This window comes from Rattus norvegicus, chromosome X, assembly GCF_036323735.1.
Source record: "Rattus norvegicus strain BN/NHsdMcwi chromosome X, GRCr8, whole genome shotgun sequence".
NCBI lineage: Eukaryota > Metazoa > Chordata > Mammalia > Rodentia > Muridae > Rattus > Rattus norvegicus.
Genome location: NC_086039.1, coordinates 103991426 through 104062105, shown reverse-complemented (window position 1 = coordinate 104062105; position 70680 = coordinate 103991426). Strand labels below are relative to the sequence as shown.

At 41.3% G+C, this 70680-nt stretch overlaps 4 protein-coding genes, 1 long non-coding RNA gene and 2 pseudogenes across 16 annotated transcripts; 4 read left to right on the top strand and 3 right to left on the bottom strand.

The window, feature by feature from the left end:
- Nucleotides 1–22760: 22760 nt before the first annotated feature.
- Tceal9 (transcription elongation factor A like 9) lies at nucleotides 22761–24832 on the bottom strand. Of its 3 annotated transcripts, none has more exons than NM_001127502.2 (3): nucleotides 24649–24832; nucleotides 24109–24174; nucleotides 22761–23570 (listed from the first exon to the last, which is right to left on the bottom strand). In NM_001127502.2, exon 3 carries the CDS (start codon nucleotides 23534–23536, stop codon nucleotides 23222–23224), a length of 315 nt encoding a protein of 104 aa, NP_001120974.1. In that variant the 5' UTR covers nucleotides 23537–23570; nucleotides 24109–24174; nucleotides 24649–24832; the 3' UTR covers nucleotides 22761–23221. The 3 variants fall into 3 exon arrangements, with proteins under 3 accessions (NP_001120974.1, XP_006257343.1, XP_008771660.1); XM_006257281.4 differs by having other exon boundaries at nucleotides 22769–23616; nucleotides 24649–24804; XM_008773438.3 differs by having other exon boundaries at nucleotides 22769–23597; nucleotides 24649–24804.
- A 317-nt stretch (nucleotides 24833–25149) lies between these two features.
- Nucleotides 25150–50873, bottom strand: LOC134484140 (uncharacterized). Its single transcript, XR_010061545.1, has 3 exons — nucleotides 50451–50873; nucleotides 31985–32112; nucleotides 25150–29789 (listed from the first exon to the last, which is right to left on the bottom strand). It is a non-coding gene; the product is annotated as an uncharacterized LOC134484140 (long non-coding RNA).
- Snrpc-ps9 (small nuclear ribonucleoprotein polypeptide C, pseudogene 9) lies at nucleotides 31220–31695 on the top strand (annotated as a pseudogene).
- Pdcd6-ps1 (programmed cell death 6, pseudogene 1) lies at nucleotides 34621–35195 on the top strand (annotated as a pseudogene).
- On the bottom strand, nucleotides 39930–42090 carry Tceal7 (transcription elongation factor A like 7). 4 transcript variants are annotated; one of them, NM_001109401.1, is made up of 3 exons: nucleotides 41973–42022; nucleotides 41080–41148; nucleotides 39930–40789 (listed from the first exon to the last, which is right to left on the bottom strand). In NM_001109401.1, exon 3 carries the CDS (start codon nucleotides 40773–40775, stop codon nucleotides 40479–40481), a length of 297 nt encoding a protein of 98 aa, NP_001102871.1. In that variant the 5' UTR covers nucleotides 40776–40789; nucleotides 41080–41148; nucleotides 41973–42022; the 3' UTR covers nucleotides 39930–40478. The 4 variants fall into 4 exon arrangements, with proteins under 4 accessions (NP_001102871.1, XP_006257341.1, XP_006257342.1 ...); XM_006257279.5 differs by having other exon boundaries at nucleotides 39932–40797; nucleotides 41080–41153; nucleotides 41973–42090; XM_006257280.5 differs by having other exon boundaries at nucleotides 39932–40797; nucleotides 41080–41132; nucleotides 41973–42072.
- Bex1 (brain expressed X-linked 1) lies at nucleotides 49963–51467 on the top strand. Its single transcript, NM_001037365.2, has 3 exons — nucleotides 49963–50104; nucleotides 50474–50550; nucleotides 50870–51467. The coding sequence occupies exon 3, from the start codon at nucleotides 50875–50877 to the stop codon at nucleotides 51259–51261; it is 387 nt and encodes a 128-aa protein (NP_001032442.1). The 5' UTR covers nucleotides 49963–50104; nucleotides 50474–50550; nucleotides 50870–50874; the 3' UTR covers nucleotides 51262–51467.
- Nucleotides 51468–63168: 11701 nt separating this feature from the next.
- Nucleotides 63169–66059, top strand: Tceal5 (transcription elongation factor A like 5). 7 transcript variants are annotated; one of them, NM_001329156.1, is made up of 4 exons: nucleotides 63169–63275; nucleotides 64530–64597; nucleotides 64978–65065; nucleotides 65186–66059. In NM_001329156.1, the coding sequence occupies exon 4, from the start codon at nucleotides 65212–65214 to the stop codon at nucleotides 65812–65814; it is 603 nt and encodes a 200-aa protein (NP_001316085.1). In that variant the 5' UTR covers nucleotides 63169–63275; nucleotides 64530–64597; nucleotides 64978–65065; nucleotides 65186–65211; the 3' UTR covers nucleotides 65815–66059. The 7 variants fall into 7 exon arrangements, with proteins under 7 accessions (NP_001316085.1, XP_038955982.1, XP_038955979.1 ...); XM_039100054.2 differs by lacking the exon at nucleotides 63169–63275 and adding an exon at nucleotides 63383–63402 and having other exon boundaries at nucleotides 65186–66052; XM_039100053.2 differs by lacking the exon at nucleotides 63169–63275 and adding an exon at nucleotides 63464–63516 and having other exon boundaries at nucleotides 65186–66052.
- The last annotated feature ends 4621 nt before the right edge of the window (nucleotides 66060–70680 follow it).

Sequence of the window (70680 nt, the reverse complement as noted above, 5' to 3'; positions counted from 1 at the left end):
TATAGTGAACCAGGGACATTTTAAAAGAATATGGTTACACATGATAAGAATTCACCACAGAGCCTAGCAAATTGCCAATGAAAATTGACTCATTTTTACTACCATTAACTTGTTTCTAAGACTATTTTGAAGAGTATCAGTGTCTGATGATTTCCTTTGCTATATTATACTCTGAAACCCACATGTCTACTTTGTATACTTAGTGGTTTACAGTATTTTTTGCACAAAGTAAGGTGATTATTCATTGAGTGAATGCGTCTGTACTTAAGATAATTGTTTATCGTGAATGGTGTTGTTCTGGAAGCTATAGTGCAAAGTAGAAAATATTTAATGGAGTACATTAAAAGAATCTTTTGAAAGTAGAGAAATCACTGTGGTCTAGCTATTGAATATAAAGTTTATCGAGTGGAATTTTATTTCTTTCAGTGGGTGCATGCTTGAATGTGACCCTTTTGACCCATGTTGGATAAATCTTTTGTTTGCACCCACCAAATTTTCTTGAACAAAAATATAGATATGTATATCCTTTCAACTCAAATTTTATATAGGAGATTGGTTATAATAAAGTTATGTTTTAAAGTCAGGTGAAACCATTATGAAATTGCTATTCGATTTCTTTCTTTTTTTTTTTTTTTTTTTGGAAATAATGGATATGAAAACGTATAGAAAGGGGAATTGTTTTTGGCCAAAGTTGCCAATTCTGAAGAGATAAGAAAAACAAATCCCTCCATGGCAGGGTCCAAAGTTGAAGTTGAGGAGACAAAAGTTTGAGATTCAGACTTACAAAATAGGACAAAAGGTCCTATACATTATAGTAATGTCAGTATAAAAGTTACATGCAAGATGCTGCCCAGTCTTCAGAGATGACCAGCAAAACCTAAGAAAGCTACTCAGGTTGGAGCCCTTGTCATTGGAATCTGTAACAATCAAGCTTCAGTGGTGATTAATTGCATGGGAGTAGCAATTACATGGGAGATTAATTACATGGTAGTAACCCTAGATATTTGGGTGAAGAAGTACACTTTTGTTTTGTTTTCCTGAGTGGTGAAGGTTGAACTTCGTACCTTAAACAAGCTTGGTAAGCACTCTGTCACGGAACTACATCTCCAGAACTAAGACTTGTCTTTTTATCTCTCTTCTGCAAGTGTTTACACCACTAAACAAACACACAAACACAGGCAAGGGAGGACAGTTAGGCAATAGAACACCTCTGTCCCACACATCTCATACCCAGGAGCCTCTGTTCTAACTGTCCTAAAGGGACAAGAAGGACTCCAAATCTAATATGTGATTGGTTCCTCAAGACAAAAAGAGCTAAATATTTAACTGACTGAACCTATTTTAAAAACTATAGTCAGCTGAAAGTGGAAGAGTAGTATTAATATATAGTTAAAACCGTATTCACTGGGAAAGCCATGGCAAATGCATATTATTGACTAACCGTCTTTTGTTTGTTTCATGATTTCATCTGCACTTGTTAAGATCCTTTAATCAAATTTCGGATCTATCAGTATAATGACCAACAAGAGGAATTGCTGAAAATCCAGTGTTTCGTTTTGTTTTGCTTTTTTCACAAGTGGAGATTGAATCCAGGCTATCCATCTAGAGCTCTTCTTACCTTTGAGATACATCCCCAGACCTTCTTTGTCTGCTTGTTATGTTCTCCTGGTTGAATGTTATGCTCTAAATACTGGCTGGCTCTGTAAGCATAGGTATCCCTGTTCTTGTTTAGATGTGTCTCCTGATGCTTCATTGCTACACTCTTCTTGTGAAGAAGAATTGCTACACTCATTCTTTCCATCATCATTGAAGCACCTATTACACACAAACTAGGTGTCAAGAATATAGGAAAGCCTGCTTCCCTCAGCTCTCCCATAACTATTGACCATTATAACGTTGATGGCAAGATTTGTAAAATAAATAATAGACATTATGAAAGTATAAAAGTATCCCTGTAAGTGTTTGGATCATTTTAAAGATGCTTAATTAATGAATGAGGTCTGAAATGATGGGAGAAAGAGCTATAGAGCTAGGCTATCTGGAGGTAAAAACAAGTATCCAAATTTTCATCATCTGTTAGAGAGCAGTAGGATATCAGATTATTTCCATCAGTACTAACGGTACATACATTGTGATAAGGAAGTCTTATAGCCACTCATTACAGTAGTTTAAGGCTTTCCCAAAAGAGATCATACCCATGCAATGTCTTAAACTGGTGACTTGCATTAACCTATGTACAAGCTAAGAGAATTCCTTTGACCTTTCAAGCCTTTAATAGTAATATTCCTCTTTCCCCTTGGACTTTGGGATGAATTCATTGGAGTAACAGCGAACTAATGCACAGATGGGGGAAATCACTCAGTGGCAGAGCACTTGTCAACATTCATGATATACTAGGCTTGCTTCAAAAGAGAAAATTTGGGCTGGAGAGATGGCTCAGAGGTTAAGAGCACTACATGCTCTTCCAGGGGTCCTGAGTTCAATTCCCAGCAACCACATGGTGGCTCACAACCATCCGTATTGAGATCCAATGCCCTCTTCTGACCTGCAGGCCAGAAAGCTGTATGATGTATACATAATAAATAAATATTCAAAAAGGAGAAAATTTTAAAAGAGAAAATTCATACATTAATATTTATAAAGTCACTGTCTCTTGACTATTCAGGTCTAGCTATTCCCATGTAAGTTCTTTTGCTACTATCTAAGGTACTAAACAATACCAGTTCTATCTTAAACGCTATGAAAATGTTTGAGAGAAACATTTGAGCCACATGCACTATGATTTGAGTTACATGCCCTCCACTGGTATGTAAAATTTCTCATCCCTGTTACCTGTAAATGTGGCTGTATCTAGAAATGGAGTCTTTTTTAGGTGCAATCAAATTGAGATGGTGTCATCTACAAAGACTTAAGCTGGTGTAACTGATGTCTTATTACACAGATGAAAACTCAATAGTAAAGACAGAGGTAAAGATTGGAATAAAGCAACTTCAAGTCAAAGGAGGCCAAGGATCAGCAACCATGACGGGAAATTAGAAAAAGGCAAAGAAAGATACTACCTGGATCCTCTGACAAACTACAGCTCTCCTGGCTCTTTGATTTGGGGCTTCAACTATTCAGAACACTGAGAGCAAAAACATCTCTACTGTTTCTACAGAGCTACTCTATAGAAGCTCTGCGAAACTAATAATATATAAATGCAAAAAAATACCATCAATTATGGGTAAGGAAAGATGTGCATACCAATTGAAAAGTAAGTGTGTGTGTGTGTGTGTGTGTGTGTGTGTGTGTGTGTGTGTGTGTCCTTCACAGCATTTGAATAAAATCTCTAATTATAGTATTTTCCCCCTTTGGACCGTGACAACCTTTTGTACTAGAGTACAATAAGTATAGTCCCAGGTACCACAAGTCATGAAGTCTCTTAACAATTTCTTATCTGTTAAGACAATTCAATTCTGTTGAATCTGTTAACCACATCCTTGTTGAGTGAACCTTCTATTCTGTTTCTGTCCAAAATTGGCTTTGTACTGGCTGGTTTTGTGTGTCAACTTGATCAACAAGCTAGAGTTATCACAGAGAGGAGCCTCCTTTGAGGAGACGCCTCCACGAGACCCAGCTGTAAGGCATTTTCTCAATTAGTGATCAAGATGGAAGGGCCCATTGTGGGCGGGGCCAGCTCTGGGCTGGTGGTCCTGGGTTCTGTAAGAAAGCAGGCAGAGCAAGCAAGCCATGAGGATCAAGCCAATAAGCAGCACCCCTGCATGAGCTCCTGCCTCCAGGTTCCTGCCCTGTTGGAGAGTTCCCATCCTGACTTCCTGTGGTGATGAAGAGCAATGTGGAAGTGTAAGCTGAATAAACCCTCTCCTCCCCAACCTGCTTCTTGGTCATGATGTTTGTGCAGGAATAGACACCCTAACTAAGACAGGTTCGCACTTAATTTCTGGAAAGAGGTTTTTAAAGTGTCGATAGCCTCAAAATATAATTGTAACCTGTTTCAGCTTGTAAGCATCATGGCCATCTTAGCTACAAGATGTAGGGATGTGTGCTGGAGGCTTTCCACTGAGATCTCTGGTCCGGCTAGGTGCACTGGTTCAGGTGAACGGGAGGGAAAACGGGCAGGGATGGGGGATTGCTTGCTGCCTCCACTGCTGGTGCTGATCCCCCAACGTTTCTGCTGAGGTCACTTTGGTTGGGGTTGGGCTGAGCCAGCGGGAGACTGGCAAGCAGGTGAGGCAAGGGGTGAAGGGGAGCTTCTGGCAGATCCCTTCTCCAAGTGGAGGTGTTACAGCTCTTATGACAGAAGCTCTCAGACAATGGAGTAATTCCTGCACACCTATAATCCTTCTGAATAGGATACTTATATACAGTTTTGGGATGGGTCTGGGTCGGACAGCAGTTACTTCTTATTGGTTTGGCCTGAGAGCTGGAGAATACCTCATTTACATATTGGAGGGCGTGGTCCTGCTTCTACTTGACTGATCTGTCTTGAGCCTACATGACCTGTGGTCACGTCCTCACCTTTGGAGGAGGGGCTTGAGGATGACTGATCTAACTCAAACCTCTCTACAGAGGGTTGTGGGGGGAATGCTGTAGCTACTTGAGAGGGGCCTGATCTCCTGGGAGAGTGGGAATGCTCCTGCTGTCCCTTAGGGTTCCCTTGGCCCAGAAGATTGGACCTATCTCAACCAGGAGTTAGGGTACCTTTCACAGCCCACTGCCCCACAACAATCTTCTCTCTTCTTTTTAATCAAGAGTTTACATATGGCAGACAAAAGAAACTTCTGTCTATTTTAGGGCATTCTGAAAATATTGGTTACTGCACAAACATTTTTACAAATGAATCCTGAAATACTGACTAACCTAGAGAACAAAGCCACCAAATGTTAGCATTTTTGCCTGCCAGAGTCCAAAATTATGCCAGGTATATAATAGAGATCTAAAGTCATAACAGTGGGGTCCTTGCCTTGGGCAGCATCCTTAAGGATGGCCATAATTGGAGTTGAAGGCCCATTCTCCAGACACAGCATAGGACATGTCTCTTACAGTGATTTCCTCTTTGTAGAGGAGTGGAGCCCTGCTATTTTAGAACTCCAAGGGCAGTTCTTTCCCAGTGCCCTGGTTTCCTGTGGTATGCAAGAAACCTGTCCCCTTTAAGCTTTCAGTCAAGGCTTTCTCTGAGGCAATCAGTTAGAATCTGCTTGAGGAAATATATAATTCCTCAGGACCAAAGCTATTATATTAACTGGGTTGCTTCCTGTATCTTTTCCCTTGGGCCTTTTGGTTGTTTCCATTTTACCTGTGTTGCTAAGAAGAGCAAAAGTCAAATGTAAAAGGTAAACAGGAGCATTTGCCTGCTCCTGTAGTTTCCTCCTAGTGTCTGGAACAGATGGACTGATGAAATAAACATCTGGCAATATCTGACCTTGGGATTTTGTCATTATACTAAACTTGACCATATGCATACCATCTTCCAGTTTTTAAAGTTTCCCATATCATATACTTCTTAGAATTTAATCAGAGCACCTACAACATGTTTAAGTCTTTTAGTTTAAACTTTAAAAGAATGTAGAGGTCAAAGGACAACATGCGCACGTCAGTGCTCTTCCTCCAAAGTGTAGGTCCAGAGATTCAACTCAGTTCTTCCAGCTTGGCCATGAGCAAATTTGTCAGATGAGCCATCTTCCCAATCTTGATTCTCAATTTTTAAAAACAATATTTTATTTTATGGCAAAACTATCTAAAACCTAGTCTTGCCAGAAAGCATTTGCTCTTTTTTTTCTCTTTAATCTCCTTTTGCCCAAAATACCTTACACCTAAAAGTTTCTATATCTCTTTTTTATATGATGATTCTTTTCATTTTCATTTTCTTTACAAAGCTTAGAAAATATTTTTCTTGATAAAACAAATTTATACTTTAGTGAATCGTAGGAAGCTACATATGAACTGCAGCAAAAGCATATTAACAGTTCTGGAAACATTTTGAACAACAAATTTAAATTAACTGAAATATTTAAGCTCTATTCTAATAGGCACCTAGAAAGTGATCCTTTAAAAATATTTTATTTTTATTACTTTTATGAATATAGGCCTTTGCCTCCTGCGTGTATGACTATTTACCACATCTTTGTCTGGTTACAGAGAAGGCAAGAGGACATTGGATTCCCTAGAATTGGAATTACAGATGGTTGTGAGCCACTATGTAGGTGTTGCGAATCAAACCTCGGCCTCTGGAAGATCACCAATTTTAAATGATGAGCTATCGCTCCAGCCCCTGGATTTTTTTTTAAAGCATTCTTGTCTAATTTGGGCTTACAAGGCAACCAAAAAAACAAAGCTGGATAAAGTTCTGGCATTTCTGGTTTGATTTTGTATCTATTTTTCTTTGAGTTGCTTCCTTATATTTGGATGTAAGTATATTAATTACAGAAGAAGAGCTGAAAGCACCAAGAAAAGTTGTATCTCTAGTCCTTGGAACAACACCTTGGAAGAGGACAGAGTTGCACTGAAAAGAAGGAGTATTCATCTCTTGAAAATCAATCCACCCACCTAAGCAACAGGGACTGCTTGAAACATCTCATAGAACCAGAATTAGGACAGTTATCATCCAGATAACATCTGAAGCAGAACTGTCTAATTATGTACACCACTTCCCTTTGTTTTAAAATTTTAATTGAAGGTTCATGCTAATACCCCCAACAATGGACCTGGCAGTTACTAATCTGTTTAACTGGTGTATTAGGACAGGTGGTCAAGTGTACCTAGTGAAGACTTCTTTTAACCTTTATAGTCTTGTCATTCAGATTCAAAGCAATATTTTTTCTATTTTAAGAACCAAATAGCAGAAGGGAAGCAACTTTACAAACAAAAATGTCTTTCTTGGGCTGGAGAGATGGCTCAGTGGTTAAGAGCACTGACTGCTCTTCTAGAAGTTGTGGGTTTAATTCCCAGCAAACACATGGTGCCTCACAACCATCTATAATGGGATCCGATGCCACCTTCTGGTGTGTCTGAAGACAGCGACGGTGTACTCATATAAATAAAATAAATAAGTCTTTATAGAAACTGCCTTTTCCTCTTGATGCTTTCTTGCTGTCTTGCTTTCTTGCTCTTTCCCTCTTTCCCTCCACCCCTCTTCCCCTCCTCCCCTCTTCCTCCTTTGTCCCTTCTCTCCCCATTCCCTTCCCCACTTCTCTCCATGTGCTCATGGACCGCCTTTATGTCTCTACTCTTCTTTCCCCCTCTCCTCTGGCCCTACCACCCTATTTACTCCCCTCCCCATGCCATGAATAAACTCTAGTCTATACTAAAGGAAAAAAATGCCTTTTTGGTATCATTTGAGGTCAAAGCTTTTTTATTTTCTAATTTATGGGAAAGACAAACAATATTTTTTGATGCTTGATTGTGTATATGGAAGAAAGAGGTAAAAGATATATAGACTTCTGGATGAGGAATAATCCACCCATCCAGTGAAAATCTGGAATATATCCCTGCCTGGATCAGACAATGCCAACTCATCCAATGGCAGCCATTGTCTCAAATTTTGGTTCTTGTACTTTAGTGTCTACTTTCCCCTCTGGTTCTCCTTACAGAGATTTCTTTCTTGTCTTGAAAAGCCCTGTCCCATCCAGGGCAAAGTTTAAAGAAACAGACAAGCACAGCTGCTGGGATTTCAACCTCTCATAAAATGAAAATACATGGAGCCTGAATTCGCCTTCTTTGGCCTTTTTGCCTTTTGGATAGCACTGAGGGAAACATTGTTAGACTCCATTCTGACTGAAGTTGAGGACTGGTAAAATTCATTCAGGGGGTAGAGTTCCCTTTGCCTAAGGCATCCTGCTTCACAGAGAGCACCTAATATGGAAAAAACAGCAAACACCTTTAAGAGATAGCTGAAGAGAAGAAAAACAGCAAATGCCTTTAGAATTTAGAGGTCAGCAGAGTGTAGAAGCGGCCCTGTCTAGTGGGTTCTGCATCTGTCATATGGAACTTTGAGAAGTAGCTTTTTCACATGTTTTGTTCAGGCTTGTCTTGAGTATTTATGGGAGTTTGAGGGGACTCAAGCCTCTGGGTGATCTACTCTCATGACTGCCTTCTGGACTAAACCAATTAAGTTCCTTTTAACCTAGGAATGGTTATGGATATGTCTAAGGGATTTCTAAATTTGGAGCCAGTAGCACTTTTCAAATACTTTGGAATTTCTGGCCAGAAAATCAAAAGCAAAGTGGGCAGATCATCCAAGTGACAGTCAGGGACATTCATGAATAATGACTCAGATGGATCATGGATTCAGACCTCAAGATATCAGCAGTGAAAGGAAAGTGGCACAATTCCACAGTGCTGCTGCCCTTATAAGTCTAAGAAGATGTTTTAATCTTTTAGGGACCTCAGCTCAAGCTAAGCCAAGAATCAAGCCTGCAATGCAGAAAAGTGTGTGTGTGTGTGTATCCCACAGGATATCAGAGTAAAGTGAGAGGTACACACGAGTACTTATTGGCTCCTCAAGGAGAATCATAATTGTCTTAGTAGAGTCAAATATATCATTTTGGTGGCTCAGGAGTTATATTTCAAAAGGTTAGTAAAAAATGTTGTCCCCCTTTCTCTATTTTTGATCAGTAAGATTACAACGTCATCCAGGAGGTACCTTTGATGGAATTATACTTGATAAAATAAAACCAGGGGTGGGCCAAAGAGATGGATAAAGGTAACTTGTTTACAGGCCTGATCACCTGAGTTGGATCTCTGGAGCCTACATGGTAGTCAGGGAAAACAAACTCTTCTGCATTGTCCTCTGACCTCTGCATGTGCTCTATGGCATGTGCATACACATGCACACAAAAATAATTAATATTAATTAATTAATTAAAGTGCAAACAGGCTAGAGAGATGTCTCAGGTATCAAGGGCTTGTACACTCTTGCAGAGGACAGAAGTTAGGTTGTGAACACCCATGTCTGGCCTGCTCCTGGGGAATCTGGCACCCTCTAAGGGCACTGACTAATGTGCACACCACCCCTATATACGTAATTTAAAATATAATCTTAAAAATTGTGAACACAAACAAATCAGGACCAACTAAGGTTTCACATGCAATTTCTGGTGAGAATCCTAAAAACTTACAGCTTGGAGAGCTGGGAACAGAGGAAGGCCTTAAATACTTGCTAATTGTGCTAGAATTCTTGCTTATCTGCTAGCAAAAGGCTTCAACTGGATAATGGGCTTTTCTTTCTTTCCCTGAGGAAATTCAGGTCCATAATTACCAAACATCCATCTGGAGATATCAGAAATATAAAAAATGTATATGAAATTCATTCTTTAAAAATAAGTGGCTGCTGGGAGCCATTGGTGAATGCTTTTAATTTCAGCATTTGGGAGACAGAAGCAGGTGGATCTCTGTGGGTTCAAGGCTCACCTACTCTTCAGAATGACTTCTAAGACAGACAAGGCTACACAGAGAAACATAGTTTTGAAACCAAAAACTGAACAAATACCTGATTTATAGCTATGCAATGCTTTTCTTAACTTTTTTTTATACTTCTCCTAGTCTTTTTTTTTTGAGACAGTCTTGCTCTATAGGGCAGGCTGGCCCCCTACTCATGATCCTCCTGTCTCCCTCTGCCATGTGCTAAAAATTAGGATGTGCACTACCATGTCTGGCTGCCCAAAATTCTCTGATTGATTTGATTATTAATTGATTATAAATAGGCTTCACCACTGTGGGGTGTGTGTGTGTGTGTGTGTGTGTGTGTGTGTGTGTGTGTGTGTGTGTGTGGTGGTTTGAATAAGATATCCCCCCATAAAGTCTTACTCATTGGAATACTTGATTCCTAGTTGGTGCCTATTAGAGGAAGGATTAGAAGTTGTGGCCTTGCTGGTGAAAGTATGTTACTGGGCATGAGATTTGAGGTTTCAAAAGACTTGGACCATTTCAGGTTAGCTCTCTCTGCTTCCTGTTTGTGGGTTGAGATGTGAGCTTTCAGCCACTGCACTAGTCCAGTGCCTGACTGCCTGACTGCTGCCTTGCCATGCTCTCAGCCATGATGGCCATGCGTTCTTATCTCTCTTATAAATCCCCAATAAACCTTTCCTTCTATAAGTTGCTTTGGTCATATGTTTGATTGCAGCAATAAAAAATATAACGAATGCAGTGCTATTGCTTAAAGAATGACAGGTGACTGTGACAGTGACCCACTCATGGTAATAAACCACCCCAGAATTCACTGATGTGAACTATACAGTATGCACAGAGAGTCTGTGGTCAAGTATTCAGAAATAATACAGTAAGGCCTATTCTCTTCTGCAGCGTCTGTGAGCATAGAGTTCAGTTTAGAGTAACTTGAAAACCCATAGATGACACAAAGAGCCTGATGCTGGAGCTAAGGTGGCTGGGAAACAGAGAATCCACATGGAGCGTATCAATGTAATTATCTCAGGGCTTCAGTAGCAACAGTTTCCTGGGTGTAAACTGAAAGCTGTATGGCCTTTTAAGATCTGGCCTTGGAAGTCCCACTGTGCTCAGTCAATACAAGCAGTCAAAAGACCTAAGATTCAAGTAGATAGAATGTAAATGTCACCTCATTCAGAAGTGCTCAATAATTCTAGCCATGTTTAAAAGCCACCATACCACTTACTGTTATAAAAATTTCCTACCATCCATTTCCTGGTCGCCTGCTAGGCAACAGTCAATATGTTAGTAACACCTGCTTGGGTCGAATGCTTAGGTGCAAATAACTTTGTCTATGACCTAGAATAAAATCACCACAGCCTTGTTTGATTCATGATATTGCTACCTGAAGGATTTCTAATGCATTTTTTTAAAAAAATAATTAGGAGAGTCACAAATACTCACTTGTGTATGGATTGGGAACTAATATGTCAATACAGTGAGCTGAAAAAAAGGTAAAATAAACCACGAATAAAATAAAAATCAATTAGTGGATTTGTGATTTTTTTTAAATGAGCACTGGGTTTTACAACTCTGCTTCCCAGGCTTTCACCTAGTTTTAGATTTGTCAAGGAGGAAGTTATGGTGTAGAGTCTCATGCGTTCACAGATAATGTATTGTGAAAACCAGGACAACCTTAGAAATAATGGAATCCAGGAACTTCATTTTACCAACTGAGAAATAGAAACCCAGACAAATTCGAATGTTTTCTCCTGTTGTCAAAAAACAGTAATGACAGGGCCAGGGAGATGGATTGGCAGGTAAAAGTGCTTGTTGCGCAAGCTTGACCATCTGAATTTGATCCCTGAAACCAGCAGAAGTCACATAAAGAGCATATGTAATCCTAGCACCCCTGTGCAAAATAGGGGGCAGACACAAGAACACAACAAAGCAGCAGAAACAAAGGAGACCCTGCCTCTGGGGTCAATCTCTAGAATCCCAAAAATTAACTCTATTTAAATGGTCTTATAAGCTTGCGTAGACAACCTAACCTATTTTTCTTACACATAAACAGTAACGAAAAGTAAAACAGCTAAGAAAATGTTGCTGTACGTGAAGCATTATTGTCTGCATATTGATCATTACGTTTTATCCTTACAATCCTAGCAAGTGGGTACTAATGGTACCCTCCATTTTACAAACAAGAGAATTACAGGACAGCAAAGCTAAGGAAGAGATAATAAGTAGCAAAATAGGAATTCAAATCCCTGCAGTCTAGTTTCTAATCTATAGTCTTAAACCACCAATCAGTTTTCAGTGTGAGTTCCACGCTCCAAGTTTTATTCATTCCTTTATTACTAAGCATCTATCGTTTGACAATATTTGAGCCCTTTTTGTGCCACTGCTGCATGTCCACATTTACCACTCATTTTCAATACCTTAATTGTATGTGTGTATGTGTGTGTGTGCGCGCACATAATGCACACGAGATCACAAGTATCCACAGGGTCAGAAAAGGGCTTTGGATCCCCTAAAGCTGGCCTTTACAGCATTTTTGAGCTGCAGGATGCAGGTGTTAGGAAGTTGACTGGTTCTCCAGAAGAACACTGCACAGTCTTTTTTTAAAAAATTGTATTTACTTTGCATCCCAGCACTCTTAACTGCTGAGCCATCTCTCCAGCTCCCATTTTAGAATTTTGATAGCCTGTATACAGATCTTTTCTATAATTATACATTCAGTTCAATTTCTCTGTATCTTTTTACACTATGTTTCTGGGAAGACAGTGGAAATTTGAAGAGGATGCACCAAATATGACATTCATATGTTCATGGAGATCACTAATTGATGCAAGACAGTAAATACTGCTTATGGTAGGTACATCCTGGACCACAGAACAAGGGCTCCTACCCTAGATGCTAATGAAGTCTTGTAGGAATATGTAATAGGTATGAGATTGGATTTTAGCATATGAGCTTTGTAGTCTTGTTCTCTAGTATATCTAGTAAAGACTCTGAAACTAGGGCTGGAGAGATGGCTCAGAGGTTAAGAGCACTGACTGCTCTTCCAAAGGTCCTGAGTTCAATTCTCAGAAACCACATGATGGCTCACCGCCATCTGTAATGGGATCTGATGCCCTCTTCTGGTGTGTCTGAAGACAGTGACAGTGTACTCATATAAATACAATAAGTAAGTAATTTTTTTAAAAAAACTCTAAAACCAAAATGGAAAAAAAAACACATAACCACTTCAAACCTATTTAAATAATATTAAAGATGTATACCAATAAATAATTGCCCAGCATGGTGGTGAATGTCTTTATTCCCAGCACCAGAGAGGCAGAAGCAAGGGGATCTCTGTGTCTTTAAGGCTAGCACCCTGGTCTATAGAGCAAGTTTCAGGACAGCAGAGAAACTCTGTCTCGAAACAAAAAACAACAACGAAAATATATTCGGCAAAAATCGTAGAAAATGGGAGAAAGCTGTGGCATTTGATCTAGACCTCCTAGCTGAGTTTGGAGCCATAAATTGCACTGTGGCAAGCAATTGAAAGCAAACACAGTGCAACCCTAAGTCTGGAACTTTCTTCTTGGGAAGGGGAGGATATCAGCATTGCTCAGCCTGGCTCCTCTGACCCTTGACTAAAGTTGAATGCTGAGTGAGTGCAGGCAAAAGGGAGGGACTCCTTTGTATATCCCACCTCCAATCCAGTCAGAGATGGACATGGAACCACAGAGAATGCTGGGGTCTCGCTTATTCTTTTTTTTTCCTTGAAGATGTGGATCCCCAGAATCAGCAATGTAGAGCAAAGCTCCCCAACAGTGTTGCATCTAGAACAATCCCACTGAGTGATTTTTGTCTAAGTACAGAAATGCAGGAATGGCTTCATTGTGAAGAGATGGAATGCTGTGGGTCAAAGGGACGATGTTATCTGGGTTATCTTTGTCCCTTAAATGGTCACATATTTTCAGCTTGTGTGTCTGTCTTAACATCCTCCTGGCCATTAAGTAAAACTCCTGGAATGTTATCAGTAAGCTGAGTAGACATTTAGTCTCCACTAAGCCTCAAAGGTGAGACACTTGGGAATGCTGGTACATAACATCTAAAGTCAGTATGCTTGTTGCGTGGATTCATTTCCAACTTTTTACTTGCTTTTTAGCTATGAAAGTAATGCAGCCTCTTTCACTTTGGAACATGTCATTTAAATTAGTCTGAATCCATGTTTCTTGGTCACTGGCACTCACATTTGGCTAAGAATAAATCGTTTTCTTACATCCTTTGCAGAAAGTTACTATTTTACTTTGACAGAGGTAAGGTGAGGGGACTTTACACAGCTATGTGTCTTACCATGAAGAGGACAAACAGAGTAGAAAGGTCACTTAGAGACAAGGCTGTCATGCTTCCTGTCTCCAGATCCACAGCCCTTGATCAGATAGTTCACCCTTGGAAATATGGAAACCATAAAGAATAGATCTCTGTAGTGAGTCTAGTTCATTTTCAACTGGAGAAATCAGGCCAAGATTGCTCCCAAGCTGTGAAAGGAGCAAATGGGAAATAATTAAATGGATTTGGTAAAGGTAGTTTATTGCTGTCTGGCTAGACTTTTGAGGAAAACTAAAGAAGAAGAGGCTTCCTATGCTCAAAATAAATATCAATACTGACCTTGACACAAATATGGTGTGGCACAAGCTTGTACTCTCAGTACTCAGAATGCTGAAACAAAAATTAATTTTATTTTTTTATTTTCTCAAAAGTCTGGGTTACAAATGAAGTCTCTGACTGAAAAAACAAAAACAAAAACAAAAACCTCCAACCTTGAGAACTAGTCTTTTATGAAAGGCCACACTTTACTACTTTTCAGAGCAATTGGTAACCAAGGAAATTACTGGGAATGAAAGAAGAGGTTATTAGTGGATTCTAAGGTGAACACGCTTAGTGAGAAAGCCTTATTAAAAGCATGAGGTGGCCCAGTTTGTAAAGTGCCTTCCCCTTAAACAGAAAACCTGAACTGAATCCCCAGAGCCCCAGAGCCCCCAGAGTGGTCTGTCACTTCAGTGCCGTGAGACTTGCAACCTATTCCAGCTTTCCCATAGGTTTTAGGGATCAAACAGCTGAAAATGTCTTCCAAAGTAGCTGTACCCTGCTGCATTCCTGCTAGCATTGAAAGAGAGGCCCTGTTGCTGAAAATCGTTGTTGGTCTGTGTATCCTAAATGTGAACAAAGCATAAAACAGAATAATAGTCTTTGACAACAAAGAGAAATGAGGTACTGGCAAAGGCTGGACTATAGATATGGATAGATATGAACAAATCTTTAGAGCATTATGATAAATAAGCTGCAGGAGACTGTTTTGCACATTTGAAAAATTGAACAGATAGAAAGACAGTAGGCTGAGTTTTGCTTTGGACTAGGAGGAAGGGCTTTGGCATACCATCCTGCTTCTTTTTACTTGATACTAATGTACCCAAATCAATTATTGTGGTGGCAGCACAGTACTGTGAATATACTAAAAATTGTTGTACTGTGCTCTTTAAGCGAACTGATGGATATGCAAATTATATGCCATTACATTCTATCTTAGTCACAGTTTCTATGGCTGTGATAAAACACTGTGACCTAAAGAGACTTGGGAGAAAGGTTTACTTCAGCTTGTACTTGTACAATACAGTCTATCTCTAAGGGTAATCAAGGCAGGTACTCAAACAGGATGCAGACACTGATGCAGACACCATCTGCTGCACTGATGAGACAGCCACCTGCTAACGTGCTCCTCCTCAGCCTGCTTTCTCCGAGTATCCAAGACCACCTGCCTAGGGGGAGTCCCACCCCCAGTGATCTGGATTCTCCCACATCAATCATCCAGCAAGAAAACACACTACAGGCTTACCCACAGGCTATTCTGGATGAGGGTGTATTCTCTCAATTAAGGTTAGCTCTCCCCAAGTGCCCTTAGCTTGTGTCAAGTTGACATAAACTATCCAGCACATTTTCCAACGGTATTATATAGAAAGATGTTATGTAAAAAGAAGGAAGCTATATTCTGAGATAGATAGGAGTGATCCAGGCTAAGTATATAAGGGGTTCATTGGGAGTTTTTGCTTAGGGAACCTCATCTAATTTATCTGCACAGTAACTGAAACTGAATTTTTTCAAATGAGAATGATTTTTTCACACAGCAGTTAAGTGTCAGGGTGTGACAGCTGTGTCTTGAATTCACTTTCTTGATAGGGTTTAGGGATATTTATCAGGCAGATGAAAGGCTTGAAGGAATGGCATTGGAATGACAGTAATCAGTAGTCTGGGCAGTCAGTCAGTCTTCATGGCTAGTCAAGAGATACCTGGTCACAAAATGATGGTATAAGTGTGACATGATAGTGGACCTTTTAACTTCCTGGCAGCCAAATGTATCCAGTGGACATAGCCATAGGCCCAAGTGAGGAGTTGGTGACCAAAAGTGAGCATCACTCCGTGAAAAGTAACCTAGGCAACCGCTACCATTGTAACCCACACCCCACAGATGTAGTGAACAGTAAAGCTAGAATGAGATTCATATATAACTCAGCCGTTTGGCCTCCAGAATTTTGTGATTTCTAAAAGCAGGCAACTGGCAGGGGAAAAAAGGAAACCAGTAGTCATAGAAGTAAAACATAAAACAAAAAAATGTCATTTAATGTAAGGATATAAGGTCAGGTTTGTTTTCTTGTTCGTTTGTTTTGTTTTATTTTGTTTTGGGTTGGGGAGGTACTGGTAATTATCGAAGTTAAGTTGTGTGTTTGCTTTCATGGTGTAAAACCTTGCAGAAGAGAGATAAAGCTACAAGTCTTAATTCTGGAGATACAGGGGCAATAGAATTTGCTACTAGTACATTAAAATGTTTATTGTTGTTGTTGTTGTTGTTGTTGTTGTTGTTGTTGTTTCCTAAACCACCACAGGGCAAGTAAAACACCACACTGCCACTTGAAAAGAATTGATGCTTCCTTTAGCAACCTGAGGGACATCATCCTGGTGTTGGCGGGCGTGTACATCTACTACTCTCTACCTTCTGTTCTGTTCCCTTCTTCCAGTTAGTGCAAAGGTTTATTTAGCAAAGTGGCAGGAACAAAGCTCAACAAAGCAAATACTCCTCAAAGAGATTAGAGTGGACTGCCCCAAGGCAGGAGCAGCCTAGTGGGTTCTCCCTAGTGATTTTAAAGAAGTTTTATAAATATTTATGAAGTGTATATTAGAGCATCCAGGCCTTTTAGACCCTAAGCGAAGATTACTCTAGGGAAGCCCTGTCCCCATAGCTACAGCCAGCAGCAGTAGCAAGCCCAGCCCCCTACTGTGGGCTAGGTGTCCAAGGCAACTTGAATTATAGTCACACATTAATCAGCCCTGTTCCTCCTCTTGGTCAGCTCCGCAATCTCATTCCCAGCCCCAAGTCCTTTTATTTCTCATCCTTAACGATCCTGCCCTCACCCTTTTAATCATAGCATTCATTTCAACTCCCACATTTCTTTTTACACAGTAAACTTAAAACATTCACTAGCCTGGATATTCTTTTTTAATATAGAAAATTAGGCACACTGCCCGTAGAAAGTCTTCTTGTAAATTGTATCGTTGCCTGGCATGGGGTGGTCTCTTTGTCCTTAGGAAGTAAACATGAGCTGGATTTTAATGCTTCTTTTATTTTAAGCTGGAATGGCACATTGCCATCTTTTGTGTGCTCAAAGATTCTAGCAGGGGCGGGGGGCACATTATTAGAGCTAAAATTGAATGGACGTCAATAGAAAGTGCTTACACTGGGCTGGAGAGATGGCTTAGCAATTAAGAGCACACGTGGCTCTTTTACAGAAGGTTTGGTTCTCAGTACCCACATAGTAGCTCACAATGGTTTGTAACTCTCAGTACCCCTCTTTTGACCTCTCCAGCCACCAAGCACAACAGGGTGCATATATATACATGTAGGAAAAAAAACCACTCAAACACATAAAATAAGTAAGTCGTTTCTTTTTTTTTAATTTTTTTAATCTTTATTAACTTGAGTATTTCTTATTTACATTTCGGGTGTTATTCCCTTTCCCGGTTTACGGGCCAACATCCCCCTAACCCCTCCCCCTTCCCTTCTTTATGGGTGTTCCCCTCCCCATCCTCCCCCCATTGCCGCCCTCCCCCCAACAATCACATTCACTGGGGGTCCAGCCTTGTCAGGACCAAGGGCTTCCCCTTCCACTGGTGCTCTTACTAGGCTATTCATTGCTACCTATGAGGTCAGAGTCCAGGGTCGGTCCATGTATAGTCTTTAGGTAGTGGCTTAGTCCCTGGAAGCTCTGGTTACTTGGAAGTAAGTCGTTTCTGAATTAAAAAAATAAAGTACTTACAGTAAGATTTTGTGGTTTGGTGACATCCCTAGGAAAAGTAGCACATCTCAGTAGTAAGGAAAGTGCTTCATAGCTCTTATCCCTCAGAGTGGAAAGGAGGCCACTATGAGACTGAAGGTCAAAGTGAAAGGAAGTAGCATCAGATCCTACCTCAGCCAGTGTGAATGAGAGCTCTCAGAAGGACTACACCTACTCCTTACACTAAACCTTCTGCAAAGCTGGTACTGATTAGAAGAAACTCCACCATTTCAGGGAGGTTAGGGTGTTGCAGGTCTAGAGCCTAATTACAATCTATCTTCAGCTTACTGTTAGCCCACTTAATTCCTGCTATACCTCGGTGTCTGTTCTGATATGCTTGCCACTATCCAGTGAAGCTTTTAGAGGAAGACCACTGTCTTCAATTAACCAAAAGGCTAAGACTAATGTGAGATGCCATCTGAAACCCTTGGCAGAGATTTTCCTACTGATGTCACGGAAGTCTGGGTCCCATTTGGGGGTTCTTGGTCTCATTAATAAAACAGTTTAAGAATGGACTTTCCCCCTTGGGGGAATTAGAGAAAGGATTGAAAGAGCTGAAGGGGCTTGCAACCCCATATGAACAACAATGCCAACCAACCAGAGCTTCCAGGGACTAAACCACTACCCAAAGTCTATACACAGACTGACCCAAGGCTCCAAATGCATATGTAGCAGAGAATAGCCTTGTTGGGTCACCAGTGGAAGGGGAAGCCCTTGGTCCTGCCAAGGTTGGACTCCCAGTGCAGGGGAATATGGAGGGCGGGGGCAGTAAGGCGGATGTATGGGGGGAATACTTGTATGGGGTAGGGGTAGGGGAGGGATGGGGGCTTATGGACAGGAAACCTGGAAGGGGAATAACATTTGAAGTGTAAGTAAATAAATATATCTAATAAAAATTTTTTAAAAATTTCTTAAAAAAAAAGAAAAGAAGGGACTCAATGGAAACTTCAAGGACAATTTGATTAGAGTTTAAAAAGAAAAATCCCAGCTGTAAATCTCAGTAGCTGCCTGGAGGAAGAAGATTAGAGACAGGGGGATGGGAAGGGATGAGGAAGCCATGCTATTTGGATTAAGCTGGTGTGGAGGTCAGACACATGGCAGGAGTCAGACACATGATAGAGATGGGAGCTTTAGAGAAAGAGTGGACCTCAGAGTGTAGGGAAAAGGAGGTTTAGAAAAGAGATAGAAGAAAAAGAAAAGCTAAACTTTGTGAGCAATTCAGAAAAGTGGACAGACTTAGGAGATTGCATGGCTGCCACCCTATAAGCCACTATGATAGGGGACTGGCCTACATTTTGACAATGTGTGGCAGATTGGTACTGTTGGTATTGTCTAAGCTCCACCCCCACAGCTACCTGGGAACAGCCAAGTAAGCTCTGCCCCCAGTTGCCTAGCAACAGCCAGCTGTGCCTGACTATATAAGTGGTGGCTTGGTGTTTTCTGTCTGGGCATGGGCCGAGATTTAAAACCTAACAGGATAGAACCAGGAACCCTAACAAGTACTACATACAAGTCTACCTCACTCGTTTAAATAGCTACTTTACCACACTATACTACCAACAGTAAAGATGTGAACAAAAGGTTTCATGAACACTTTTCCAATTAAATGTAGACAAATGGCAGGGTATGGTGGCATATGTCTTTAATCCCAGCACTCTGGAGGCAGAGGTAGACAGATCTCTCTGTGAGTTTGAGGTCAGCCTGATCTACATCTTAGCGTTCCAGGCCAGTCAGGGATGTGTAGTGAGACCCCATATAAAAAAATTTTGTTTACACGTTCATGTACCCACCCCCACCATACATCTCACACACACACACACACACACACGCACACGCACACACGCACACGCACACGCGCGCACACACACACACACACACACACATATGCACACACACACGACGTGGTTGGTGGAGTTATAAATACTCCAGTTACAGAAGAGTGCTTCTGGCCTCGTGGGCAATGCATGCATGTGGGCACATACACAGGCAAAACACCCATACTCTTACAGTATGTGATATGAAGCTGTTTTTAGTCACATTCTTCTGTTGTTTTCCCACTGCAATATTTACACAAGTTTAGTCCTGTCTTTACTATGCTGGTGAATCCCGTGGCCTTAACACTTCTACTTCTGTCATTTTAAATCGACATGTTAATGTACTGGCTGTGTAACGTATAACATATTGATAAATTGCTATGTGCTTTTGAGATCATGGAGATATTTGGCTCTGAAAGTGGTTTGGCTTTCATTTCAGTCTCAAGCATATTTGTCTCCAAGTGCTCTCCAAAGCCTCTTGTCTGGGGTTGGGCTGACCTCTCTGAGTCTGTAACAGGAAGGAGAGTAGAGCAAAACAGCTCCAAGTAAAAACACAGTGTCCTTGAGAACAGCTAGAAGGTAAACAGTTTCCAACAGATCTTTCTATTGCTTAACCCAAGATACAAAAAGTGCCTGCAATAGGAAAAAAAGAATTCAGAAGTTCAGCCGTGGGAGCTCAGCCATGGAGAGAAAGCTCATTCAAAACCTTCAGCCGACCACCTCATCCTTTTTCAGTTGTTTTTTTGTGGGTGTAAGCTCCTGATTTGATGACGTCACTGCTACCTGTTCTTATTTGTTCCTAAAAGCATCACGTAAAAGGGGGTGGGACATACTGCTCTGCCAGGGACTCTTGATATGGTGCTGTCCGTATTGAGAACGCCAGTTAATTGCCTCAAAACAGCTCCTCAATCAGTTTCTGTCAGATATTTTGAGTGTCAGATTTGATAATTTTCTATTTATCATCTGTATGTCTGATATTACTATTTATTTTTTACTTCTGCTTGCTCTATAATTAAAAAGTTCAAAACCAAAATATATCTGTTGTAGGTCATTCTCCAGACCACATAGCAAACTATGTCTTACAGTAATTTCTTTTGAGGTGGAGTCTTGGGTCGTTCAGTCTGACGTTAAAATTATAATATTGCCCAGATTGATCTAGACCTCATGATCTTCCTGTCTTTGCCTCCTGGGTGCTGGGATTACAGGCACCAAACACTACTTTTAGTATAATTTTAAAGTTCCTCAAAGACTTTCTCGTAAGGCGTGACATCACCATGATCTATTGTACAGAGCAAAATGTTATTAGGAGAGGCAATCTGCCAAAAGCCCTGAGTGTCCTTGTATGTTCTTACTGCATATGCCAAGAAGCTGAGCCCAGAGCACTCTTTACCCAGATAATTTTTCAGCTGTGCTTACAGTAAGCAACCTTGAAGTATGAGGTAACATCTTTCCTAAGAAACGGAACAGGGTTGTGATTTCTTTGAAAATAGTAAAGAACTTAAGCATCTTTCACAGGCCCTTTGTCAGCGCAGGGGTTTGGGAATCAGAGACAGTAGAAATCAACATGGAATTCTAGTTAAGGTGTGTCTATAATAAGGTCCTTAGTTTCTGACCCAGTGCTTTTAGTGTCTTCTGCCTGCATTCACTGACAAATAGCAGTTTAACTTGTTAACTATTAACTAGGATAAAAGCCTTAGATTGTGTACAGTTCCTAACAGATGCTCGAAGATAATATTCCTCATGTAATTATGCTATGAAATTGTTTTTTCCTACCAGGGTAATTTTTGGCATGTATCATCAAGGCCACTAACATTGTATTCTACTGATTGTTTTCCTTCAAACGGACTCACTTTTATCATTTGAATAGTTTGTCTCAAAAGGAAAGTTTATAACATGACCCTTAACTTAAATTATCTTCTTGCTTTAACCTAAAAGGATTTAATGCATGTTAGAATAAAGGCATGGGCATTACAATTTAAATTGTGTACATACTATCTATAATCACCCTCCATTTCCATCAAATCCTTCTCCCTTAACACAAGCTGACTACATCTAAAACTGTCATGTCTAGGGACCTAGATTCGTGCAACTCATGTTTCTGTTTAGTGACTATTCTGAACTAGTGCTTTGTTTCTTTGGAAAAATGCCCTTCAACCTTCCCTAATAAAAGAAGTCTAGTGTTTTAATATGCAGTGATGGAAATTCACCCTCTTTCAGATAAGTTTGCCCATAGCTGCCCAGCCATCAGCCTTGTAAGTTTCCTCCTGCAGTTTGGAGCAGAAAAATCAAAGGAATATCCACCCTGACGAAGAGTGTATTAGGGGTGAGACATTCAACATCCTGCTCCTGTGATCACTTTGCAGGCTTCAGAGAACTGAATTTACCTCTTTCTGTAAAATTGACATCACATACCCATAGATCTTACCTTACTCCAAACAAAATTCCAGCCTCGTCATCATCTGCCCAGTTGTCATAACCTCGGACAAAGGAAGACCTCCCAAAAAGAGCATCGCAGAGGAAAAAAATCTATACATGTGGCACATTTCCATAGGATGTTGCTTCCAGGCAGGGCTGAGAACAGTCTCAAATCTGACTTCAGCATCCCTATAAAATGTATACAACTATTGGGGTACCTGTTGAACCTTAGGGGAGAACCTGTCATCAGCCTGCAGGGGAGAAATTATTCACTGTGTGGAAGCCGGAGTCAGTAATACCAACACGCATTTGCACACCCAGAAAAGAAATTCTGTGAAAACCTAAGTTGTTATTCAGACTCGTGTTCTTACACAAGCCCATTCTTATTAGAACCTAATAAGAAGAAATAAGTTAAGATTCCAGGGAACTGTGATTTGCAGAAGTGTGGGGAAAGACCTGGAACACCATGCCACTTTCAAAAGCAGCTAGAGGGGAGTCTAGACAGGCATAAAGAACGCTACAGCCTCACCTAACAGTTACTTGAGCTTGTTGTCAAGCCCAGTATTACTTTTTCTATGCTTCTGAATAGCAGAAGCAAATCTCTTGCATTTGGCTCCTCCTGCATGAACAAGTGGGGGTAAAACCAGCTCTGTGCCTTAGTTTATTATTGCACATAAGAATAGATGTAAATTCTAACCTTTTAACTCAGTGGTTCTAACACTGTCAATGAATAACAAGTGCCTCGGTAGTTTTAAAGAAAAATTGATAAGTGCTGTTGGATGCTTCTTTTTAGTTATAAAACCTTTATTATTTTTAGCAAGAATAATGCGTGTTCATTTTAGGAATATGGCAAATACAAATAAGCAGAAGAAAAATCATTCATCTTTCACAAGTTTATATGTGCATATATGTAACATACAAAGGGACTCCTGTCTCTCAAAATATGATATTCCCATATTATTTTGTAATCTTTTCTCATTTTGTTTCCCATCAGAAGCTCATGTTTGTATTTTTTTTTTTACAAATCAGTAAAGCTCTTCGGTTAAAAGCCAGAGACTTATAGATTGGTTCAAATACAATCAACAGTAAGATACAGACAACAAGAGAGATCGCTAAAGCCACTAACAGCAACAGATTCAACGCAGGAAGATGGGCAAAGGTCTTAGCAGGAAAATGCTAATCAAAAGAAAGCTAGATTGCAATGGTAACAGCAGATAAAAAGGAAACCAAGCCAAGCTACATTAAATAGGGGTAAGGATGGCTTCGATTGGCCTTCCAACGCATCACTATTAGTTTGTTTCTCACTCTCCTGATCTCATCTAGCTCATCCACGTCTCTAAACATATCTTCACTGCTCAGATGCCTGTTGTGTATATCCTCCTTAAAATCCTGAAGAGACTGAATCAGCCTCTCCCGAAAAGTTTCTTCTGATTTTTCCTCCTCGTCTGGTTCCTCCCCCTCCTCTGGCTTCTCCTCAGGCTTTGGCTCTTCCTCAGGCTTTGGCTCATTCTCCTTTTCTAGGTTTCCTTCCATTTTTTGGCAGGGTTTCATCTTGTGTATGCTTCTCTTCCTTCTTTGCGGCTCCCTGCCGAATATGGGAATGCAATTATTTCTAGGAAGCAAGGAGGACACTGTAGATGGGAGACTTGGTGAATATGCAGGTGCTCTGCACAAAGGTCTCCTCACCGTTTGCTCACGCCCTCCCCACCCCCACCCCCACCCCCGCCCCACTCTCTCCCCCTCCCTCTCTCTCTCTCCCCTTCCCTCTTTCCCCCTCATCTCCTTCCCCACCCTCATTTGGTCTAACTGCCCTCACCAGATACCTTCCACCTGAGAAACCCCGTCCGCAATCAAGGTTTCCCTGTCCCCGCCCCTCTTACCTCCATTTTCCACCCCCTCCCCTCTCTAGTCCCTCCCTCAAGCATTTTCCAAGGCCTCCCTTCCCGCCTCCCGCCCCAGCCCTCCACAAATCTTTCTCCCTCACAGGCCTAACACGAAAGGCCCTCCGAAAAGGGGGGGTAGGTTTCTGAAGGGGGAGGGGGAGGGGACTGGGGCCTTCAGCCTCTGCAGGCCTTCACCAAGCCATATCCTAGGGAGTCTTTTATAAAGTTCCCTTCACTTACCAGGTACGGATCTGGTCGATCTCTTTTTCCTACTTATTTTAGGCTGGAGCGGTACAAAAAACAAACCTGCAGGCAAACGGAGAAGGGAGGAGATGTTGGGGGTGGGGCAAGCAAGCTCTCGGTGCTCAGCATAGCAGCACCACAGAACCACCTCACCGAGCTTCCCTTATTTAAGGTCTTGCATATGGAAGTTTCCCACCCTTTGTTTCCCATAGGACTCCTTTTTCCCACCCCACAAGTTAGCTTGTCTTTCTCACCAGACAGAGGGTAAGAAAGGGATATTATTTCTCAACTATCTGTAGATCCGAGACGACGTTTGGAAAGCAAAGGGGGTGTCCAAAATCTCAGAGTCTGATTATTTTTGAGTCATCACAGGCCCCCTTGTTTTCTCTTGGGACCCCCCTAGTCCTTTCACAAGTGTCCTTCCCTGAAGAATTGAAGGTAAGGGGTGGAGGGACAGACTTAACTAGGACTCAAGTCACTACTCTTAGACCACCCTACACTACAAAAATCCGAAGCAGTACCGCTTAAAACACTAACCTGCTGAATTCAAGCAAGCTGTCTCCTCTTGCCGCTGGCCTCTCACACCACCGCCTGCAAGGCTGAAGGGAGCTGGTACCCAGATGGAAACAAGGACCAGACTAGCAGGATTTCTGCACACGTCGACTCCTGGTCACATGAGATCTACGTCACCAGTGAGCTCCGGTCCCCAATCTCCACTCCCACAAAAAGCGCGGCAGATGTGGCCCCGCCCTTCACTCCCTCATCTCCCACCCCCTTCCCAAACACACATTTGGCCTTGTCAGTCTTTACTGGAGGAAAAAAAACCATGAATGTGCGGGGTGATTTTTTTTGTTGTTCTTTTTGCGACTCTCTGATTAATCAAGAGGAGCTTCTTATTTTCTGGAGCTACGGAATTTTTGTGCTTCTTTTAATAATAGGCCCTTCCTGTCTCCCCCTCCCAATTGCCAGTATCACTAATCCCCAACCTAGCTTTCCTTAGCCCCTCCTCCTTCATCTCCTTTGTTGTTGTGAAGCCAGGTAGCTAGGTCAGAAATCAGGGAGAAAGGGCGAATCTCGAAATAGAAGTAAGATTTTTTTTTAAGGCAACTGAAACTTTATTCTTAATTCTTCTGTAGTCTTTTCCAAAGTACTGTTTTACAGTCAGAAGTGACAGCCAAATTACTTTGGTTACATTCGTGAATTCATACATGTACATTCCTTAGACTGGTGCCTGCTATATAGCAAATGCTTTCAAAGTGTATGCCTTTAAATTTTTTTATTTTATCATGACGTTACTTGGGGGAATTATTTAAAATGAAGGACAATCATGCTTAACTCTAGAGCCCTGATACTGTCAAGAAGTTGTGTTGCTTGATCACTTACTTGCCAGTACATACTGTTAGTAACAGTCTCCTCATCTTAAAGAAGGTAATACTTTATACACGTCATGGCTCGTTGGAACATCTTAACACGGTGTGTCTGCTGTAAATCACTTAGCTCATAGAAAACTTTCAACATTTTATTTCATATATATATATATATATTCTGAGAAGCAAGTGCACTTGAGACATAGATAACTCAATATTCAATAGCTTGAGTCTTCTTGAAAGACTAGAGTGAGATTGGCTATGGCTTAATTGTGTTCCTCTTTAACAGGGGGACTCTAGCTAGCTTCTTTATCTTTTAATTGACTTTAAAAGTCAAGTTACTAGTTTTACGATGATAACAGTTGCTTGGATTAGGGACTAAAGGTGAGAGTATTGGCATTTTACTTGGTCACACACACCCAGAATGTCTAAAAGTGTATTTTAAAACTTGGCATTGCTGCCTTCACGCTGTATCTTCTGTTTGATTACCTTAACCTTTAGCCAGATTTCTGCTCCATTTGACATGTAGACATAGCAGTAATTTAAGACATGGTTTGTTCAGAACAAGAATACAAGGTTGATTTGGCCTAAATTTGCACAATATGTTCCCTCTTCAAAGCTACAGACACCAAGATAAGGGTAACTAAGACAATAGTTCATTCTTGGCCACTAGAAACTAGAAGTCTTCAGTAAACAGTACTCTGATGTCCATTATCTCCCTTCCTTTTCTTCTCTAAAATGCTGCTTTGCATTCCTGAACTCAGTAAAATCATCTTTTGTTGGCGCTAGCCTCTGATTTTCTTTGCTTTGTTAGCATTCCAAGTGCAATCTTTTCCTTGCTTCAAAAACCTGTGCTTGAACCATTTTCAAGCCACAAGCAATGCTCTTGCATTTAGTATCACCCTGGCATTTGTATGTTGAAAACTTGGTCCCCGGTGATGGAACCTTCAAGAGGTATCATCCAGGATGAGGCCATTAGACCTCTGAAGGGCATTCATTGCCTTTGACAGGAACTGACGCAATTCTAAAGGAACTCCAGCTATTTCTCACAAAAGGACTCTTATGAAAGGGCAAGGATGAGTCACCCAAACAAAACACACAACTTTGATTGCTCTCCAGCTCCCTCTCATCTTTGTCACAGACATACCTGCCATCTTGTCATCCATCAGGCTCGGATATAGTCAGCAAGCTTTCACCATAGAAGTCAAAGCCCCTGAGTCTTAGAAACTAAATGCTAAATAAACTACTTTCTGTTTCTTCTCCCTCCAAGTCTGGCTAAACAGAGAGAGCAACGTCAATATCACAGTGTGAATGTTATGCTGCCTTGAAATTTCCTCCACCAAACAAATCATCCTCACTTAGATGCTCAGGAAATTGGCAGGGTGTAGTCCAATTCTTTGCCAAAAGAAACCATAAATAACCTCCAGTCTAGTTTCCAATAGCGTGCTTATTCTGGGGAAGCTTGTGAGTGCTGGCCTTCCTATTGACCTTCCTATTGGCATTCCAAGCTTCTTACCATACAGAAGAGCTATTGCCCATGAAGTTCTTCTTGTGTCATGCTCATGCTTCTCTAGCTCATGGCTCCAAACTTTTACACACTCTTTCCAAAAACCTACAAAATATGGTAGCCATAGCCACAACCCTACTTCTCAGAATCACTTTTCATGGGGCTGGGACCAACTATTTTTACAATAACCAACTTAAGGGAGGAAGGGTTTGGGGACCACTCCATTATGGCAGGGTAGTACTAATGCTTTGTCTCTAGCATCCAACAAGAAGCACAGAAAAGGTAATGCCAGCAGTCAAGTTACCTTCTCCTTTGTCTCTTTATTTTGTCTGAGATTCCTACCTATGCAAGAGTGCCGCCTACATTCAGGGCAGGTAATCCTCTCTGGAAACACTTTCATAGACACATCCAAAGGTGAGGATCACTCAGGACCCCAGTGTCTATTAATCCAATCAAGAGTCACACAGGAAATAGGTACTTGGAACAGAAAAAAAAAGCAAATTTCCTGATATTGACAACTGAAGAGGTTATCCAAGTAAGTCCAAGTTATGAAAAAGCAGAAGTCAGAACACAAAGCAAAAAGCTACTCATTAGGAAAGTATATCTTCTAGCAATGAAAAAATTAGATATTGATTGTATTGGTTAAAAAGGAGAAAGGAAAAGGAAATGTCAGAGCAGAATCTTTTGGTGATTTGATACAAACACATCTTCAAGAATCAATGTGTAATACTTAGTAAATAATATTCTCTAACTTGTAAGAATAGTTTTTTTTTCCTGATCAAAATTTGGTTGTGTATTAAAAAATCTTTAAGTGTAGAATAAAGGGCCATCTTGTGACCAGATCCAGTAATGCATTTTGAACATGCCCGAGCAGGCTTTCCAGTTCAGGGGAACGGACAGCTTACTCCTGGTCATTACTTTTCCATGTGATAAGCCTGAGGTGCTTTTGAAATGCTGTGAAGGACAATCACACTAGACAGCCATGTAGAAATTCAAAAGCTTTGAGTTCTAGGTTATAGGTGTGGAATTGAGTATCCTCATTTCCAAGATTCTGTGACTACTACAGAAAGGAATAAGATCAGTCAAGGACAATTTGGAGACTGAAAACCGGGTACCCGCCATATTGATATACATTCTTCTGGTCAATGAAAGCACAGCCATATATTGATTTCTGGCCTTGTGACAAATTTCTTTTTAAAATAAAATGTGAGTCCCTTACAAACTAAGACTTTTGATAGACTTTCTCCTCAGAGAATCCATACTCTTTAAGTCAATGGATATGTACACAGACAAATTTTGGGCACATAAGTTTTGAAGATCCAGAAATTATCTTTTAAACTCTCATAGTTTTATTTAATCAGTAGGAATAGAGAATACAGGAGTCAATTGAGAGGTATAGCAAAAATATTTTCAACAGAGTAAGTTTAAGTTGACTGAATAATAAGACACAGGTTGCTATAAGAGTAACATTTTAAAAATAACTATTGGGAATGATAGAAATTCATATATTAGAAAAATACTGGCCTGTAGTTTCAAAATAAAAACTGATGTAGCTACAAAAACTCCAATAAGGTGAATGTTAAGACAAGAAACAAAATATTAGAGTTTAAGATATATATTTTATAATGTCAACATGGCCAACCTAACAGCAGAGGTAATAGTTCAGTGGGTAAAGTACCTGAAGCTTGGGATTTGATCCCTACCTAGTACTAAAAAAATCAATTTAAGAAGAAAATATTAAAGTATTTTATGATTATTATTAACATTGTACATTAGCCCATTTCCCACTACTATTACAAAATTCTTGATCCTGGGTACCTTAGAACAAAAACAGGTTTATTTAGTGCCATTTTGAAAAAGTTCAAGATTAGATACTGTCACCAATCTTGCTTCTGATAATGGACTCACGGCAGATGGCATGATAATAACACACACTCACGATATACATAGGTAAGAGATGTATGGAAAATAGGAAGCAACACAAGGTTGGTGAACTATTTGTCACTTTAGCAAAAACTCACTATTTAGTGAAATAACTGGAGTTCCATAAGAAGTATGAGAACCACTAGGTGTTCTCTGAATTCAAGGCCACACTGGTCACACAGAGAGTTCCAGTCTAGCCAAGGCTCCATAGTGAGACCTTGTCTCCAAAAACCTAACCATAGAAGTATAAGAACCACATTAAACAAAACCCTTTGAGGGGTAAGTAAATTTCCCTGACACTACATTCCCTGTCTATATTCATTCATTTATTTACTGTATATGTCACAGGCAGAAAGAGAGAGAGAGAGAGAGAGAGAGAGAGAGAGAGAGAGAGAGAGAGAGGCAGAGAGACAGAGAGACAGACAGAGAGACAGAGAGGGAGGGGAAGGGAGGGAGAGAGGGAGGGGGAGAGGAATCAGAAGAGAAAGAAAGTGCCTTACAAGAACATGCCATAGCATGTATGTAGAGGTCAGAAGATGCCATGCAGAGCAGAATTATTTTGTTCTCTAGTTTCACCATGTGGATTAATGAAATAGACCTTAGTTCCTCAGGTCATTGGGACATCAGGCTTGGCAGGCAGCATTTTACTGGCTGAGCTATCTCACTGGCCCATAAAAAACGTATTTACTGGGTTGATTTGCATAATAGAGTGGAAGAGGGGTTGGAAATGGACTAGTTGTTTACCCCGGGAGGCTGTGCTACGTGTCTCAGCTGTCCTAATCTGCACCAAAGGCCTGGAGGATGCCTTGGAGATACTGGTCTTCAGGTCTCGTTGGAAGCAGGAAGGCACCTGGTTCTGTTATCAGCAAAGGGATCGGCAGCTGCAGCAAGAGGGTAAATGAAATCACCATTGAGAGCAAAGGCCAAGCCAGCAAAGAAGGAAAACTTTCCTTCTCCCACATACTTTTATCTAAGCCTCTAACAGATGCTGCTCTCCTCATCTAGGATGGCTCTTCTCACCATAATTAACTAGCAATACGGTGCCCCATAAAATGCACCACAGACTGCTTGATCCAGATAGCTCTTCATTAAGAGTCTCTTCCTAAGTGATTCTAGGTTGTGTGGGGTTAACAGTTAAAACTAACTATCAGGACAGGAAGCAAGTTCCAAGGAGTTTTCAAATTAAATAATAGACTTCTTCCTGGATATGGCCACATACACTAGTACTCTCAGAATTTTAGAATCAGATTCAGGATGGCCACAATTTGAGTTCATCCTGGTCTAAATAATGATTTTCAGGCTAGCCCAACTGCACTCTACTTCAAAAAGCCAAAACCAACAATAAAACAATATACTTACCGATAAGCTGTGGCCAAAAAGAATGATATTCAAATGTTTTGATATATTTAAAGGGGTAATTATGAGAACAGAACACATGAAAACCTGTGCGGATGTAGCTGTGTCTGTGCTTAGTGGGCGAATTCTGTATGCTCAAAAACATTAAGGGAAACTCTGACAAATTGCATTATCTAAGTTATTTTTTCAAATACTGAAAGAAGCATTCTGGTTTTAGCTTCATGTTTGAATTTAAAATTTTTTTTCTATCATTAGGATAAATATTATGTTAGAACACTAGCTGAGGACATACTGATAAAAAAAAGATGTGAAATGGAAATTTCTGGTTCCTTTGGAAACTCAGTTGGATCACATGATGTTTTTCTGGAAACTGTCTTGTGAGAGGCTGTTTTGCTGAAGCAGACACCTGAGAGAGCATATAATGTTTTGCTGGAGTGGATGCTTGAGAGGGCACAAGATGTTTAGAAAGAACATAAATATAACCCCACAGACAGTAAAAGGATGCACTTGTATTGCTACATCGTGCAACACTTTGCTGATGTTCTCTGGCCTTCACTTTGTAGAGAGAAATGTACCAAAGAACCTCTTGTGCTATTCCAACTGATTCTTGCGGCTTTGGCTGACACTAGCAAAGTGTCAGTGGAGCCTTATGGTTTCTGCTGCTACTGATTTGTGTTTGGTGTTTGCTATTGGACTGGACTGCTGATATCCTGACAAGGAAGAGTGGAATCGCCCTCCAAAGAATTATTTCTAAACAGGTCTACAACCCTCTTTTCCTATTAACCTTCTTTCCCCCCTACCTCTGGTTGGTGGGCTAGAAGGGAGGTTGAAGTATTCAAGAACCCTAAATAAAGTAGGTTTTGAGAAAAGCCTAAACCTACACAGACACTGCACTGATATCAACCTTCTAGAAATATTTTGTAGAACCCAGGTAGCCAACGGCCTGTGGAGCAACATGCCTAAGTTTTAGTGTGACAACTGTGATAGTATCTTACCCAGGATTCTCCCTCTGTGAGGAAGACGCACTGCAGTGGTCAGAAACACAAAGAGAATGTGAAAGACTGTTACCAGAAATGGATGGAAGAGCGGGCCCAGAGCCTGACTGACAAAACACTGGCTGCGTTTCAACAGGAAAGATCCCTCCAGCTCCCTTCTCTGCTCCTTTGCCTGCAGGGGCCACGATCCCACCTCCCCCAGTCTCCCGGCTCCTCCTCGGCCTGGCATGATGCCTGCACCCCACATGGAAGGCCCTCCTGTGATGCCAATGATGGGCCCTCCTCCTCCTGGGATGATGCCTGTGGGATCAGCTCCTGGGATGAGACCACCCATGGGAGGCCACATGCCCATGATGCCGGGCCTCCAATGATGAGACCTCCTGCCCGCCCTGTAACAGTGCCCACATGGCCTGACATGACCCAGCCAGACAGATAAAAGCAGAAGCTCTCTTTATCCTTTTGTATTTGCTGTTGTTTCACCAGGAGATCTTAGTGCTGAGCCTGAGTGTTTCCTAGATGCATGACAAGGAACGTCCCTTTCTAACAGACAGAAATGCTTCTGGAGGGAAAAGTGATGCCAAAATAAATAAATAAATAAGTGTGGCTTTCACTTATACTGTGAAATGTGAAAACAAAATCATTAGCTCTTTTAGTTGAAAAAAAAGAAAAAATGTTTTGTAAATTGTATTAAACAAATAGGCAAATCAGCAATCCCCCATACTTACACAGACATACACACATCTGTACATCTTGGAGATGATGGAGAATCTGACTGCGAAAGTTGCCACGTCATGTTACTCAATCGCTCAGTTTTCACAGAAAGGCGTACAAGTTGACAAGAAAGTGCATCTCACTGAAAGGAAGAAAATAAAACAAGAGGAATGATTTTTATTTGTTTACATTAAAAATATATGACATGTTTATTTATGCATGTGTGCGCACACATGCGTATCGCTCAGCAAGTGTAGAGGTCCGAGAACAACTTGTGGTAGTCAGTTCTCGAACGCCTTCCAAGAGGCAGAAGTCAGGCCAGTCCTGATCAGCAACAAACACTGTGTCCTCCAAGAGAGCCAGCTCTCTGGCCCAGTAAATGCTTTAAAATAACTATTTTAAATGTCTTCAAAATGTTCCATGTAGTCATTGAGCAAAAGAAAAATGGAAAGAAAATATGAACAAGACAATAAGAAGAAATTGTTAAAAAGAAAGAAAGAAACCAAAGATTTTGTAGCTGCAAATTGAAATGAGGAATTAATTCTCAAAACCACGGAGACTAGAGTGCATCATAGAATGTTTAAAGTTCTGAAAGAAACAAATAATACCAACCAACAGGTCAATACTTTGTAGCTGTCTTCAAAAATGAGGAATAAAGTACGTCATTCCTAGACAAACAAAAGCTGAAGGAGATTTGTCTTCCTGAGAAACCTGTTCTACCAGAAATGTGAAAGGGTATTCTTCAGGTTCAAATGAAATGGCACCAGACCACAACTTTGAGTTACATGAGGAAAGGAATATGTCAAATGAAATTAACTGGGTACACATAAAAGCCAATGTTGTATGTTTGGCTTGTAACTCCACTTTTTATTGCTTGCTTGATTTAGAAAACAGTTAGATGTCCAAATGTGTGTATTAGAAAAATGTGTGGCATACATAAAATGGAATTTTTCTCAGCTATAGAGAAAAAAATGAAATTATGAACTTTTCAGGAAAATGGATGAATTGAAGCATATAGTTTTAAGAAATGCTACAAAGTTAGCTTCTAATTTTCACAACTGATAATGTGGGATTGGATGTGTTTAGAGGCCAGGAAACTGCAAAATGACCCTTGAGAGAAAAAAGGGAGGACAGGTAATAAAACAAATTTCACCATCCCCCAGACTTTAAAAAAATTAAAATCATACAGAAGACAAAAAAGGTCACTATACTTTGATTAAAATGTTCAATTTACAAATAAGTTAAAGTGATATAACCAAACAAAAGAGAAAAAATGATATAAACTTTATGAGAGAATAATTGTGTAATCTTCAATACTCCATTTTCAGACTGATGGTAAATAAGAAGAGCAGAGAATAACACTGCCTATAATTGTATATAAAAGAGATATACAGCAACTATCACAAAACAACAATAGAACATATATTGTTCGTAAGTGCTCATGGAAAACCCCCTAAACCTATAATTTGATAATTATGTGTCAATACATTTTAAAATGATTAATGCCATAAAAAGTATTTTTCTAACCACAACCAAATGATTAATACCTACACTATATAAACAACTTCTGCTACTCAGTAAAAGGGCAATAAATCTGTCACAATTAAAAGGGCATGACTCGGATCTACAAAAAAGATATAATGTAAATAGCTGTTTAGTATCATTTATTGCTACCAATAGTACAAGAAGATCTCATACCCATTAGTATAATTATGCTTTAAATGGAAAATAAGTACTGGTAAGGATGTGGAGACCTGGAATCTTTATACATTACTAATGGGAAGTTAAAATGGTGAAGTTGATGTAGAAAACAACCTTGTACAGGGATTCCTAACCTTCCTAAGGCTGTGACCTCATGTTGCGGTGACCCCCAACCATAAAATTATTTCATTGCTGCTTCATAATTACAATTTTGCTATGAACTGTAATGCAAATATCTGATATGCAGGAGGATATCTGATCTGTGACCCCCAACAGGGTCATGATTCACACATTGAGAGCCACTGTTCTAGGCATTGTAGTTATTAACAATATAAACAGGATTATCATTTGCACTAGTTACGTATCCTTGTGAATATGGCTGGAGCTAGAGGAAGCTGATCACACTGTGTTTGCAATCAGGAAGCAAAGAGTTCTGTGCTCAGGTAGCTTCCTAATTTTATACAGTTCAGGATCTAAGCGCAGAATATGGCACTGTCCCTTTTCATAGTAGATTTTCTCACCTCAATATACCTAATCAAGACAGTTCCTCATATGCATGTCTACAGGCTAACCCAATCTACACAATCCTTTACAGGTTGTGTATGCCTGGAGGTTTGTCTCCTTCCTAATTCTAGGTCCTGGTCAAGTTGACAATACTAAAGATCATAACCTAACCCTTTGTCAACCTGACACCCAAGCCTATCAGTTCGAAACTGTACATTTCTGCCTATTATTCCTGTAGTCTTATTTTCCAATGCAAAAATTATCCCATTCAACTTCAAAAGTCCCTATAATCCTTAACAATTCCAACGTTGTTTGAAAGTCTGAAGTCTCTTTTGAGACTCAGGGAAATCTCTTAAGAGTGGACTCCTATAACTTTAAAAAAATGCACAAGGAGGCAGAAGCCCAGCTTGTGGAGCTGGGCCATGGTAGCGCTGTGCATCAGCCCATGGCTGTCTACTCCTACTGCCCAGGCCCAGGTGCTGGCCCTGGCCCTGCTGCTGTAGCTGCATTGCCAGACCACAGCTTCCTGTGGAACATCTTCCAGCGGGCTGATAAACACAAGAGTGGAGTGATTTCACACAATGAGCTTCAGAAAGCATTATCCAATGGTACGTGGACTCCATTTAATCCAGTGACTGTGAGATCAGTCATTTCTGTTTGACCTAGAAAACAAGGCTGGTGTGAACTTCAAGGAATTCACAGGTGTGTGGAAGCATTTCACAGACTGGCAGAATGTCTTCCAGACCTGTGACAGGGACAACTCGGGGATGATTGACAAAAACAAGTTCAAACAAGAACTCTCAGGCTACCGGCTCTCTGATCAGTTCCATGACACCCTCATCCGAAAATCTGACAGGCCAAGGAAGAGGGCAGATCACATTTGATGACTTCATCCAGGGTTGCGTTTTCTTGCAGAAGTTGATAGACATATTCAGACGCTATGACAGGGATCAGGACAACTGGATTCAAGTATCTTATGAGCAGTATCTCTCCATGGCATTGTATAACCAGGCCTTGTGAACGGCAAGCACGGGGTGCAAAAAACTAAAGATGCCAAATCCCTTACCTGTGATAGAAGAGGGCACAGCTGGAGAGAGATGCTGTCTTTCTGTAGGCTGTATAGTTAATACTTAGGAACCTGTGATAGAACAGGGCCCAGCTGCAGTTGAGATACTGTCCTTCCCATTGTCTGTATAGTTAATACTTGGGGACCAGGCTATACATATGTGAATAAGCTGGTCAGTGATTGTGAAGGGGCAATCTAGCTATGCTGTTAGAACACAAACCTTGGACTTGTTGACTAATTATGCCATGAGGTGAGAGACCTACTAATGGTTCATGATTCTGCTCTCAAATTATCATGTTCTTTTCTAGATGCCTCTAATTCTGTAGTTGCAATGCTTGTATTAGCCAATAGAATTTTAAAATAATATGGAACTGGCACAGAAGGCATTTTGTGTGCCATACTTTAAAAAAAGAAAAAAGAAAAAAGCTTATTTATTGGACTATGTAGCACAGGCATTAAAGTGCTGATTCAGAAAAATGCACAATTCTGACACACAATGACAACAAATGTAATCATTAATCCCCAAAACGAAGAATGGAATCACCCAACACGGGATGATTAGAGCCAACCAAATAAAATATGTAGCAAGGCAAGTACCAAATCCTTCAACTCCATTAGACAACATTAGGACTCATGATGTGTCTCCAGAGAGCTTGAGTAGCCTTACCCCTCCAGTTCTGCTGCTTGGAGCAATATCTACTCTCTCTCGGGCAAGCTCCACTTTATATCTGCTACTTTCCTCAGTGAATACCTTACTGCCCGAACATCTGTAACATCCTGGGATCCCCATTAGTTCAGTAATGCAGTAATGCTTCAGGGCCACCTTACTTCAGCACTACTACACATTGCTTGGTGTCAGTGGGTCTCTGAAATTGTGATGGAAGTCTTGTATGATCTACCACTGGGCATCCTCTATGCCTGCAGAGTCAGTGCCACACAGATGCCTAGGCGTTTCTAGAGTTTTAGTAGCAGCAAATTAAATCTTCTGCTTTTGTCAATGCAACCTCTCAGATTTGGTATCACCACTCCTGAGTGGTTCTTTGTGTTGGGCGGGTGTCAAACAAAGCTTGGCAGCATCTCGAGAATTTTTTTTAGAAAGTACTACACACTGCAGACACTGTGGAGAGAGTTTTAAAATATAAGAAGGAAGACATTTCAAACAACAAGCAGGCCACTTGGCTCAGAAGTTCAAAGAGGTTTTCTCTATGCCCACTTAAGCTCCCTAGTGAGTTTCTCAAATTCTTTGTATTCCCGTGGTTGGGGAAAAAAATCCTCATGAGGAAGTAGACTACTGTTTCCCAAGATGTGGCTTGCCTTTCAGACGTTAAGCCCTGGATCCCGAATCATTGTTCGAAGTAGGTGCTTTACTTTTTGGACCTGTGGGTTAAAACAAAATGCCTGAAACAAGAGGAGGAGGTAAGAGTTCCATAAAAAAGGCTCATATCATGAAGAAAGAAGTGTAAACCAAACACAAATGCTACTTCAAGCCCTTTGGATGTTGTCTGAATGACAGCAGACCATGACATAGAAAAAAAAATATTTAGGAGAAGTAGAATCAACAGATAATCCTGGAGCTGGGAGAAGACTGATTTACAAATATACTGCAGATATATTTTTATGAGGAAGATACTTCCAGGAACCCTTACAAAGTGTAATTGTACCTCAGGGGAGCTTCAAAGAGATTATTATCTCTTTGAATGTGGCTTCACTGACTCTCTCGGTGTATTTCAAAGGATAACAATTGAATGTGAGCTCTTTCTGTTCAGCAGGAGGTCAGATTGTAATGTGGGCACACAGCACCATGTGGCTAAGATATCAGGCCAAACTTTGTGTTTATATGATACCAGAGAAATGAAAAGTGTTTTATCTAAAATAAACATGATAACCCAGTACAAACATGGGTGCCACAAAGCATGCTGCCTGGGATAGTTTTCAGATTCAGGGTGACTCAGCTGTGGTGGCTCAGAAAGATCGATGCCAGGCAAACTACATTTCATGGATGAAGATCTCTACTCTCAGGACCAGGAAAAATAGATTCTTTGACTAGAAAGATACTAGAGAAAAGAAAAGGCAGCAGAGAATCAGGTTAAGGACCAGGACATCACCTGTTACATTCAGGACTCCCTTGCTGTTTGGGAAGATTATATTGCTGTCCTAAAAGTGAACCTGACAATAAATTTGAGAGCTACATTTAACGAAATCTGAAGGATTAATTTGTGGCTACTAAACATTCCAAAAAACCTAGATATAGAGGGCTAGAAGTCAATTCATGAAATTCTACCCATGCGTCCTGTGCCTATTAATTATCTAAAAAGAGAGCAGGGAGGTCTGGTGGTCACATGGATGACTCTTAGAGTCCCTTTCCACACCTTTTTATGTCCCTGGCGGGATGCCCAGTCTTTGAATTGTGATCCAAATGTAGTGTGGCATGCTTTGCTAAGCATTTCTCTAGTATTCACAGAGAAGGAAGGAGCCACGGACCCCTGGGATATGTGTTGTGTGTTGAGAGAACACATGTCAGTCCTCACTGACAATACAGTTTCCTAAAACTTGTTTTGTATGTTGGGGTTCTGTATTGTTTCAGTTTGGGGGGCTGTGTTTAGCATTAAATATATTTATCGCAAAGTAAAAGTGGTTATTACCTCATTGTTAACAGTGTCCCCTTGCATACCAGAAAACTCTCAAAATAGCCAGACTCCAGTGTGAAAGTCATCGGTGTAGGGTGTTGGCAGATGCTCCTCATGTCAGTCAACACATCATATACATAGAACAAAATTATTGTTCCTTGAATTCTTTAGCTATGAGGAGCGTTAAAATAATCTAGTTTTATATTTAATAGGCAAAACCATGTTCAATTGTTCTTGGATTTGGGAAAGTTAAATGTGTCTATTATTGCCCTAAGAAAAGATTTTGTATTTTGTAGCATTTTAAATTTCCAGCTGCTAACTTAAAATAACAAGTTGTTACATTCACGTATTTTCATTAATTAATAAATACAATAAAGATTTGGAGTGTTGGAAAAAGAGAAACCAGAAGAAAAGCACACAGAGACACAACTTCATTTCTACTAGGCTGACTACACTAAGGACATTCAAGCAATCAAACACATTGTTCTAGAGAGATGGCTCAGTGGTTAAACATATTTACCATAGTTTGGATCCTCAGAGCCCACGTAAAGCCTGGTAGGTGTGACGACACCCTGTAATCCTAGCACTTGGGATTCAGACACAGAATCCTGAAGGCAGGCTGGCTAGACAGAGTACCAGCAATTAGTGAGTACAGTTTGCCCCGAGCCCCTACCTCAGCAAATCAAGTGAGAGATAAGAGCAAGGAAGACATCCAACAACTTCAGGCCTGCACAAGCATGCACACATTATCAGTGATGGAGAGAAACAAGAATATGCACTGTTAATGGCATATTTGAAAAGCAGATTAGAAATTCCTGTAATAATTAAACCAAATTAACCTATGAGTCATCAATTCTACTTCTTAATATGTATCTAGGAAAAAATATGTCCCAGGACAGTGCGGAACTGGCAGTGTTCCAGCAGTGCCACCTGTTTTAAATATCACTAGAAAGCAGAGGTTTAAGAAGTCCCTGAGAGAATAGAGAGGCAAAGATTAAAACAGAGACTGAAGGAACACCCATTCAGAGCCTGCCCCACATGTGGCCCATACATATACAGCCACCCAATTAGACAAGATGGATGAAGCAAAGAAGTGCAGGCCGACAGGAGCCGGATGTAGATCTCTCCTGAGAGACACAGTCAGAATACAGCAAATACAGAGGCGAATGCCAGCAGCAAACCACTGAACTGAGAATAGGACCCCCGTTGAAGGAATCAGAGAAAGAACTGGAAGAGCTTGAAGGGGCTCGAGACCCCATATGTACAACAATGCCAAGCAACCAGAGCTTCCAGGGACTAAGCCACTACCTAAATACTATACATGGACTGACCCTGGACTCTGACCCCATAGGTAGCAATGAATATCCTAGTAAGAGCACCAGTGGAAGGAGAAGCCCTGGTTCCTGCTAAGACTGAACCCCCAGTGAACTAGACTGTTGGGGGGAGGGCGGCAATGGGGGGAGGGTTGGGAGGGGAACACCCATAAGGAAGGGGAGGGGGGAGGGGGATGTTTGCCCAGAAACCGGGAAAGGGAATAACACTCGAAATGTATATAAGAAATACTCAAGTTAATAAAAAAAAAAAGTCCCTGAGAGCTCAACTCATTGCAAACTCAGTGAAGTTTTGAAACAAGGCCCCTGGTGCATCAGTAGCTCGGGAGCTATCAGAGAGCAAAAGCCAAGGCAGGATGTGCTGTAAACAAAGGTGGAATTCAAAAACTAAGGGCTGACATGGAACACCCCACCTCTGCCTTCTGGCAGTGTTCTTGGGCATATATTGAAACACTCCATGTTTTCCCTTAAATGGATGGCTCTGGGGCTGGGGATTTAGCTCAGTGGTAGAGCGCTTACCTAGGAAGCGCAAGGCCCTGGGTTCGGTCCCCAGCTCCGAAAAAAAGAACCAAAAAAAAAAAAATGGATGGCTCTATACAAGCTGGGTTTCTGTATGCACATGCGCAAATGAGGTCTCACCCACATAGCCACAGAGCTACTGTCCCACAGCAGTTCTGTACAAAATCTCTGTGAAGTGAATATTTTCCCCATGAAATGATCAAGTCTTAAACATTTGTATTTTATAATGGTCAGTTTATTCCTCTGCCTAAGAAATCCAAAGGCAATTTGCAATTGGCTTTTCCTATACTTCTGTTATTAAAAGTTTGCTGCTTCACTGCTTTCCAAGAGCAACTGATAAACCTCTTTCATTTATGTCTAACTGTTTTCCCTTTTGTGGTACAAAATTAATAACACAAATACAGATATTCATTGTGTGGAAAGTAAGATAGAGAATCCAGATCACATAGATTAACCTCTTTGGCATGGTGTCATGCATAAGGAAACACATAAGACGTACACATAATGCTTTTTAGCGTGCAGTTTTTGGTTTAAAATAAACTACGAGATGATTGTCCTTTCAAATAAACAAAAAATAAATCGTATTAAATCGGTGGGATGGAACTGAAAGGTGAGAGATATGGACAGCATGAGGTTTATACATGGCTGAAAGCAAAACTGAAGTATCAACATGAAATGATAGCAAATATTTATGAAAATGAGTGAAAGCAGAAAGCAGTGGGAATATTAATAACAGAGAATAATTTCTGAGGCTACAGCATTAAAAGGGACGGTCCCGAGAGTGGGTACGGTTAGAATGCAGAGCCCTAAATTTTTTTCTCAGACTTCTTATTTCTTCCAGACACCTTTCCATCTCTTCTTCCTCTCCTGTCATTTCTTCACCTTTAAAATGCCTATAGTCTATGTCTTCTTTAAATTCTTCCAGAGACTGGAGCAGCCTCTGTCTGAAATTCCCTTCCAGTCGCTGACCTTCAAAGGCTCCATAGGGATGTTCCTCCTCCCTCTTTGGCTCACTGCACTTGGGCTTCCCTTCTTTTTCGTTGCAGGACCTTTGCATGATTTCGTTGTTTCCTGATTAACTTCAGGGAGAAAATGCAGAGAAAGATTATCTTCCTACTTTTGAGTCCCTTTCTCTTGGAATCCATTTCCCCATACCTGACAGACCCACAGTTCCAGCCTTCAGAAACTAAAATATCTCAGCTTCCTCAGCTTACTGTCAAATCTCCTTGTCTTCTTCCCCACTCCTCAATCCCAACCCACATTTTTGCCAGGAAATAAGTGAAGCTGCAAATTTTACCCAGCATTATCCCTTCCCAACTGCCACCCTCAGAACCCAGTCTAAGAAACTCTCACACACCAACCTGTGTAAATAAACGCAGGGTAGTTTCTCACTTGTTTTCCTGTCAGGGGTTATCTGTGAACACAGATTCCTGGACTTACAAACAGAAACAAGGGATCAGGGAAGAGAATATTGAGACCAAACATATGTTATCATTATCCAGAATCCGGGATTCTCCCCACTATCATAGTTGTAAGTACTCTACTGCCTGGTTCTTTTCCTATAGCTATCCATTAGTTTAGAATTGTGTGCCTGTTCACCCGTCCTCACTCTTAGCCTTGGCCCTCGTAAGACTCAGCATCTTCCATCCCCCATTTTGACCCCACTATTGCAGGTTGGCATTGAATGAGGTGAACCATTTTTAAATTATCTCAATTTTTCTTGTCTCTGTCCCACGATTTCAGCCTTTCTCCATGCATTAATTCACATTTCAGAGCTACCATGTTCTCCAGTGCATTGGGGAAAGACAAAGAAAGCAAAATTTTCCAGGACAAGAGAAGCCTTATCACTAAATTGCTAGATGTTTCTCAACCTTTTCCCCATGTTTCCTGCTTTTTTTTTTTTTTTTTTTTGCCCAATATGCAATCATTGGACCAGCAAGCTGGTTGAGCGCATAAAGGTACTGCTACTTAGTCTGAAAACCTTAGTTCAGTCTCTGGGATCCACATGGTAGGAGAGAACCAACTCCTACATATTTGCTCTGACCTCCATAGATATGTAGTGAAATGTGCACTCACAAACATGCATGCAAATAGATAAATGTAATTCAAAATTAAAACATATGCAATTATCTATCTCCCAATTAGCGATATGGGGAAACAAGTCTAGATGGATTCTCTTCTCGTTCAGCCACTATCAATCCAAGGGCTCCTGGTGGTTGCTGTATACCAATCTGCTGGGATTTAAGGAATTTACCTTCTCTTCTTCTTGGCCACGAGTATTCAGGGCAGTAAAGAGCTCGTACCCAGAGGAGAAAGAAACCTGGATATATAACAACTTGGGCTCACGTCAGCTTCTAATCACGTGAGGATTATGTCATCTTCCAACTCTGGTCCCTACTTTCCCCTCCCATCAGCACTACTGCAGAAGTAGACCTGTCTACTAACCTCCCACCCCCACCACACCAGGCCCTGTCACTCATTTTTGCCTTTGCTAATTTCAGAGGTCAAAAGTGGCCCCTTCTCCTTATGGATGGAATGTGCCTTTCTCTGATTACCAGGGAGGGGCTGCATCTTCCCATGGTTATATTAACTATCATTCCTTTTTTAGGGGTTGTGTTGAAAGAAAGAATTACTCGTCCTCATCTTGGTTGCAAGAGCAGGAAAGAAGCAATCTTGCCTCTACTCACCCTTCCCTCCAGCATAAATATCATTTTCCTTACAGCCTAATTTCTGAAACCAAATTGGAAGATATAAAATAAACTAGGTAATGAGGTCATAATTGGGTTTACGTATTTTTACTTTTTCTGGGTAGCTTCCTATTTTTCAATTTTCCGTAAAAACAAGTCTCATAATTCAAAATATGGTAAAGATATGCATATTTGGAAAAAAGATTAAAAATAGGAAGATAAGAAGACCCAAGCACCTGTTCCAGCTAATGAAGTCAGAATATAAATATAGACCTTTCAGGCGGACACATTTTTAGAAGCTCAAAATGTACAGAGCAGTTGGGGCATGCCCTCTCACGGAGACTGCAAAGCAGGTGAAGTCCTTCTGTCCCATGGATAACTAGGACTATAATCCTACAGTACTTCGTGCTTAGATATACAGATCTCAGAACGCAGTTGCAATAACTACTAGTTTGATTTCACATTTTCACAGCCTGTGCCAGGCCGTAGTCTTTTATTCCCTTGAAGGTTGGGCTCTGAATGTATTACTTTTAAAAATCTTAACCCTTGGTGGGAATATTTTTGGTTTGTTTCTCTCAAACATTTCTGGCCCACTTATGTTTTCCTAGACTTCATTCAGCCAGTCACAAAAACCACCACTCATCATACCAAACATTTCTTGCTAAGGATTTTATTCCTTACATAAATGGATTTGTTTACATGAAAATAAGCAAGGGGTGACTACCCGAAAAGTTCTTCAGTCTTGTTTAAGAACTCCATAGTTCATTATAAATGTAATCACTACTAGTAAGCTTAGGGGAAATGATTCCAGAAAAAAAAAAGTTAAGTAGGCAGACGAGATCTTTTAAAAAGTAGAGCTTTGCTGCACACATTTTTGCGGAATGACTAGCTTTAAAAGAGAAACCAGCTAGTGACCAGCCAGAGAAGAATTGAGGCTCTTAGTCCAACAACTAATTAGAAACTACTAGCACATTTGTAATTTAGTTAGTGGATTTTCTTGTAATTGAATGCTTATATGACACTGACATTATCAACATTTTCATTCCAGTCTTGTAAGAGACGTTAAGGTGAAACCATTCAACCTAAGCTGTCTAGCTCAAAGGCCCTCAGAAACTGACATAAGAAAAGGGTGTTGCTTTTCATCACTATGTATAAATGTAACATATAATTTGTAATCCAGAAATAGATAACATATTATTTACTTGGCTTATTACTCTGACAAAATATGGGACAAAGCAACTTAATGGGAAGGGTTTTTATCTTTTTTTCTTTTTTTTAGACAGGGTCTCTCTATATTTCTATGTAGTTCTCACTACATAAACCATGCTGGCCTTGAACACACAGAGAGCCTCCTGCCTTTGCCTCCCAAGTGCTAGGATGAAAGGAATGTGCCATCATGCCCAGCCAAGAGGGAGTTCTTTCAGCTGGTAGTTCAAGGGTACACTCTGTCATACAAACAGAAGCTTTGGGCAGCTGAATGCCTTGCATTTACAATGACCAGACAAGGCGAGACAAATACTATCAATCAGTTAGCTGTCTCCTTATACAGTGCAGATCCCAACCACATGGACTTGTCTTTCCACCTTAATCAACCTAATCGAGATAAGCTCTCAAAAGTTTGTTGTCTGGGTGACTCTAGACCACGTCAAACTGAAAATGTTGACGTTCACATATAGCTAAACATGCATAGTGAATCAATAAACAAGTACAAACTGCTGATAGACGGCCATTCGGATAAAGTTAGACACAAAAGAGTAGATGCAATATAATCCCGTGTCCATGGTGTTCTTCATCCGAAAACTCTGCCTACAGGGACAGGCGTTGGAATGCTGGCCTCCCGGAATGAAGGGCATTTGGATTGCTGATTGCAAAGAAGTGTGATCTTCTGGGGTAATACTGAAACCCAGTACAATAGATGAGTTTTATGAGGGCGTATGTTTGTTTTTATCACTTCTTTACTTTTAGAACTGTTATTTACAGAGAAGAAAGTATACACATATGAAAATGACATTTCAAATGAGTAATAACAACCACATGCCTTCACGATATCATTCTCATTATGTGAAAAATTATATTATCCCAAGAAAGTCATGCTCCTTTGCAGTCACAATCACATATGAGTAGATTTATGGCTGTAAAAAGCTCTGGAAGTACTTTAGACAGTGATAGGCTAGATAGAATCTTCTTGATCACCTTAGATCTGTTGTGTTTTTATCTTTGATGGGTATTATCTATGGAATGAGGGAAAATAGGAATGAAAATATTAAATGAACATATACATATATATATACCTGTGTGCCTATATTTGTATATATATAATTTTAATACATGTCAACAAGTATATACATATGTGCACACACATATAGATATACTTTTGAAATCAAGACACACATAGACATTTAGCTAGAAGGCATTAAACTGTGCCTATAACAATATATTTTGCCCTTGCCTAGATGATGCTATTTGGTGTTTATAAGTCTACAGGGACCACATTCAACTTTTAATTCTCTGTCAATACTGACATTCATCTTTAAATGAGATCTTGTGCTATTAGCATTAATTAACCCAGTCTGTCTGGTTCCTTCTTATAGTCACCCTGCCTGGGCCTTGTCTAATTCCCATGCCTTCCATAATCACTATGCCTTGTACTCACTCACTTTCACAGCTGCATCTGGCACTTTCCCAGTTTGTGTCCTTATCTTACATGTGAACTGTTAGGGCTGATCATTCTCTAGTGTGCTTTCTTCTATTTTCTCTCTTTCACCTCCAGAGATATCTATGTAAGATGTGCGAGGTCACTTATCTGGTCAGTGCTATGCATAAGAGTCCACTCAGGATTTAAAGTGAGGTCTGTCCCAATCCGCCACAACATTTTTTTCTAAGTTCTTCATACAACTGGCATCCTTTTATGCATAAGTTAACAGTTACTCTTTGACTTCTCCTGATGCCCAGTCCTACATTCTTAGAGGCAAGTTCTACATAACTGAGAATGTATTCTTTCTGGGTGGTGGTTTAGAGAAAGGTTAAAAGGAGGAGTGGGCTGTTTGGATCAGTAGGTAATAGGAGAAGGCAATGGTTAGGCTGGCTCCAGATAGAAAATGCTTTAGGAAATATGTGAACCAGCATCAAAAAGGGTAGGTAGGACCTAAATTTAGGAAGAGATGTATGGAAGAGACCTGTCAAAGGAACCTAAGCCATAGGACCTTATAACACAGGCAGAGGTCCCTTCGCTCCATCTTTAGGGTTGTTTATTGGTTTTTGACTGAAAGTGCTTTTGTGTAAGTACTTTATAACACAAACCCAAGGACCCTCCTCTGCATTCCCCCAAGGACTTTGATTTGCTGGAGACAGAATCATATGTAGTCAAGTCTGGCCTCAAACTTCCTGTGTAGCTAAGACTGACTTTAAAATCCTGACTCTCCTGCCTGTGTGCAGGCATACACTTCCAAACTGAGCAGTCATCTTGAAGTTTTCCCCCCATTTATTTCCAGGTCACTGTGTCAAAGTACATCAACATTCCTGTATAGAAGTATATTGACATAGTCATCCACCACTGAAGTCATACACTCTGTATTGGTTTGTATATGCTTGGCCCAGGGAGTGACACTATTAGGTGTGGCCCTGTTGGAGCAGGTGTGGCCTTGTTAGAATAGGCATGTCACTGTGTGAATAGAACCCTCACCTTAGGTACCTGGGAGCCAGTATTCTGCTACTAGCCTTCAGATGAAGATGTAGAACTCTCAGCTCTGTCTGTACCATGCCTGCCTGGATGCTGCCATGCTCCAGCCTGGATGATATAGACAATCTCTGAACCTGTAAACCAGCCCCAACTAAATGTTGTTTTTATAAGAATTGCCTTCATCACAGTGTCTGTTCGCAGCAGTAAAACCCTAAGACGCACACATTATGAGACATTCACACTAAAGAAATAATCAAAATTATAATGGGGACGTAGTTCAATAAGTCAAATGCTTACGTAGCATGCACAATGGCCTGGGGTTATTCCTTAGCAGTACATAAAACCTGGCACATACTTGTAATCTCAGTACTCAGGAGTTAGAGGAAGGAGGATCAGAAGATTAAAACGTTCATGATCTGGGCTAGAGAGATGGCCCAGCAGTTAAGAGCACTGACTGCTTTTCCAGAGCTTCTGAGTTCAAACCAATCCCAGACACATGGTGTCTCCCAACCATCTGTAATGAGATCTGATGCCCTCTTCTGGTGTGTCTGAGAGACAGCTACAGTGTACATATATAAAATAAATAAATCTTTTTTAAAAATGAATGATCATTCTTAGCTATGTAGAAAGATCAAAGCCTATCTGAGATGCATAATAACTTGTCTCAAAAAAATCAAAATTATGTAAGTTAAACTATGACATAACTATTCATTAAATATTGGGTGATCAGATTTACTTTATCCACACTGATATTCACCTGGTCAATATTAAACACAGATGGAAAAAACTTTGTATTTTTATATATTATTGGTATACAGATGTATTCTAGATCATGAACTTTGCCAGAGTTCAGGGATCACTCATTTTAACCACAGCAGCTAACTGTCCCTGGTGATAATTTGCCTCTTATTTTTTTTACCCAATAGTAGTAATCCATTTAAATTCTCCTATATGGTATATTTTCTGTTGCTTTATAGAAAATTATATTAAAGGTACTACTTTATATAAACCAATTACTTTGTGTATATTCTAGTCTGATTTTCTTGCATTTGTATTACTAAAATGTGGGGTTTTTATTTTCCTAAAGAAAAGGTCTCATGTACCCATGATAACCTCAAACTCACTATGTAGTCCAAGACATTCTTAAACACTTGCTACTCTTGCTTCTATCTCCTGAGTGCTGGGGTTCTAAATATGTGCAGCTACACTCAGCTTTATATGGTGTTGGAGATTGAGCCCAGGTCTTTGTACACACCAGGCACGCAGTCTACCAACAGAGCTGTGTTTCCAGAAACTCATATTGGAGTCCACAAATCTTTCCAGACATTTAGATATTTTTTTTCTGTAAATAGGATGTAAAACTTGAAGTAAATATATCAAATACTTTGAACTTTTATAAGAATTTAGAAAATTGCTATTATATGATCCTATAAAAAAGAAGGTATAAAATTATCTCTCTCTCACAGCTTGACTTTTTTTTAAAAAAGAAACCAGATTGAGGATGAGTGAGGGGGCTCGATGGGCAAAAAGGAACTTGCTGCTAAGTCTGATGACCTCAATTTGATACCCTGGTCCCACAAGGTGGGTCGAGGTAACTGACTCCCAAAAGTTGTTCTCTGACTTACACACACACACACACACACACACACACACACGCATGTGCACACACACACACACACACACACACGAATAAAGCAAAACAACTGGAATGAGTACACTGCTGTAACGTATACACCTGACCATTTTTGTCTGACTGGAAAGCTGTGGCCTTTCTGACTGTGAAGGTGCATAACATAACTTATTCAGCAGAGGAAAAGCCTCTATCTTAATAGTTATTTATCTCTTGATAAGATATTTAATTTAAATATTAAATTATACAATTTATTACTATCTTGGGTGGAGGATGTCAGTCAATGGTAAGATGCTTGTCTACCATGTAGAAAACCCAGGGTTCATCCCCAAGACTCCAAAAACAAAATGTGTACATTTTATTGTATGTCTTTAGTGACCATCATATAGCTTACTTTGAAACATTTCACCTTTAGGCAGAAGGTGGTGGCATAAATCTTTATTCCTAGCACTCAGGAGACATAGGCAGGCAGATCTGTGTTCAAGGCCAGTCTGGTCTATTGAGTGAGTTCTAGGACAGTCGTAGCTATACAGAGAAACCCTGTCTTAAAAAAAAAAAACTCTGGGCTGGAGAGATGGCTCAGTGGTTAAGAGCGCTGACTGCTCTTCCAGAGGTCCTGAGTTCAAATCCCAGCAACCACATGGTGGCTCACAACCATCTGTAATGAGACCTAATGCCCTCTTCTGGTGTGTCTGAAGACAGCTACAGTGTACACAGTATATATAAATATAAGAAATAAATCTTTAAAAACAATTTTAAAAAAACTCATGTTTAAAGTTCATAAAGTATATAAGATACTTCTGCCTTTCAATTTCCAATTTCTCATGACTAGAATACTAAATAAAAGTGTATTTTGTATATTAATTATGTACCTGACCTTCCTGCATGGACTTCCCAATTCTCTGGGGGATTGCCTTCCCCTGTCCTCTACTCCTGTAGTCCTCTCAGCCACCAAAGCCGATCCTGAAAATAAATGTACTGTACATAACCTAAGATTATTTAAATACACGCTCATTGACTTGCAAATACATATGAACCCATTGAAGCAGACATTTCTGAAAGAGATTTGTTCGTTTCTTTTCATTCTGAAAATCAGACAAGGTTTTATAGTGCAGTAAATTCTGGCTCGCCTCATGAAAATACCTTGCATGTCTAGGGCCCCTCACAAGGGGAGCCATCAGCTGCCCTGTCCTTTTCCAAGGTCCAAAAACAGCAGCTGCTGCCTGTAGAGTCTATATTTATATAATGACTTAGCAGGAGAGACAGATGGTTGGCGGTTTTCCCCCCAAATTTAATCCTGTTTTTCAAATAAGACTACTTTTTTTTTTTAATGAGACAAGATCTCCCCAGCCTAGGCCAGTGTTACACTAGAAATCCTCCTGCCTCAGTTCTCCCACTGCTGGGTTTTTACAAATGAGAAACACCATCTCTTTTCTTTTTAAAAATTTTAACCCAAATATAATTACATCACTTTCCCCTTCCCAAGCCCCTCCTCTCCAACTCCTTCCATGTTCGTCCCAACTCTCGAAGCAAAAGCCTCTTCTTACCCCTTACTATCATTGCATATAAAAGATATATGTTTTTCATGATCACCAAAGAACACTACAGGAGTCCATTAAGAAATATTAGAAATCAGACAGGCCATGTGGCGAATGCCTTTAATCCGAGCACTCAGAGGCAGAGGCGGGCGGATCTCTGAATTCCAGTCCAGCCTGGACTACAGAGTGAGTTCCAGAACAGTCAGGGCTGCACAGAGAAATTCTGTCTCAGAGGGAGGGAGGGAAGGAGGAACTGAGAAGAGAGGAGAGGGAAGGAGGAACAGAGGAAGGCAGCTTTTTTAAATCTGCATAAGCCCATTTTTTGACTAACTTTTCCCACATATTTTAGGGAAGGAAAAATGAAAAGATGAGGGGCTAGCAGAAGGAAAGAGGCACAACATGGGAGCAGAGACAGAGGGGTAAATCAATCCCCCAGAGAACTGAGATGACCAGCAGCCCACAGAGCACACCTTGCCCTTCTTTTTGTCAGGCCATGAAGTGGCCAAGGCTCAGAGAGACAGGGCCCAGGCTGGAGACCTTAAAGGGACCCAGAGGTGAAGAAGGGACCTGAACTTTGCACAGTAAGACTCTGGGGGCGGGAAGAGGGGCTGGGGCTGGGACTGGGGCTGGGGCCCGGTCCGGGGGCGGAGCTTTGGCTTCTGACGCAAATCGCACGTGACTAGCCCACGCAGGCTCACACCCCTCTCTGGGTCTCCGACCTGCCCTCGCTCACTCTCTTCTGCCCGCCATCCCTAACGGAGGCACCTGTTCCTGGTGGCGCAGCTCCTGGTGGCGCAGAGCACGCGGGCCCGGGCAGCGCGGAAAGCAGGAGGAGGAGGAAGAGCAGAGCAGGTGAGGGGGACAGCGGCCGGGACCCGCGGAGCCCGTCGTCGGTGTCCCGCAGCCGCCACCCCGGACGTCGCAGCTCAGGCCGAGGCTGCAGGTGGCCGTCCCCGTGTGCGCAGCGGCGCGGCCGGACGGGGACCCGGACGGGGGCGGCGGTCCGGGGCGGAGACCCTCGGGGACTAGGAGCATGCGCCCCGCGACAGCTTCTCATAGACCCCGGCATCCCTGCATCCGGGGGACCCAGGGGTGGTCGGCAGGGCAGGGCGGGGGCGGCCGAGGCGGCGGCGGGAAGAACCTGGGCGGTGGCGCTCAGGATAGCGCCACAGGTCCTCCCTCCCTCCCTCCCACTCACCCATCCTTCGGGGTTGATCGCAGGTCTGAGGACCAGAAGCTTCGCGGCACACCTGGTGGTGAGCATCGCTAGGAAGAGGAGAAGGCAAGGATAGGCCCAGGTAGGTGCTGGGGCAGGGCTGGGGACTGAGAGGGGGAAAGGGAAGGAGCGCAAAGCTGGATATGTCAGAGCCCTACTTGCCTGCCTTTACCGGATTCTTCTCTCCCATCCTATTCTTCCATTTTGATGACGCAGATGCATCAGATGTATCTGCAGGAAACACGGTGGGTTTTGGGGAGAGGTGGGCCGGATCTGAGCCCTCTAGGGAGCTATAGACCTTTTAGGTGGGGAAATGAATTTTGAAAAGTGCAAAGCAAGGACTCTTGTCCTCGTTGCTGATCAATCCAGGAAGAAATCTTTTCCTTTTTCTTGCTTCTTAGGAGAAATGGAGTCCAAAGATCAAGGAGCAAAAAATCTCAACATGGAAAATGACCATCAGAAAAAGGAGGAAAAGGAAGAAAAGCCGCAAGATACCATCAAAAGGGAGCCGGTTGTGGCCCCCACTTTTGAGGCTGGCAAAAATTGTGCGCCTAGAGGAGGTCGCAGGCGGTTCCGCGTTAGGCAGCCCATTTCCCACTATAGATGGGACCTGATGCACAGGGTTGGAGAGGCCCAGGGCAGGATGAGAGATGAGAATGTGCAAAGGTTTGGGGAGGATATGAGACACCTCATGGGCAAGTTGAGGGAAAGGCAGCTGAGCCATAGTCTGCGGGCGGTGAGCACTGACCCCCCTCACCATGACCACAATGATGAGTTTTGCCTTATGCCCTGAGTCCTGAGGTTGTCTCTGAAGATGCTATGGGGACCCCTGCTTTGTGATGTACAAGTTTTGAGGTTACTCCTTTTATGTAGATCTCTTCCTGTTACCAACTTCTAAGTGAAACTTGTGTTTTTTACTCGGCCTGTAATTCTTTTATCAGATGCATGGGAAGGTCCATATGACATATTGTGAACCTAATAAAGCAGATTGAAAAGGCATTCTCTGTGCTCAATCTTTTCTTTATATAAGAATATCAACAGCCGCATGAGGGGAGCAAGTGTTGCTGATCACGGGAAGAACTGAAAGATGTTTCCTTTGTGTTTGTTTTCGAAATTGAATACATATTATATAATGGCTTAAGGGATGGCTTAGTGCGCTGGAGAGATGGCTCAGCGGTTAAGAGCTCTGACTGCTCTTCCAGAGGTCCTGAGTTCAATTCCCAGCAACCACGTGGTGGCTCGCAATCATCTGCAATGAGATCTGGTGTGTTTGAAGATAGCTACAGTGTACTCATATACGTAAAATAAATAGCTTTTTAAAAAAGAGAGATGGCTTAGGTCTACCAGAAGATGTAGCTGTAATTCCCAGCACCCACAGTGTGGCTCACAACCATCTATAACTCTAGTCGGGGCAGTCTAGTAACTTCTGGGCACCAGGCACACACGTGGTGCGCAGACATACATGCAGCCAAACCACTTGAGCATGAAACCTTTTTTTGTCTTTCTTTAAATGATTTTACTTACATTCCAGTCATTGCCCCCCATCTTAGTTCCCCCACACAGTTCTGCACCCCATTTCCTTGCCTTCGAGAGGGTGTTCCGCCTCTCTGCCCCTTCTTCCCTCCTCCCTGGGGCCCCAAGTCTCCGGATTAGGCACATCTGCTCCCACTGAGGCCGGACCACGCAGTCCTTTGCTATCTATGCATGTGCCTGGGGCTTTGGATCAAGGTGTGTGCTGCCTGGTTGGTGACTCAGTCTCTGGAATTTTCCCCAGGGTCTGAGTTAATTGAGACCGCTGGTCTTCCTGTGGGGTTGCCCTCCCCTTCGGCTCCTTCAATCAGTCCCCTAATTCCTCCTTACTTCAGTCCAATGGTTGGGTGTAAGTATCTGCATCTGTCTCAGTCAGCTATGCATAAAATCTTTAAAACTTAAAAGTATCTTTAATGAAAACCTTATAAAAAATCGACTTGAGAACTTTCCAGACTCAGGACATAATCTCAGATTTAGTTTATCATCTGGCATCTGTTAGTGAGAAATACAATTAGAGATAAGTATATTTAAGATCTACCCTTATGCTTATGAGTAAGATGAAAATAATAGTCACCTCGGGGTTACTATATGAACTAAATAATGAGAGATAATAAGTTTGTGAGCTTTTTCAGAGTTTGTCATCCTCTTGACATGGGGCTAACCTAAACCCTGAAATGTTTTCAGCTAATGGGGGAGGGTGCTTGTAAGAGATCTCTACTCACAGGTCCTGTGGGCAAAGGATGAGTATTTACTTCTTTACTGTGCCTTTTTCTCATCCTGTCCCCTAGAGAATCTATGTACTAAATTACAGGTTCCCACATCAGACCCAGACAGATATCACGTCTCTCCAAAGTGAGAGATTCTAACAGCTCTCCAAAGTGAGAGATTCTCACTATTTCTCTGGAATGCCCATTGTATTGAATTCTACTCTGCACCTGCAGCTAGATCACTTCCTGTTTATCTTTTTGGTAAAGACTGCTTTTCTGAGGCAATTATCTCCCTAGCTGAGCAGATGTGTGAGGCAATAGCACACAGTTGCTCAAAACAGTCCGCATTAACCTGAAACTTAGGAATGTACAGAATTTTGTTCTGTACATTCTAAGTTGGTCACGACAGTGTGTCAGGGTTTTAATTACAAGGGGGAAAAAGTACATTTTATTTATGAAAATTGATTTATTTTATGGTACTGGGTGGTGAACACAGCCTCATGCATGCTAGGCATGCCAATATTTTACAAATATAAACTTAAAATTTAACTCCACCGGAAGACCAACAGATTCAACTAACCTGGACCTTTGGGGCTCTCAGAGACTGAACCACCTACCAAAGAACATACATGGGCTGGATCTAGGCCTCCCTGCACATATGTGGCAGATGTGCAGCTTGGTCTTCAGGTGGGTCCTGAAGAACTGGAATGGGAGCTATCCCAAAAGTTGTTACCTGTCTGTGGGATATGTTCTTCTAGCTTGTTTGCCTTGTCTGGATTCAGTTGGAGAGGATGCGCCTAGCCCAGCAGAGACTTGAAGGGCCAGGATTGGGGGATATGCAGGGGGACTCCACCCGCTCAAAAGAGAAGGGGAGGGGGAAGAGATTATGGGAGGGGCTGACTGGGAAGGGGCAGTGAGCAGGATGTAAATCGAGTAAGTAAAAAGTAAATTTTAAAAAATATTTCTAAAAAAACTAACAAAAACAAAAATAAAAGATTCTAGAACAGGTTAGTAAATAACTCATGAACAAATTCTAGCCCACTGTTTATTTGGGGGGCTGTAAGAATGGTTATAAAATATTTTGTAACAAAAATGGAATTTTAATTTGGTGTTTATAAAATTTTATTGGAACACAAAATGCTAATTCCTTTACAGATTATTTATGTCTGGTTTTATATTACAGTGGTATTATTAAGAACTTGTAAAAATAGGAAGTGTAGCTCATTTGCAAAGACTGTCACCTGGTCAGGATATAGAATCTTTTTCACCCTTTGCCTTAGACTCTAACATGAGAGGTAGTTAACAGGTAAAATACACATCATGAAAAGTAATAAACCCCAGTCTGAACTATATGCTTAATTCCAAAGTGTCCTGGCCTCTCACAGGTACTTGAAATATAAGGCAAATCATGAAGACAGCAGTTAATATAAGGAAGGGATCTAAGGTTTTGGATGTATTTTCCTAAGTATCATTTCCATAGCTAATGTGATGAGCTTCGTTTTCTCCATTCTTTACCAAAAAAGACAGGCAACGAAATCCTGGCAAGGTACATGCAGTAAGATTAGGGTGGTTACAAAAAAAAAGAATGGTCAAAAAGAGGTTTGAGGTGTGGGAACAGGACTCAAGCTCTGAGGGCCAGCAGAAAGAATGGTACAGGCAACCTTGGGAGACAGGAGTTGGGAGGACCCTTCAGAAACCTGGGAGGTGAGAGACTTTAAGGATGCAAAGGAGGGACCCTAGATGATATGCCCTACACTGTAGAGTCCACCTCCTGCAGAAAGACAGAGCATCAAGTGAGGGACGGGGTTGCCATCCCACAGTTAAAAACTCTGACAGAATTATTCCTGTTTGAAAGAACTGCAGGGACAAAAATGGAGAAGAGCCTGAGGTAAAGGAGGTCCAGTAACAGGCCCAAATTGGGATCCAGCTCAAGGAGACACTGAACCACCAACCAAGCAGCATACACCAGCTGATATGAGGCCCCTGACACATACACAGCAGAAGACTGCTGGGTCTAGACTCAGTGAGAGAAGATGCACCTAACCCAGGAGACACTCAAGGACCCAAGGAATCGGGAGGTCTGGTGGGGTGGGGGTGAGGGGTGGGGAAATCCTTTTGGAGACAGGGATGGGGGGTAGAGGGAGGAGGTATGGGATGAGGAACAAGCAGAGGGTGTACCAGGATGGGGATAAAGACTGGACTGTAGGGCTGGAGAGATGGCTCAGCGGTTAAGAGCACCCGACTACTCTTCCAGAGGTCCTGAGTTCAATTTCCAGCAACCACATGGTGGCTCACAACCATCTGTAAAGAGATCTGATGCCCTCTTCTGGTGTATCTGAAGATAGCTACAGTGTACTTATATATAATAAATAAATAAATCTTTAAAAAAAAGAGAGAGAGAGATCCGATGCCCTCTTCTGGTGTATCTGAAGACAGCTACAGTGTACTTATATATAATAAATGAATAAATCTTAAAAAAAAAAGACTGGACTGTAGGGGCTAGAGAGATGGCTCAGTGGTTAAGAGCACCGACTGCTCTTCCAGAGGTCCTGAGTTCAATTCCCAGCAACCACATGGTGGCTCACAACCATCTGTAATGGGATCTGGTGCCCTCTTCTGGTGTGTCTGAAGACGGCTACAAGTGTACTCACATACATAAAATAAATAAAATTTTAAAAAAAGACTGGACTGTAAAAGGAAAAGATTAAAGAATTTTTAAAAAAAAGAGGTTTGATTCTGCTCCAGTAACATAGAGGTCACTATTGTTATGATTTTGTCATATAATCTTCTAACTGAATAAGTCCTTTCTTTCTATAGTGCAGCTGAAAGTATTGAATTATAAAGAGGTTCATATTTGTGGTTTTTAGTTTGATAGAGTTTGAAAGAATATCGTGGATGTTTCAGGTTTTAAAAAGGGGTCTCACTCTGCACCTCAGACTAGCCTAGAAATCACTATGTAGCCTAGACAGGAACTCACAATGATCCTCCTATCTCAGCCCCACAAGTTCTAAGATTACAGTCACGAGCAGCCATACTGGGCTAAAAGCAAAGTTTTTTGAAAGCCAACCAGAGCTATATTTTATTTCAATGAAAAAGAATAATGAAAAGCCCTCTGTAGGAAAAGCAAATTTGACAAGATTGTTTAAATATATAGGCAGGCCTTAATATTTCAAAAGTAATTTTCGGTGTTTTAAATTTTTTTTAATTTTATTTAATTTTTTTTTACACTCCAGATTTTATCCCCCCTCCCGGTCAACCCTCTCACTGTTCCACATCCCATACCTCCTCCCTGCCCCTTGTCTCTGAAAGCATGTCCCCATCCCCCAACTCCCACCCCACCAGACCTCTCCACTCCCTGGAGCCTCCAGTCTCTTGAGGGTTAGGTTCATCTTCTCTGACTGAACCCAGAGCTGGGAGTCCTCTACGGTGTTATGTGTTGGGACCTCATCTCAGCTGGTGTATGCTGCCTGGTTGGTGATCCTGTGTCTGAGAGATCTCAGGGGTCCAGGTTAATTGAGACTGCTGGTCCCCCTACAGGGTTGCCCTCCTCCTCAGCTTCCTCCAGCTTTTCCCTAATTCAACCACAGTAGTCCCAGCTTCTGTCCATTGGTTGGGTGTTAATATCTGCATCTGACTCTTCAGCGGCTTGTTGGGCCTCTCAGAGGGCAGGCATGATAGGCCCCTGTTTATAAGCACACCATAGCCTCAGTAATAGTGTCAGGCCTTGGGGCCTCCTCTTGAGCTGGATCCCACTTTGGGCCAGTTGCTGGACCTCCTTTTCCTCAGGCTCTTCTCCATTTTGTCCCTGCAGTTCTTTTAGACAGGAACAATTATGGGTCTTTTTAATGGAGAAAAAGAGGCTTTATATATGTATGAATGAGTGAATTGAGCCGTTGAGGCTTAGCCTATCATAGGCATCCGGTAAATATTTCTGAAATATTTAAAAAAAACAATAAATATACAAATTTAGTAGTACTCCACAAATAATCAGTGTACATTTTAGATGCTTGCACATGTCTATCTCTTGAACAGAAGCAAAGTAACCAGGACAATCACTCATTTTAATAACATTATTTTTCTTAAAATTTGCAAATCACTGAGGAAAATACTACAATGAATACCAGGTGGCTGTGTAGCCACAGAAAGTATTGCAGAATGAACTTTCTAATTTAGAAGAGAGAATGAACACAGACAACCTAAAAGGACCCTCTGGTTACAAGTTAAATAAAGCTTTTCTCTATAACTGCCATTTAAACATTAGGCTACATTTATGTAAATGAAGTAACATCTATGGAAACAGACTAGCAGAGACTAGATTTACAACTGAAACCTAAAACCTGGACAAAATTCATGAAATGCTAACTTTCAGTCTTAGAGAAGGAAAGCATATGGACTTTATGACTATCTACAATTTATGTCATATAGCAGGATTTATAACACATCAGTAAAATGCATGACAATTAAAGAGGCCAGAGGACATACATGTACATACTTTTAATATTTTATTCTATATTAAAAGTTAATTCTGATACATTCAAGAAATATACTATACCCCTTAAAACAATCATTAAAATTATAGCTAAGCAAATAATGCGATTAACTCTTCAAAAAGTCAATCCAAAAGGTATTAAAAGAAAAAAAAAGGACTGGAGAGATGGCTTAGCCATTAAGAGCACTGATTGCTCTTCCAGAGGTCCCAAGTTCAATTCCCAGCAACCACATTGTGGCTCATGACCACTTGTAATGGGATCTGATGCCCTCTTCTGGTGTGACAAAGACAGCTACCAGTGTGCTCAAATGAATAAAAAAAATTTTTAAAAAAGAAAGTAAGGGGCTGGGGATTTAGCTCAGTGGTAGAGCGCTTACCTAGGAAGCTCAAGGCCCTGGGTTCGGTCCCCAGCTCCGAAAAAAAAAAAAAAAAAGAACCGAAAGTAAGAAAAAGGAGAATGAAAAAACGATGGAACAAATGGAAAAGAGATGGTTGGTTTAAAACCAAACATCTCAGTAATCGCATTAACAAGTGGTTGAAATACATTGATATTGTCAGATTAAGTAGGAAGAGATAATACAATTGTATATTGCCTGTAAGAATCTCATTTTAAGTGTAAAAATAAAAATAGATTGTAAGTAAATAAGGGAAACTAGAAAATTCTGTGCTAGTTAAAACAAAATTCAATTTACTATAATGATGCTAGGCACAATAAATTACAGAACAGAAGACCAAGGATAAATGAAGTCCATTACATAATTTTTAAGTGGTGAATTTTCACATATTACAGTGTTTCAAACTACATGAAGCAAATATTTATAATTCAATAAAAAAAGCATTTGAAAGTCAGGAATTAAACATTGTCTCTGAAATATTAAGGGAACAAGTAAACAGAAAACAGACTTCAAGAACAATATTAATCCATTTAATTACTTGATAGCTATATAACTTTCTACTACCAATCTATGTCTGATTTATATGTGCATGGCACATTTATCAATGTAGTCCCTACTCACTGGCAAACAATAAGTCCTAATATTAACAGGATTCAAATGATATTTGAGACTGGGTTCTTAGAGAACCATGAAATTAAATGAGAAATCACAATAAATCCCTGGAAAACACCAAAAATCTTAAAATAGGAAAAATTAATATATGTCTAAGTAGCTCATGGCCCAAAGTAAAACTTAAAATGGAAATTAGGCCATTTGATCAGTTCATGGGAAGGCATCTATATAGCATGCCTGAGGTTCTGGGATCAAGCCAAAAACAGGAAAATATTTCAAAACAGGAATATCATTTTTAAATTTTATTATTTATTCATAAGTTCATGTATCAGTACTATATTTACATCTTTCTCCATCCCTCTCCTCATTCCAACTCCTCCCATGTTCCCTCACTATGACATGCTCTCAAATACATGGCTTATTATTCTTTATTTTTATACACATACATACATTTATAAATACAAAATGGTACTAATAGGTATATGTGTTTAGATCTGACGTCTTGGGATTAAGTAATCTGTCATGTGACTGTTTCTGGAGAAGACTGATTCTCCCACTCTCAGTAGCTGTCTTTAGTCGGTGTTTTATTGCTGTGCAGAGACACCATGACCAAGGAAATTCTTATAAAAAAGAAAGCATTGGGGCTGGAGAGATGGCTCAGAGGTTAGGAGCACTGTCTGCTCTTCCAGAGGTCCTGAGTTCAATTCCCAGCAACCACATGGTGGCTCACAACCACCTATAATCAGGAAATGATTATAATGAGGAAATGGCCTCTTCTGGCCTGTAGTTGCATACATGCAGGCAGAAAGCTGTATGATGTATACATAATAAATAAATAAATTTTAAAAAAAGAAAGCATTGAATTGGGGGCTTGCTTACAATTTCACAGTTTCAGTCCATTATCCCCATGGCATGCATGATGCTGGAGAAGCAGTTGATAGTTCTACATTGTGTTCCATGGTGACCCACTTCCTTCAACAAGGCCACACCTCCAAATCCTTCTAATCCTTTCAATTAGTTCAACTCTCTGGTGACTAAGCATTCAAATATATGTGCTTATGGGGGTATCTTATTCAAACCACCACAGTAATCAATTATTGACTGTAGCTCTTCATCTAGGGGTGGGAATTTTTAAGATTTCTCCCATCCACATTGGCATACCAACTAGTATTGTCATTTTTCAGGTCTTGTTTAAGTAGCCATAGGGTTGACATTTCGTGAGTCCAGCTTCCTTGTCATATGTAGAGAGAGCACCAGCTCTAAGCAGTTATTTTGATCCTCTCTGGCTCTTACAAGTTTTCCAATCCGTTCTTCAGTGTTTCCTGAAGGGTATGTTGTAGATGCATAAATTGGGGCTGGGTAATTAGGTGGAGATTTCTGTAATGGATTCTGTCTGCTTTCCTGATTTCTAGGTTTACTCCATGTTATTAACTCAGATCTAAAGACTCAGAGCTAGAAAGCACAAGAGACCATGTTGCATTTCTCTTTGTGGTTCCAGGTTACCTCACACGATATAATTGCTTCTTTTTATCTTGAGATTTCAGGGCTTCATTTTGCTTTACTTGCTTTACAAGTACCTGTGACGTAAGATATCTGGTCCCTTGGACATATGTAAGGAGTGGTATAGCTAGGTTTATGGCAGATTTACTTTTAGTTCCTTGAGACCTCGCCACACTTACTTCCATATTGGCTGAATCTTTTTGAAATCCCACTAGCAATGAATGAAGGTTTGCTTTACCCTGAGTCCCCTGAAGCATTTGTAGTTTATTTTGTTGATTTTTGCCATTTTGACTGATGTAATATGAAATCTCGAAGTTATTTTGATTTCCATTTCCTAACTGCTAAGGATGATGAGCATTTTTAAATATATTTCTTAGCTGTTTTTGTTTCTTCCTTTGAGAACTGTCCATTCTGATTTATACATTTATTTGTGTGTGACTTTTTAAAAAAATTCTTTGTGTATTCTGCATATTAATCCTCTATGACTGACAAAGATTCCCATTCTGGGTACCTTCTCATCATTTGATTCATTATTTTATTTGCTGTACAGAAGCTGTTTTATAAGGTTCTGGGGATCATACCTTGGTTGCTCTAACTGATATGAGAAGAACTTCTCACTATAAGTGGGACCGTTTTCTGGCAGGAATCCTGTTCTGTATAAATGGAGAGACGTTGGGGATTTAGCTCAGTGGTAGAGCGCTTGCCTAGGAAGCGCAAGGCCCTGGGTTCGGTCCCCAGCTCCGAAAAAAAGAACAACAACAAAAAAAAAAAAAAAGACATCGCCAGATAAATGGAGAGACAATTGAGCAGCAATAACGTTCATTCCACTCTGCCTCCTTGTGGTGGCTGTGATGTAACCATCTGTTTCAAGTTTTTGCTGCCTTGATTTCCCTGCCATGAATGTATATTTTCCTCACAAAGAACAATAAAAATAACTCATTTTAGAAGTAATATATTTTCTCACTATTCTCTTGACCAGCAGCTTCCATCTTTTATATATGATATACACCTTTGAATTTTAATTTTTAGTTATTCCTTATTTGTTGTGAGACAGACAGAGAAAGAGAGAGAATAGAAGAGAGAAGAATGTGCTTGTGCCATGGCAGAGGTCAAAGGACAACTTTCAGGAGTCGGCTCTCTTCTTTCACTTTGTTGACATAGGTCCCCCCCTTCTTGTTTCTCCCATGCAATGTACTTAAATTTAGTTGTTCCATAAGCTTCTGGGCCCTTCTCCTGTCTCTGACTCTACTCTCACCATCAGAGTTCTGGAATTATACAACATTTAGGGGGTTTTTTGTTTGTTTGTCTGTTTGTTTAATTTTTGTTTTTTTACATTGGTCCTGGAATTGAATTGATGTCCCACTGGGTTATCAAGCTTGGGCAGCAGGCATTTTTACCCACTGAGTCATCTGATCAGCCTAGACCTTTGACCGTTTAATAAAAATAAGTGGTGTCTACTCTCAGCAAATGTATACATTAAATAAAATGTATATAGCTTATGCATATGAATATAATTTCAAGGGGTTTACAGCTTGAAAATGGCTGAACTCTGCATGGGGCATGGACTAGAGACTGAGGAAATGGCCAAACAATAACTTGTCCAACTTGAGACTCATCCCATAAGCAAGCACCAATCAGTAACACTATTGGTGGTACTCTGTTATGCTTTCGGATAGGAGTCTAACATAGTTGTCCTCTGAGAGGCTCCACCCAATAGCTGACTTAAATGCAGACAACAACAGCCAAACAGTGGATGGAGCTTGAGGACTCTTATGGAAGAATAAGAGGAAGGATTGCAGGGTCCCTAAGGGGATAGGAACTCCAAGGGAAGACCAACAGAGTCAACTACCTGAACCCTTGGGGCTCTCAGAGACTGAACTATCAACCAAAGAACATACACAAGCTGGACCCAGGACCCCCTATGCATATGTCACAGATGTGCAGCTTGGTCTTCAGGTGGGTCCTGAACAACTGGGGTGGGGGCTATGATAAAAGCTGTTGCCTCTCTGTGGGATATGTTCTTCTAGCTGGGCTGCCTTCTCTGGACTCAGTGGGAGAGGATGTGCCTAGTCTCACAGAGACTTGAAGTGCCAGGGTGGGGAGATTCAAAGGGGGTGTCTCCCATCAGCTCAGAGGAAAAGAGGATGAGGAGATGGGAGGAAGGATTGTTGGGGGGTGACTGGGAAGGGGACATGAGCAGGATGTAAAGTGAATAAGTAAAAATATAAATTAAATTTAAAAGGGAAAGGAAAGAAAGTGTGGGCTGGAGTGGTGGCTCAGTGGTTAAGAGCACTGACTGCTGTTCCAGAGATTCTGAGTTCAATTCCCAGCAAACCTCATGGTGGCTCACAATGATCTGTAATGAGATCTGATGCCCTCTTCTGGTGGGTCTGCGAGACAGCTTCAGTGTGCTTCTATATAACAAATAAATAAATCTTTTTTAAAAAAGAAAAGAAAATGCATGAAGTCAAGGACTAAGTAAGTGTCTGTTTCTCTTCTCCTGAGTGGCATCCAAGCGTAGTGTCTTCTCTTTTCTCAAGTTCATAGTCCCTGCTTCCTCGTTATGTCAACCTCCTTTCCTCTCAGGATTATTTTTAAATTTCTATGGCACACATCTTTCTACAACGTATGTATAGTCCAACAATTCCTACACTTACACCCCTTGGATTTTATCCTGGGTAGTCAGGTGAGAACACATGGCCTACATCAACCAGTATAATCAGCACGTCAGACACCAAGTCAGAAAGTACCAGAATATGAGTATAGATTATAGTCAGAAACCTTGAAGGGTAGCTAGGCATTTCTTGGATGCCTTGGTAGCAAAGGGTGCAGAGTTGAGAGAGCTTGCAACCACAAGCTGGACAGGTCTTCAGAGAGGAAACGTTGGAGACTGATTTTCCCCTCTTTTATAACACTTTATTTTAAATGAAATAGTTTTTTGTGCTCACAAGAAACACATGCTTAGCAGAGTCAATGAAGTTTAAAAAGAACTATTAGAAAGAAAAGACCATCTCCATTTCAACCACTTGCTTCGCTTCCAAATGATCTGCCCACGCCCTTTAAGTGCAGGTGTAAAGTAGACCATGTGCAGAATGAACATCGGTGGCTACGAGAGGAAGTGGAGAGAAGAAGTACATGATTTGCTATTTTATTAAAGATAAAGTGGTCCCCCAAATCCTCAGATCTTAACAGGAATCGGTATTAGGAAAAGATGCAGCCTCTCCCTAATGAGCACACAGGACTAACCACACATCACAGGACGAACCATATTTGACCTCTGGAATTTGCAAGTAACAAAATGAATGACAAGGCCTCATGCTGTGGGGGAAGGGACAGAAAGTGGTGGGGGTAGTGAGGGGAAAAGTAGGCTGGCTCCTGACGCACTTTTCTGGTGCTTGGGAGGGGAACTAGGGACCTGAGCCCACTGCTGACGTCCCTGTCACGTGATCAGGAGCAGACGTATGCAGAAGTCTCTCTCTTCCAGGTACCAGCTACCAGCTCCTTATCTCCGTGAAGGAAGGCAGACTTGAAACCGAACGACAGAGGGGGGAGCAACTGCCCTATAGCCCGGCAGGTTGGTACAAGCCAGGAATTCCTGAGGGAGGGGTGGTAATGGACAGAGGCTAGCGAGGAGAGGACTCTGTCTGCTTTTCAAATACCGCCCCCTTTCCACCCCCATTCATTTTGGCGCAGAAGATTGTGTGAGTGTTGGGGGTAGCAGCTCAGAGAACTGTGGGCTAATGGCAGAAGGAAATGTGAGAAGGAGTCATTTCACAGGGATAGCTACAAATCCTCCACTGCCTGCAGATCGCTGGGTAGGAATGACAGAAGGCTAAGACCAGAGCTGATTCCAAAGCAGATACTCGACTCCTTTCCAGATGCTCACCAAGTTGGTGCAGGAAATCGATGGGGATGGGAACAGGGGTCATTGGAGGGAGATCAGGGGTAGAGAATGCCAATTGAGATATCACAGGAACAGTGATTGAGCTACAGATGCCTTACAGAGGAGGGGGGGTGGGGAGGGACAGCGGAGGGAGTGGGGTGGTGATGGCCTAATCCCTTTTAGGTAGCAGGAGAGGGCAGGGGCCCTGACTTCAGGCTGAGGAAGATGAACTGACCCAGGCCTCCTTTTCCCTTTTCCATCCCCCAACCATTTTGGATCCCAAAATGGTAGGCTGGGGTGACCAAGGGTGGGGATTGCTGCAGAGAGAAACAGGTTTAGTAGGAGGCTCAGCTCCTAATTACGGAGTGACTCCTCAACTCAGAGGGATTCAAAAGGAGGTATTAAGGACCCAAAAGATTAGAGTTCAGAAATAACTTGTCCCTTTCACTGTAGAAAGCTGGGTGGGTTGTTTTTCCTGTGTATGTGGGGAGGAAGGGGTGAATGCAGTCCTGTAGTTATATCTGCCCTGCCTTCTGCTGCTACTATCTCTATTTTCAGAAAAGTGTCCCACTACTGTCAAGGGACCCTGGGGTGGGAGTGGGGAGTTCAGGTACAGAGATCTGAGGGCAGCCAGACCTGTCTGCTGACTTTCAAAGTTCTGAACTCTACTCATTTTGGTGAAATGATAGCAGATTTGGGCAGGGAAATCAGACCCAGGGAAACAGTTTGGGAGTAATTCTTCTTTTCTGTAGCCTCAGGACTAGAAAAAGGTAAACCATTGAGGGAGATGTGTGGAAGAAAATCAGAGAAGACAGAGGAAGGAATGTGCACTGAAAGGGAGGAACTGGGAAAGTTTGGACAATGATTCTGGGTCCTGCTTGCCAGTCATTCTTCTTGCTTGCCAGTCTTCTAATCCTTCACCATTTGATTCCCATCTCCCCACAGGTCTTCAAGTCTGTGGCTGTGGGCAGCAACCCAGCCAAGGAAAGGGAAGCCCTGCAGCACCAGTGCAGGTTAGTGAGAGGAGGAGTGTGCTCCACCCTGGAAGTAGAGCAGAAGCTGGGGAGGCCACTGCTCACCCCCTCCCTCCAATCCTCCTCATTACAATTTCAGGACACATTGCAAGGTCCTAAGGGAATGCGATCCTTTGCAGCTGGTGATGCCAAAGTGGAGGCTATGAAAGGGAGGGAGGGGAAAGGGTGGCATTTACCAGGCTCTCCGAGGCTATCAGAACACCCCTGAAATCTGCATACACGTTTTATAAGTTTTATAACTGAAAGGATGAGAAAAAATGAAAATGCCCCTCAATTTCTGTAACTCTTTGTAAGTTGAAACTACACAGCAGAGCCAGAACAAAGTTGAGACACCATTACTCTCTGTGTTTCTTTCTTAGCACATTCCTTTAATGGTAGGAAGACACACCCTTGACGTTTCTTGAAAGGTTGGTCCATGTAAGAAGTGTGTAGGGAAAGGAATCTAAGGTAAGAGTGCACCTAGAAGGTGGATTAAGGTGGTTTGGGAAAACCATAAGAAAAGGAAAGCAACCATTAAAATTTTGTGCCACACTGTAGACCCTTAGTGTTCTTTTCTTTGTCTTCTAGGACAGGCAACAAAGAAAAATTGCAACATGGAAAAGTTCTACAAAGAAAATGAAGGAAAGCCAGAAAACAAGGGAAGGGCAGAAGATGAAGGAAGTACAGAAGAGGGAGGAAAAGCAGATGAAGACAAGTCAGATACAGAGGGGAAACCAGCGCGCCAGGGCAAGCTAGAGGAGGAGGGAGGGCCAGGTGAGCAGGCACAACAGAAAGGTGAGGGGAAGCCCGAGAAGCAGGGAAAGTCTGACGGGGAGGGCAAGCGCCCAGGGGAGAGCAAGCCCGATTCCCAGGCAAAGTCAGCCAGCGAGGCGCGAGCTGCAGAAAAGCGCCCCGCTGAAGATTATGTGCCCCGGAAAGCAAAGCGAAAAACAGATAGGGGGACAGATGATTCTCCCAAGAACTCCCAGGAGGACTTACAGGACAGGCATGTGAGCAGTGAGGAGGCGATGAGAGAGTGTGCAGATATGACAAGGGCTCAGGAAGAGCTGAGGAAGAGGCAGAAAATGGGTGGTTTTCACTGGGTACCAAGAGATGCACAGGAGGCTTTAGTCCCCAGGGGCCAACGGGGAGTCAGGGGGGTGAGGGGAGGCGGAGGCAGGGGTCAGAAGGACTTGGAAGATGCTCCATTTGTTTAATGCCTTCAGCCTTTCCGTTCTGGTTTCTTTGATGGGAAATATTGCCAGCCCTGCTTTCCCTGGTAGGCTTTTGCCGGGCTCTGTGCTTTAACCTTGTGCTGAGATTTTCCTTTAGGTGTCACTCCTGTTACCAGCAGACAGCACTATGTCTTTTAGTAAAGGACTTCCACCCATGTGCATGGAAGAAATGTTCATGGTCTACTGTAAAATAATAAAGAGAACAGTTTGCAGAACCACAGATACAGTATCAGTCCATTTTTGAAAACAAAATCATCATGTAGAGTATACACACAAGGAAAACCGTGCAACCACGTAGACCTATAAGAAATAATGTTTTTTTCTGTGTGGTGAGATTTGAGGGTTTTTTTTTATTTTCTCATATAAACCTCCCCACCCCACTAAGAACAGAGCCTACTGTTTTCTAAATACTTATTTATTTATTATATATACAGTGTTCTGCTGCAGGTATGACTTCAGACTAGAAGACAGCATGAGATCTCATTACAGATGGTTGTGAGCCACCATGTTGTTGCTGGGAATTGAACTCAGGACCTCTGAAAGAGCAGCCAGTGCTCTTAACCACTGAGCCATCTCTTCAGCCCAAAGCTAGTTTTGTTATAAAAGAAACAATAAAAGGTAAAATAAAAGGCTGGGTGCAGTGATGCATGCCTTCCCGAAGCAGAGGCAGGCACATATCTGACTTTGCAGCCATAGTAGGCTTTACTGCCAATCAACTGAAGCCAGTCAGAACAAGAGAGTGAGCCCATATCTCATATTAAGCTTATAGTAGCAAAGGAGGCCCCTAAAACTCTTGTCAGAATATAGATTCACAGGTAAAACTGCACTGCCTCTGGACCTGAAAGTTGGAGGAGTTTTTTTCAGTCCCTGCCAATGCTACTGTCCCTTGTCATATGTGAAGGGGAGATAGAGAAAGCTTACACCACAGAACTATGGCACACAGAGAATTTGAAAATGAGTGCTACCAGTGTGCATTCACAACACCAGATCAGACACATGGGGGACAACTGAAGGAAGTCTCATCTATGCCTAGAAAAAGATGCAGAAAACTGAGGTGTGAGTGATCCCTTCCCTAGAGAAAGTGCCACGTCTGCTGGCCATATACCTTCTCCCTCATGGATCCTGCATCCATTCAAGACACCCACTACCATTAGTAAGTGAAGTCACTGAGGTAACAATGCCACTTTTACTTTCCTGAAGACCCTGTTAACTAGAATATCTATTCCGTTCCATTCTGATGTGTTTACAATGAGGTGTTTTTCTCACTGTAATAGCTGCCAGTCATAAAAAAAAAGATGAGGAAAATGCTTTCTAAAATTTTAACTGAATATTAATCCACCAGATTTACCCTTTATTAATCGCTCATTTATTTATTTCCTTTTGACAGGATCTCATGTAAGCCTAGGCTAGCCTTGAACTTAGCTATGTAGACAAGGAATGGCCTTTTGCTTTTTGTTTTTAAATCCTGTTTCTATATCCTTATGCTGAAATTATAGGCATGCACCACCAAACCAGGTTTATAAAGAGCCAATGATGAAACTCAGGGCTATGTGCACTCTTCTACTCAAACACATTAGTAAATGGAGATATATCCCCCAACTTGAAGACTTTCCGTTTATAAAGTTCCCAAGAACTTATCTTACTCAATTTTTACTTCCCACAACACTTAATAGACTTAATAGAAACTTAAAAAAAAGAACACATTAACCATCAAGTCAGAAGGCCTCTCCGTCTTCGCACCGCTTCTGCTCATGGTTGTATGAACACTCTTAACTATGCAAGCTCATTACTTTGCTACTGTTGTTATTGTTGAAGCAAGGTCTCATGCACTATACCTCACTATATAGCTGAAGATGGCCTTAGATTCATGATCCTTCTGCCTCCATCTCCCAAGTGCTGGCATTCGAGGCATGAGCTACCACACTCCTCTCATGTAAGTTCATTCTTATGCAACTGAAATTTGCCATTTCAAAAGAAGCGTGGCAGGGGAGAAATTATTGTCCAGCTCTTTTCCAAATGGGACATGGTAGTAGCTTTCAGACTTTGAGAGCTACTGATAGAATATGTGCATGGAAGTCCCCTCTGTTTTGCGGAAAATATAGAATCCTGGTTGCCAGAGCAGATCCAAATCATCAGGATTTCTTCTGATTTGACATTTCTTCTACTGTTAGTTTGTTTTAAAGAATTTCATTGGATCCATTCATTTTGGGCAGTGTGCGTGCATGCAGGCATGCAGGCATGCTTGCTTGTGTGTGATGGTCTTGTGGAGGTGAAAGGACAATTTCTAGTACTTGGTCCCCTCTTTCCACCATGTGTCCAGTGGGAATTGAATAGGCTCCTTTATTTGCTGACTCATCTCCCCAGCCCTCACTTTCATGTTTCATAAAGTAGATAAAGACACTGAAACAAAAAAACACTAACAGTGCAAAAGAGTTTATTATTAATAAACACTGTAGTCTGTATTGCCAGTGCATATACCAACTGCTTAAATATGTTTGGCTTGTGATACCAACCATCATATTTTTTTTAGTGTGCATGTATGAATACTTTAAGAGATTTGTTGAAACATAATTCACAGATCCCAAGTTTTACTCTCCTAAGTGCACAATTCAGCACTTCTCACTATGTTAGCAGAGTTCTGAACCCATCGCATTATCTAGTTCTAAATTAGATATTTTCATCACCCTCAAAAGAAACCTTAGACTCATTGACACTGTGCCTATTCCCTGTCGCTAGCATCTGGTAAGCAGTGATCCTTTTTCTGTCTCTACGGATTTGTCCAGTCACATAAATAGAATCACACACTACATGGCTTGTTAGATCTGGCTTCTTCAACTTGTCATAATGTTACAGCATCCATCATCACTAAATATCTGTGGGTAAGGTTTTATTTCAAAATGTGTTTTTTGTTTTCTTGGGTATATTCTTGGGAAACCAATTTTTAAAGTCTATAATAACTTGGTAAAAGTTTTGAAGAGCTGCCAAATTGTTTTCTAAAACAACCGTGACACTAGACAATCCTACCAGTAGTGCACTAGGGTTCCAATTTCTCAATATCTTTGTTGACACAATTTTATTATAGCAATCTTAGTTGATTAAAAAGTAGCAGCTCATAAAGATTTCAATCTAAACTTTGCTAATGGCTAACAACCTTCAGCATTGTGTGGCATTTTGTTGATTATTTATATATCTTCTGAGGAGAAATGTGTACCCACCTGCTTCTGACTCCCAAGTACTGAGATTAAAGGCATGCACATTTTAAAATCAGATTGATAGTCATTTTTATTGTTGAGTTGAAAAAACTCTTTATCTAGTGGAGACAAGTCCCTTATCAGATAGATAATTCGCAAGTGTTATTTCTTAACTTACTAAGTATAGCCATTCTCTATGGACTGTCTGATATGATAATGGAACACATTGTGCCTTACTAAAATGTGTTAGTCAGCTTTCCTGTGCCATAATCAATATCTGAAAAAAATCAACTTTAAAGGAGCAAAAGTTATGGTTGGGGAGGTTGAAAACACTGGCTATTTTTCCAAAGGACCTGGGATGGCTTTCCTACAGCCATATGCTGGGGGTCATCTGTAACTCTAATTCCAGAGGGAGACACCCTCTTATTGTCCCTAAGGGAACTGCACACACACAATACACTTGAATACAAGCAGGCAAGACACTCTTACACATAAAATAAGAGAGAGTGGGGGAGGACGCAAAGGATCTGGGGTAGATAACTCCGACATTAAAGTGCTTGATGTATGTACAAGTATCAAGACCTGAGTTCAGATTCCTGGTGCCCACATAAATGTCAGGTGTGGTGGTACACATCTGCATCTCTAGAACTGCACAAGGGTGGGTGATGGCTGGAGTGAGAAGGTAGATTCCTGGAGTTTTCTGGGCATTCAGGCCAGTTAATCCGTGAACTTCAGTCTTAGAGAACCTGTCACAAAAAATATAGAGGAGGAACTGGAGAAATGGCTTGGTGGATGGAAGAGCTTGCTGCTCTTGAAGAGCTGTAGTTCCCAGAGCCCATGCTGGATGGCTCACAACCATTTGTCATTTCAACTCCGGAGGATCTGCCACCCTCTGCTGGCCACTGTGGGTACTGCATTCATGTGGTGTAAGTAAAGAGAACACACCAGGAAGTAGTGGCCCAAATAAAACATAATAATAAATATAAATACAAAAGTAAAATATTAAAAATAAATGAATACAAATAAAATACACACCTGATGTCATCCTCTGGTCTCTCTCTCTCTCTCTCTCTCTCTCTCTCTCTCAAACACACACACACACACACACACACACACACACACAGCTCTACCACAGACATCTTACCACATTTGATAAGTACACCAGTGAGTTACTGGACTCTGAGGATCATTTGCTAGTTTAAGGTAAGTTCATACTAGAGTAGCTAATAATGCCAAATACCTCATGGCTTAATCAAGGCTTATAGAGACAGCTCAGCAGTTCTGAGTACTGTCTGTTCTTCCAGAGAACACAAGATAAACTCCCAGCACCCACATGGAGACTCCCTACCATCTGTAACTCCAGTTTCAGACTATCTGATGCTCTCATCTGGCCTCTTCTAGCATAAGGCAAGCACATGGTGCATAAATGTACAAGCAGGTAAAACACCCAAATGTGGGGGCTGGAGAGATGGCTCAGCGGTTAAGAGCACTGACTGCTCTTCCAGAGGTCCTGAGTTCAATTCCCAGCAACCACATGGTGGCTCACAACCATCTGTAATAGGATCCGATGCCCTCTTCTGGTGTGTCTGAGGACAGTAACAGTGTACTCACATACATTGAACAAATAAATATATCTTTAAAAACTGAATTTAGGCCT

Excerpts from the sequence above, each read along its gene's own strand:
- Bex1 (NM_001037365.2), top strand. The coding sequence starts at position 50,875 with ATGGAGTCCAAAGATCAAGGAGCAAAAAATCTCAACATGGAAAATGAC.
- Tceal9 (NM_001127502.2), bottom strand. The coding sequence starts at position 23,536 with ATGAAACCCTGCCAAAAAATGGAAGGAAACCTAGAAAAGGAGAATGAG.
- Tceal5 (XM_039100051.2), top strand. Across the intron at positions 64,598-65,185 it reads GCCCTGCAGCACCAGTGCAG|GACAGGCAACAAAGAAAAAT; the intron begins GTTAGTGAGAGG and ends TTTGTCTTCTAG.
- Tceal7 (XM_006257279.5), bottom strand. The coding sequence starts at position 40,775 with ATGCAAAGGTCCTGCAACGAAAAAGAAGGGAAGCCCAAGTGCAGTGAG.